Here is a 70,156-nt window from a genome sequence, read left to right as displayed (position 1 = left end):
TGTGACCACCTAGAGGGGTGGGATAGGGAGGGTGGGAGGGAGGGAGATGCAAGAGGGAAGAGATATGGGGATATATGTATATGTATAGCTGATTCACTTTGTTATACAGCAGAAACTAACAAACACACCATTGTAAAGCAATTATACTCCAATAAAAATGTTAAAAAAATATTACTTCTACATAATTTCTTCCACTGCACCCCTCCCCAATTCTTTTCACTCCTTAAGGAGCTGCTGGTCTTTTTGCCAGAAGGAATCATCTACTCAGGTCCACTGTACAACTGAGTAAGTATATTTTTAAAATTGTAGCCAACATCTCCCCATTTTCTGGCAGGCTGCTTTTGTGTCTCTGCTAGTAGCGAGGGTCTTGGGATCAGTTGACTCAGTTAGCATGTTACTCTAAACTAGAAATTCTTCTGAGACCTCCAAACATTTCAGCAAAGCCCTCTTCTATCTTCTTTTTTATTCTACACCCCCTGAGACCACACTTGTTCCTGATTTTGAAGTCAGGTGGTCCCAGCATACCCCATATCTGTTACCTCTGTCCATAATGTTAGCTTTTCCATTTCCTCATACTTTTATACCCAGAATACTTCCCGTCCTCTGAACCCTGTCTATTGCATGTAATCTCCATCTCTTGGAAGAATTCTTGCAATTGACACTCGGCTCTCATTTGAGGACATTTCCTTTTCTTGCAGCTTCTATGGGAAAGTTGATAGTTCTTTCAAGCCCCGGTACTACATTCCTAGAGATGTCTCTGAGACCCAGTTGCCACTTCGAAAGCATTATATTTATACCCTCATATAAAAACTTCCTCTCATGCCATCTGATTGTATATAATCAGCTACCCTTCTTGATCATTCCTGTCTGCTAACCCCTGGTCATTTTCCTTATGTTCATGTCCTTACTATCTATCCTATCCATCTCATCTTCACTGCCTTCAATATCTGCTTATTCAAGTCAACTAACTCCCTAACTTCATGGATTCTTGGTTTACTCAATTCCAGTTGTCTTCCCCTTTCTTCCATACCAGGCATACCCTCTCATGGCCACATCCTGGACACAGTCATAATTCATAACTTCTATACTTCTGACATTTTAAACTCCAGTGCTACTTTCTAATTACCACTTCCTACCTTTTCACCTATCTTTCCTTTCTTTCCACTAAAATTAGTGTATGATCTCATAGAGACCTCAAGTATTTGACATTCTATTTTCTCTATCAGCAATCTCCCGTCTGCATATCTTTCCTTATCTTGCCAGTTCATAACTTTAACCACTTTCTTACCAATGCACTCAACCCTCTATCCTTCTTGACCATTCTACCCGCTTGTTTGGCAGCATTGGAACCAATTTTATTTAACTGTCCGTTTTTTTTCCTACTTCACTTGAGGGTGGTAATCATAGCTTTCCTTAGTTATTTTCCTTAATAGCACATCTCCAAGCACATGTGCCTCTACAAGCTCCAGTTCTACAGTCTCAACTTGGCATTCAGTGCTAGCCAGAAATGCTTCAATGGATTGATTAAAAAAAAAAAGAAATGCTTCTATGTGTCCCGCATTGGCTCTCTCTCCCCTTTAACTCAGTAGTTATTTCAGACATTCACTACTGTCCTTGAGTCCTCTGTTTTCATCAAATGATGTCATCTACTTGTCAGAGAAAACAGAGTCCGGAACATGTGATTCCCTACAGTTCCTCCTCCTACCCTTATGACAATATCTGTATCTCCACTCATCCTTACAATCTTCCCTAGAAGTTTAGTGGAATGGGAGACCTCCTTTTTCAAAACTAAATCATACATCTGTGTTCTGAAATTCCCCTGCCCTCCTGTGACATTAGGACCTTCCTCCTTAAATTGTCCTTTCTCCTTCCCTTGACATTTCACTATCCACTGGATTTTTCATTGCAGTCAATAAACAAGATGGAGATTCTTTGGTCATTGTTTTCACAACCAAGTTTTTTTTTTTTATTTTTGGCTGTGTTGGGTCTTCGTTTCTGTGCGAAGGCTTTCTCCAGTTGCGGCAAGCGGGGGCCACTCTTCATCGCGGTGCGCGGGCCTCTCACTATCACAGCCTCTCTTGTTGCAGAGCACAAGCTCCAAACACGCAGGCTCAGTAGTTGTGGCTCACGGGCCCAGTTGCTCCACGGCATGTGGGATCTTCCCAGACCAGGGCTCGAACCCATGTCCCCTGCATTGGCAGGCAGATTCTCAACCACTGCGCCACCAGGGAAGCCCCCAAGTATCTTTTAAAAGAAGAATTGTCTCTTATAGTTATCTCCACTTTTTTACTTCCCATTCCTTCTTGAACCTACTGTGGACTACAGTCCTCCCATCCCTCCAGTAAAATGGCTTTTACCAAGGCTAATTCCAGCAGATACTTTTCAGTCTTTATCTTATTTGAACTCTTCATCAATTGGTACTTCCTACCCTTGATTCTGTGACACCACTTTCTTGTGATTCTCATGAAATGTGCCTAGTGCGTCTCAATTGCCCCTGTTGGCTTTATTTCTCTAACTGCCCCTGATATATTAGCCTTTCCTATGGCAGGCTTTATTGTTAGCTCATTCTCATTTCACTTTATACAAGCTTGTTACATGAGCCCAGTCAGGCCCTTAGCCTTAACGGCCACCTATAGGCTGATGATTCACAAATCTCAACCTCCTGATCTTGTTCCTAAATTGTAGACCCACACACTCAGTTGCTTCTAAGACACTCTTCAGAGCTCATCAAACTGGACATACAAAATAAAAGTCTTCCCCTTTTTTTCTTTTCTCTTCTTCCACCAAAACTGTTTCTTTCTCTTGCTCTCTCTTTCTTTCCCTCTGGTATTTTCTACCTTATCAAACAGCCACGTGGTCCAAGTCAGAAATTTGGAAGTCATTTTTTATCACTTCTTATCATTCTCCTTCATCCACTTAGCTGCCAATTCCTACCTCCTAATTATCACTTGGATTTGTTCACTCTTCCTTATTCCTATTGTCAGTGCCTTAATTTTAGCTATTGTTACATCAATAAAACTGTATCACTGGATACAGATCACTGCTAAATTCTTTTAACCAGCCTCTCCCGTCTCCTAATTAAATTGCCCTCCACGGTGCTATCAAAATGCTATATCTCAAAAACAAACCTGATTCTATCACTTCCCTGCTTTAAACTCTTCAGTAACTCCCACCAACCAAAGAATAAAGTCCAGACCCCTTGGCATACCACCCAAGACTCTTAATGATTTGACTCCTGACATTTCCTTCTTTAGCTTCTTCTCTATGTATACCCTATACTTCAGCTGAATCCAATCACCCACTGACCTTTGAATGGACTATATTTTCCCATGTCTCCCTGACATCATGCATGCTCATCTCTTTTGAATTCTGAAATATTATGTCTAAAACACCCTCACACTGTTCCACTCTTTTTCATCCTTAAACACCAGTTTAGAAGTCACTTCTCTGTGAAACCTCACTGAAACCCCTATATTCAGTTAATTACCCAACAGGGATCTCTCTCCTTTCATCCTGGAATATCCTTGTAGCACTCTTTACATGTATCTTAAGCCTGATTACTTGTCTGCCTACTCCATCAGACTATAAACTCCCTGAGGTCAAGGAGTATGCTCTCTTATTCACCTTTCTTTCTCCAACATCTAGTACAATTCCTGGAACATAGTGGATATTTAGTAAGTGTGTGTTGAATTAAATGGATGAATTTGCTTATATCATAGCAAAAGTGTTTCCCCTGTTTTTGTCTTTTCTCTCCAAAAGGACAGAATTCCTCCCCCCCCCACCAATTTGGTTTTCCTCTCCAAGAAAGACAGATTTTTCAGATTATAACGTATTCATTGTTTCTCAGAGTTCCCATCTCCTTTTCTTCATCCTCTGCCCTATTGCTTAAATAGATGTGCATGTGAAATGGTGGTGGTCTCCCTTTCCAGATATGTTGCATTGAATGATATAGAATGGAGGCTGGGAACAGTGAGTGGGAGCAGAGGCCTCTGGTAGGATTCAGCTGGGCATGTGTACCTGCTTGCCTAGGCAGACTCAAACCAGTTGGAGGAAGGACAGCCTATCCCGATTGTTTTGGCTGTTGTGGAGGGTAAATAAACCATCTTGTTATACCATCTCGACTGTGACATCTATAAAAAACAAACAAACAAAAAACAAAATAAATGAACAAACCAAATAAAAAAAAACCACATAGATACAGAGAACAGAGTAGTGGTTACCAGAGGGGAAGGGGTGGGGAGGGCAAAATGAGTAAAGGGGATCAACTATATGCTGATGGATGGAAACTAAATTTTTGGTGGTGAGCACACTGTAGTGTATACAGAGGTAGAAATATAATGTTGTACAAATGAAACTATGTAATGTTATAAACCAATGTTACCTCAATAAATAAATAGATAAATATTTAAAAAATAAAACCTCCTTGCCTGCAAATATTAGGTTCAGATACTGAAAATCAAGACAGTAATTCTTTGGTACTATCAAAGAAAGATGCATTACTCACATAAGTGGGGAAATTCTGAGGCAAGATGCTAGGAAGATGGTTGTTTTGAGAAAAAGTCTGGGGGGAGAGAAGGAGAGAGAGAGAGAGAGAGAGAGAGAGAGAGAGAGAGAGGGAGAGAGGCAAGTGCACGGGCATTTTATAACTAGTGGTTACCAGAGGGGAGAAGGATGGAGGGATGGGCAAGATAGGGGAAGGAGATTAAGAAGTACAAACTAGTAGGTATAAAATAAATAAGATACAGGGATATAATGTACAGCACAGGGAATATAGCAATATTTCATAATAACTTTAAATGGTGTATAATCTGTAAAAATACCAAATCACTCACTATGTTGTACAGCTAAAAACTAATATAATATTGTAAATCAACTATACTTCAATTAAAAAATATGGAATCCCAACTGGCATGAAATTTAAGAGACAGCTATTAGCATACAGTTTAAAAGAGGCATCAAGAGGGTGCAATAGCTTGTGGAGTATGTGTGTGGGCAGGGTGAGCCTTATTAGGATGCTGAAGGAGGCAACAGATACAAATAGGAAATGTGGCCTAGAGGTCGCTGGTACTAAATCAAACATCAGTTAGGATACAGATTTTTTCCAGTGGTCTTCGCAGTTTATCCCTGAGGTCTGAGTTAGCACAGCAACCTACTACATTTCCTATAGATAAACGTATGCTTGAGAGAGATCAAATTTGCAAAACCAACTCAAAATAATCAGGCCAGCAATTATTATAACACCTTGAAAGATAGTACAGCACCTTCACTGCAGGCAGAAGGAGAAATCCAGGAGAAGAAATCAACCAGGGCCCAGGGAATCTCTTAGAGTACTTTTGTAATATTATTTATTATTTGGTTTGCTCTATCTGTTGGAATATTCCAAAGACTTTCCCTGTACTATTGGCCCATCTTTAAGGCACAAACTTCACCCTGATATGGCAGTAGGTAGTCCAATGCTAACTTTTAATCAGTTACCATAGGAGCTAGAGAAATTTATGCTACATTAAGGGCTTCTAAGGCTTGAGCTGCTTGATATACATGGTCTTCTAGGAGTGATGCCATTGTCTGGGTGTCCTATAAGAATTGAGTTTGTGTTAATAAATTGAAAATACCTAAATTTGTGTCTGTTATACCAAAGGTTTTGAAGAGGCCCAATATAATAGGTAAAAAGATAATTTGCTGCTACTTTTTGTGGGAAGGCTAGATAAGAGAAGTTGATTTTCTGATTGGATATAACGAGACCAGAGACTAAATATGCATAAAACAAAGGTCAAGGTGCATAAGGCAGAAGGGGGAGGAATGGAGGAGTAGAATATGCTACCCTACTGAACAGGAGTGGTACCACAGGAGAACCAGTAGCCCAAGGGGGCTTGGAGAGTGGGGTTTCTGATGGGAAAATTTAGATCAGTGCAGACACGTGAGGATCAAGTAGTCTTAATGGAGGGACATGGCTGTGTATAATATTGATTGATGGTGGGAGACAGGAAGGATATACGGTCCATGAAGGGAAATTTAATGAGGGCAAGGGAATGCTGGGAAGAAATGCAGGGGCGCCAGATGAGGAGAAAATGATGAGTAGTCAATATGGACATCAAACACCTCCAAGGGGACAGGGGTTAGTTGCACAATTGGTTGTCCAGGCTGGAGCACCAGGTAGCAGGTCCAGCATTATTAGAGGTTTAGCTCTTAGGTAACATGTTGCATAAATATTTTCCAGCAAGTCAAAGAAAGGAGGAACTGGGAATGATGACTGCGAAATAGTGGAGAGTGAAGTGTGGGTTGTTGGACAAGGGGAAATCATAGCTACTGCAGTTGTGGGGGCCACAATGGAAAATGATGTGGGAACGATTATAGGTACAGTAATCATGGCCAGGTCCCAATTGCTATGCATAGTAGTAGGTAGAGTTTTAGGCCTTTGTGAAGAGATAGTGGAGGTGAGGATCCCAATTCAGGTTTTAGGTACCCAAGAGGAGAAATTAAATGGTGTGGCACCAGTAGGAGTAAATCAGCTAACTTAGAGGGTGCTAGTTTACACCAAGAAGGCAGTGCATGGAGATGGAAAAGAGTGGGTCAAGAACAAATCTAAATAATCTGCAAGGAGTTCTTTGATGCAGCAGGATAGATAATGGGGCCTGCCAATAGGCTTTAGTTCTTGCAAGGTATTCTTACATGGTATAAGAGAGGATATGAAATCATAGAGATGTAGGTAAGCAGGATGGGTAGGCTCTTCATTTAAGCAGTTGACAATAACCATGGTGGCACTGGCATCATCTAGGTAGGGAACGAGGCCTGCATAGATTGAAATTGAGGGATAAGGTAGGAGGAGAGAGAAGAGAGGGCAGTTAGGGAAATTATAGGGGATCCAGGTGGGTATATAGGTGGGGTGGAAGAGCCAAGGGTTGAGTCTGGGAACAGAGAAGGTGAGCCTGGTCAGAATCTTTATTTGGTGGGTTTTGGCATTGGATTGTGTTGGCAGGACATCTTGCAGTGTCAGCGTCAAGGCTAGGACTGCCAAGTTGTGCTGAGATCGTCATTTGAGATGTGTTCATCTACTGGGCAGATGTCATCATCTTGAAAGTGCTGGACTGCTGGGCTGAGGCCATCATTTCTGAGGTGATGATATGTTGTCTGTGTCCTTGTCCATTACTGGCTTGTGGGTGATACCTGTAAGGAGCCTAGTGGGGCAGGGGGACCAGGAACTCCTGACATGAATCCTGAGCTACCTTTAAGACTTTAAAGCAAAGTTTCACATTTGGAAAAATATTACAAAAGTGGCTGAATATTTGCCTTTTGCCCTCCAGGTGTTACGGAGTAACTTCTTATGGGGAAACTGTGAACTGATTGAATACTTCAAACAAGTAGGATAAAAAGGAACCCAAGCAGTTTGGCATTGAGCTGAAGTGGTGGAATCCCACATCCAAACCATGAGCCAAATAAGGCACAGGAAGAACAAGCAGAACTAGCATGTTCCACAACTTTGGGCCTTTGGCATATAGTCCCTGGTGTGCTGGGGCTGCCTGTTTATTATGATGAGAGTCATAGGCATTGTCATCCCAGATCTTGTAGTGGCTCCCCATTTGGTATCACTGTCATGAGGTGGATCCACAGCTGGTTTCCTATTTAGCAATACTGGCCCAGAGAACTAAGTTAAGATCTTTCTTCACTGGAAGAGCCACACAGTTGTAAGTAGTATCAGGTGTGGAGACTTCTATTCCTTGGAAAGAGGAACCTCTAGTTAACCAAACTTTAAAACCATCATATTGGGAAAAGACAGCAGACTTTTGTGGAAAGCTTCCTTGTGGCATACAGAATAACCTTTTGGGGTGGAGGCAGACTAAATTTTTGGTGAGTCTCATTCTATTATTTGCCCTTCATCCAGGCACCAATTCAGCATGATTTGTGCCAGGATAGAAATGGGGTAATAGAATGGGGGTATGTCATTAATTTGAAGGTGCTGTTACATTTGGATATTGTATACCTAGACCTATAAGTGAAAAGTGCCCATTTATGGCTAGAAAGGGGATGACAAATCGTTCAGGAATAAAATGGCATGTTCAAAAAGAGATCCGATATACAGACATATTTAATAAAAACTTCAAACTTCAAACTTCTTGACTTCAAACTTATTGCTGGTTACATGATAATTGACCAGAGTTATGTATTTTTCCTAAACATTTATTTCCCCATCTGTGAACTAGAAGTGGAAGTACACACCATATAAAAGTGTAGTGAAGAGTAAAAGAGAGAATGCACATAACTTAAGCAGTATTGATCCTGGCATTTAACATATTCTCAATATATGTTTGCTGAATATATCATTACTTGTATTCCTCCCAGCCAACCAGAAAAAGAATAAAGGTTAGTGGTTGGAGACTGGGGAAGTTTATTGCATTTTGCCCAATCCAGTACCCTCCTTCTGGCACTGTTATATGAACAGACCCGCATAGACCCTCTGCTGGGAAATGGATGGTCTGAGAAGTTTCTTGGTGGCTAAAGTGAAACTGGTTAGCTCTGTTTGTGGGTAGTTGACATCCTGGCATCTGCTGCTTCAGTCTGTATCCAGGCCACTGTGCTAAGGTCCCTAAGTCCCTGCACACTGTGGACTCTCTTTGCAGGCCTTTTACATCCACTGACCCTAAAAGCACCATGTGATAATGTAAATGCAAAATTTTACTATTTGCATTCATAATAATAATTTAAGAGTGAAGAAAAAGGTTAACACTGAATATGGCTATTAGGGTTTTTTCTATACTTTTTCACAATCTATATTTAAAATACATTGCTATATATATTGTTTTCAGTCACAGGTCAGTGCCATCTGGCGAAGACTCCCAATATTATAGTTTGGACATCACGTAACAGGTAACAAGGAGTTGAAGGGGCATGAAGGGGTTTTATGTGGTACAGGAAATCAGGCAGAGCACTCAAACACTAAATCACATGACAAAAAGTATTCTTTAGATCTTTTCTCAGCTAACAAGAAAGGTGTGTGTGTTTGTGTGTTTGTATGTGTGTGTTTGTGTGAGACACGGGGGAAAGAGAGAGAGAGAGAGGGAGAGGAAGAGAAAGGTGTAAGGAGTGTTCAGAAGCTAATGACATACTAAGAGAATATATAGTATTATATATTATATTATTGAAAAAAATATATACTGTATATTAACACTATACATATACTGTGATATATGACTGAACAAAAGATGCACGTAAAAGGTGTTTATAACCCCATTTTTTTCTGTCAATGATACATATTTAACACCTTTGAATGTAAGAGAAATACATTTACACAAAATAATTTTTTGATTCAATTTAAAACCCCATTTCTTACATTTTAAAAATGTATATCAAGTTCTTTTCCTGATGACCAAATTAATATATTTGAGGCAAGCACTGGAAAATATATCAATATAAGAAGAAATTTTTATGTTGTTGCCTCTCTTCTTGCCACATCACAAGATAAACCAACAGCAATATTTGGATGTATAGTCTCCAGACGTGTGTGTGTGTGTGCGCGTGCACGCCTATCCCAGGAAATGTAATTTACCTCCTGTAACTCAGGCATTGCCCATCTTCAAAATGGGAGCAACGGAACCTTCCATGCATGATCACTGGGATCATGCAAGGAAGATGAGAAAATGAGAAAACCTAAGAAGTTTTGCCACATTGGGCACATTCAGAAACTGGCCTCACTCTGCTTTCTCCCTCACATAAAGAAGTCACTTTAATACCTACTGTTCCAGTTATCTATTGCTGTGTAACAAACTGTCATAGAATTTAGTGGCATTAAATATTTCTTTGGAGTCAGACAGTTATGCATTCGAGTCCCAGTTCACATTGTTTTCAACATTCAGTGGTTATAGGATAAATTACCTAATGGAGTTGGTAAAGAGAAGGATAATTTTTATTATTTTCTTTTCTTTCATGTGTTTTCCTAACCCCTGAAATTATTGTATAGTATGATATAGGAGAAAATTTTCCATTGATCTCCAAAAGGAAAAGATGGACAGAGTGACAGAGCATAATAGTGGGACTGCTAAACAGAGAAATGGATTCAGGAGATACATACTGTTGGGCCCATACATAACCTACATCATTTTCATTAATGAACATTAATTATATTAATTGATTAATATAATTCATTAATTATATTAATGCTCCCTTCAAGTAACCATTTTGCTAGCACTGTAGTAGGCTTCTAACAGGAACTGTCTAAGGTCAACTGGCTAGTTTAGTCTGTCTGCTTGATTGTTTAGTACCTCTTCTGTGGTAGGTGCTCTTTAGTGGGTATTAACATGCAATACAAAGATGTTCACTTTTTGCCTACTCCCATTAGTCCATCCACATAACTCCTCTCCAGATTTTCTTGTACTGGATATTCTATCTTTCTCCTTCCAGGACCCTGACCAACTTGACAAGTCATTCTCCACTGCCTGTGAATTCATATATATTCTTACCTTGGGCCAGTTCTCTTTGAACCAAGGTGAATGACCAGATGCTCTCCCTACAGCGCTGCACATTGGGAAACTTTACCCTCAAAATGTATGTCTTTCAAGGCTACCTCTGAGCAAAGCTTAGTGCAGCAGCATTCCATGTTCAGCTTGTACCTGCATACTGGGCCAACCCATACATGAATGTTTCTTTCTCCAAGCGAGTCATAAGGAATCTCCCGTGGCCACAAGTGTGACTTGAGACTTGAGCCTCTGATGCAACAGTTTTGCTAACTTGGGAGCCTGGGCCACCCACACCAGTAGTTTAATTGTGCTTTGGGGACCTGCCCATGCCCAATCCCAGCCATATCACTTCCAATTTACAATGAATCATTGTTGGACCCACTCAAGTTTATGATTTTGTGGGTCTGACAGTATTGAGCTCATGATGGGAAATTCTAGCTGTATATTCACTTAGTGTCAAAGGATCAGGTGCTTTGTCTCTACCAAGGCCCAATAATGTGCTGGGGGGTCTTTTTTGAATGGTATCTAATTCTTCATTGCACATGGCATGCCCTTGCTCCAGGACATAAGAGATTATGTTGTAAATATCCTGCTGAGGCTTGCCATAAAGTACACGTCATCTATTCCCTCTACATGTACCTACCTTTAATATCATAGGATCTGTTGGGTCATATGGCCCAAGCAGCAAGGCTGCATACACCCCAACTTGGACCTACTACAGAGCCTTTTCTCGATTAAGCCCAACTCAAAGTTGGTATTCTTGCATACCACTAGGTAAATGTGTCAGAACAGTACTTCCAAGTTGGAATATGCTGCCTCCAAAATCTGAAGCGGTCTATCAGGTGTCTTATCTATCCTACTTGATGATGGATGGCTAAAAATGCTATAATACATCCTGTACGTTCATAAGATTGTCCCTGTGTGCCCAACAGCACTAGACCCCTAAACACTTCACTGATGTGAATCTGTGATTGTTTTATCTCCCACCCTCTGGAACATTATCTGTTTTACTAAGGACTCAAATGTACCTACCAGTTCTTTCTCATCTGATCCAATTAACATGATATCATCTATATAGTGGACCAAAGCAATATTCTGCAGAATGTCCACATGTTCCATATCTCTTCAAACTATGTTATAATAGAATTGGAATGTTAACGTATCTCTGGGACACAGGCTTACATTAATTAGTTTGTCCAAATCACGTGAATGTGAACTGTGCCTGGACGTTCTTCATGGTAAGGATGGGAAAGAACTCATTTGTTAGATTAGTGGCCATGTCCTGTGTACTTAAAGCCATGTTAATCTGCTCTAGCAAAGATACCACAACCAATATGGCAGCTGCAATTGAGGCTAATACTTGTTTCAGCTTGTGGTGGCTTATTCTCCTCCTCCATAGTCCCTCTGGACTTTTTTATGGTCCAGACTGATAAATTAAGTGGGAAAATGATGGGCATTATTACCACTGCATCCTCTAAGTCTTTAAGGGTGGGACAAATTTCTGCCACTCCCCACAGGATTTTTAAAAATTTACTGTCTTGGCCAGAGTAGTAGCAATTTCAGAGGCTTCCACTTGGATTTCCCCAGAATAATAGTTTTTTCCTCACAGGCTAAGGAACCGATGTGGAGGTTCTGCCACCTGCCATGTACATTTACTCTAATTATATATTTGTGGATCAGAGAGATGCCAAGCAGATTGTTTCATAGACTTATTAGAACCACAGTGAGTCAGACCTGGGATAATTCATATGCTACCTCTCAAACAGAGAGCCATGAATATGCTTTAGGTCTTCAGGCATCAATGTCAACTAGAACTCCATGTCCAAGAGCCTAAATATGCCTGGGTAATTGTTCCCCAATGTACAATTAGTTAAGTAAAAGGCTATAGGTGTCTTTGGGGAAGGACTCTGTGAACTATCACTATATAAACTTGCTATAGAGTTGCAAGATCCTTACTTCTGGGGACCTCACATCTACGCTGTCCCTGGAGGCTGACAAGACAAAATACTGAGGGGAGTAGGTCTGTTAGATTGAGTGCTAAAGTGAGAGTCAGCCGGTGTGTATCCCATAGTCAGACCCATCAGTCTTTGTAGGACCTGAGGTAGGTCACATTCTCTGTCATCATGTTCAGCACCCAATAAATGCCAACTCATTATTATAGTGAAGTAAATGTCCTGTGGTGCTTTGGAGTAGTTTTACAAGACCCTGTAAAAATATTCAGACCCTCACCCAAACACTTCTAGAATGGAGCTATTTTAAAAGAAAATCTTCCTTGAAGAAAAGACTTGTGAGTGGCTCTGTTGAAGAGAATTTCAAAGACGTGGATCTGGTCTTTTCAGTACACACACACACACACACACACGCACACCAAATATCAGCAAACTAAATTCTCAGACACTTCCTGTAGCATAAAATCTCTCTATAATAGAGCTAAATATTTTTTAAATGCTCACGTGAAATACAACCTTTTGCAATAACAAAAAATGGCTACAGTGACATTTATTCTGACATTCTTTACATACAGAAAATAATTATTGGCTGGGTGGTAAGATTAGTTCTAAATTTAAAAAATTTTCTAGCTCATACTATCACTTAGGCAATTACTTTTATTTAACTTCATTGTCACTTTAATGCTGAGTAGTCTCTAGCTGAAAGAACAACTCTAAATAGGACCTAAGAGGGCAGTTGATGTCTCTTAAAGCAAGAGCTGCATGGCGATGTAAAGAGGATGGATAACATAAAATGTAAAAATCAGAAGGCAGGAAAGCACATGAAACAAGTGAAGGTGGGGCGCTGAAGTGTGTCCCTGATTCCAAACTCCATTGGGTGATTAAGTGACCAATACCTAAACTGCTCTTCCCTTAACCCATCATAGACGATAAACTTAGGTTTAGGAAAACACTTCCCTATAGTTCTCAACCAGTAAGAATTTTCTGGAATTTTCTGCATGTTTATGGAGCACATGGAGCATTAAGAGTGATTCTGGTAGAGATCTGGATGCTAAATCACATGGTAGGATGTTCCCCTCAGACCCTCTCTAGACTGACAAGAGAGTTCTGTGTGTGTGTGTGTGTGTGTCTGTCTGTCTATGTGTCTGTGTGTCTGTGTGATGGGGGTGGGGAGCAGAGAACAAGAATGAGAATATACGCAAGTGTATACCATGAGACCAAGACATTAGGCATACACAGATATATTTTCTGTGAAGTCTCTGTATAACTTCCTTTTCATTTAACTGTATAGATATTTGACAGCTTTCATATTAATAAAAATACACTTCTATAACATCAATTCCTAATGAGATACATCTTATGCTGTCATAATTTTATCTATATAACTATTACTGCTTCAACAATGGAGAAATATGAAATACTCTTAGTATTCTGCAGATACATTTTATGTGTTCGTACATAATTCAGTTGTTATATCTGTATGTTCATATGCATATATTTTGTGTTTAAAACTTTGTCACATTATACATGCTATTTTATGTCTTTCTTATTTGTACATATCAATGTGTCTATTTGCTTTTCTTTAATTTTACTGTTGTTGAACAACCGGATATTTGATTGCCATTGTTTTTCAGCTTTGATTTATTTGTTGATAAAATTTGAACATCACTCTTTTACTTAGTCAGATTCATTTTTTTTTAACATCTTTATTGGAGTATAATTGCTTTACAATGGTGTGTTAGTTTCTGCTTTTTAACAAAGTGAATCAGCTATACATATACATATATCCCCATATCTCTTCCCTCTTGCGTCTCCCTCCCTCCCACCCTCCCTATTATGTCAATCACACTAGCTATATGCCACTAAATTATGTTCTAATTATTTTTTCCATTTTCTGATATCTTTAAGTGTATCGTGTTTGGCAATAATGAATTTTTAATTTCCCCACATTATTCCAAACAAAGCATATTATGTTTCACTGTAGAAATAGCGAAATAACAATTGGTATGCTTTTTCTTATTGATTTCTCAAATATTCAAAGATATATTCCTTTATTTATTTTTGACCTCCACCTTAGACCCACTTCCACAACCCCCCACCCCTGTCTTCTCTCTATGATTTGGGGAGTTGGTAGTTAAAACTCATTTCAACCAATACTGTCCTCCTCCCTCTGGTCCAGTGATATAAACAAACCATTTCAATCACTAAATTGAAAACCATGGAAAAGTTAGTTACATCCATGAGGCTGAGTGCATTCTTTAAATGGGGTTAATGAGCCCAGTGTAATATCACTGTTTTGAGACGACTGGGAAATTATGGGAAAGGACTAGCCCATAGCAGGCTTTCACCAATTGTTACTCTCCGCCACATTCCACCTCCTCTCTCTTGTGAAAGAAATTACTTTGGCATTCACTTAATAGCATTACTGTCATAGAGAGCAATGAGAAGTATAAGAGGAAGACAGGAAAGTAGGTGCATATTGTCACAGTGTATAACTCAGATTTGGTGGCAGTTTTGTTTTATGGCATGTCACCAAATGGAGTTGGGGAATGGGCAGAAAATTAACTACTTTCTTTTATTTCATGCATTATCCTCTCCCCTCTTTTTACTGTTTGATTGAACAGCAGACACAGAATTTTCCATAGAGCCTAAGAAGGAAGAAGTAACTCTATAATTTAATAAATATTTGTTGACTGCTATAGTCCAAAGACAGGAAATTGTCACTGTCACACAGAGGTCAGCGGGCTCCAGAAAACCACTGCTAATCTTACAGGTCCTCCAAAGCCTTTGGGTGCAAACCTTGCAGAAGAATGTTAAGGCCACCACAAAAACTCACGTTTTGTATCTGTTGGAGTGCATGTAAAGAATGGTTTTTATATCCATTCTATTCTAAAATGTTTACCATTGGTGAGACCTAAACCATATTCAGAATCCTGCTGGCCAAAAAGTCTGGGAAATGTAATTCATAGGCTTCCAGCTTCTGCAACACAGGGGAGAGCATAGAAGGGGATGGAAAGGCTATCCAATACTAGCTGACAGTATTCGGAAAAGTCCTCTGAGTTTTATTCCTCTAACCCTTCTGATTTTTTAAAAATACCTGATTCCCTACATTAAATCATTTCTGTTCGAAATACCTAGTGCAGTTTCTCTTTTGCTGACTGAATCCTGAGTGATGCACACTCCCAGGAGATTCTGACTGAATAGTTCTTATACAGTAGACTGTGATTCGTATTTTCAGAAACAATGCTATTGAGGGATTCCCCCTCGCATATTGGAAGGAATAAAGTTACACTCCTTTTTATGCTTACCTGGTCCTACTGGCTATTTCAGTGGAATATTTCTTGTGCATGATCTTTCCAGTAGTTTCTTTGATGAGTGAATGCTGCACTAACTTAGAGAAGGACAGGAAAGAACATTAGAGAAACCACCTAATGACTCAGGTAATCTTGGGTGAATTATTGAACCACAAAAACAGCATAAGAAATGTCCTTAAGAGCCTAGCACTCCAAGTCTCTGAATTTGCTATTCAGCTCCAGCCAGTTGTTGCCAGTCAGGAATACACAACCAATACTGCCAAATGTTCAAATGCTTTTAAGAGACTTTTTTCTTTTGTATGAAATCCCCCTTTCAAATGTTGACAGGCAAGTAAATAAATAATTGTGCAGTTAAAACATATCTGTGGACCAGACCTAAGGACTTAGGGACCTAGGCTTGGGGACCACTGGTTTTTGACCTTTGCCCTAGGACTTTACTGTGCTGGACCATGAGAAGTCAGAAATAAAACAAACTGTCTTTTGTCTCAAAATGGTCCCAGGCTATGGACAAGAGAGGCACACAATAAAAATGTGCACAAGATATAGGTGTAGCACAGAGGAGGGTGGAATTAAGTCTAAGCAGGGACAGGACATGTTACCAGGAAGAAGTGATGTATTATTTGGGTTTCCAGGGGTGTATAAGGATTCAGTAGGAAGGTGCCTAATGTGGGGAAAGGGGCATTTCAGGAAGAAGGAGCAATATATACAATAGCATTACATCATGAAATAACAGGTTTTATAGGAATCTGTAAGAAGGTTTAATACAGCTAAATAATAAAGTAAAAGAAGTGTGGGGAGGTGGGGGCAGTGGAAGGGGATGAGATAAGGAAGTAAGAGGGGAGACTAATAGTGCAAAGGTGTGTCCTTTGACTGTCTAACAAGCAAAGGTGAGCTAGTGATAAATGGCAGCAATATGGAAATAGATTGGAGGGTTTGAGATCAAAGAAAAGGAGACCAGTGGGACAGACGTCATAGTTCTGGCAAGAGATGAGTACTTGAAATAGGGCAATGGAAGTGAGACTGGAAAAGAGAGCATACCCAAGAGAAACTTTTGCACAGATGCACCATGACACATACCCATCAACAGGGAAATGGATGGATATTATACAGCACTGACAGTGAGTGAACTACAGCTACATGGATGAATCTCAGAAACAAAATTTTAGCGAAAGAAATAAGCCCCAAAATGCTACCTAGAAAAATATATAAATTTTTGTTAAATTTGAAAACAAAAACTAAACAACATGGTTTAGGCACACATCTATGTGCTAGAATGTATGTAAAAGGGATATGGAAATAATAATATAAATCAAGATATTGGTTTCTTTGGAAGTTGGGGAAAAGATGGTGAGGAGATTCAAATTATAAGTAATATTCTAGTTTTTTGGTTGGGTACTGGATTCTCAGGTTTTTATTGTAATTTAGTTGGGTAGATCCATAGCTAAGCAGGACCTTAGGGACCATGATGAAACCCTTCATGACCAAGGCTTCTGCTGATTTCTGTTCACTGAGGGCTGTAAGAAAGGCAGGAGAAGATATATTTTAGAGATATTTTGGGGGTGGAATAAATTGGTTTCCAGACATTTTTTTCCCTTAAATTGGTTTTAGATTAGCTCCTCCAACGGAAGAGGCTTCACTGTGTGAGGCCCACGTGCTTTTACATCCCGCGCTTTTTGCCCTTTGCCCTTGGTCACCATTGCTTCCCCTCCGAAGGGAGGCGGGTGACGCCGAGCCGTGGGGGGAGGGGAGGGGTGGCCCGCGGATCTGAAGCGTTCCTATTGGTGGAGAGAAGGAGCGAGAACGAGGCTTGAGCCGAAGAGAGAAGAGGGGCAAGGGGGCGAGGCTAAGAAGGAGGCGGAGACAAAGGAACTTAACTGAAGAGAGACGAAGTGCAATTGTCCGCGCCTCGCTGCGATGGCGGCGGCGCGGAGCACAGCCACGCTGCTGGCGGCGGCGCGGAGCACAGCCACACCGCTGGCGGCGGAGTCTTCCCCTCAGGAAGCTACCGTCTCTGCCGCCTCCTCCTCCTCCTACACCGCCTGCGCGGCGGCGGCGGCGGCGGCGGCGGCAGCGGTTGTGCCTGCCTCCTCCGCCACCTCCACCCCTGCCTGCCCGCCTGCCGGTGGCTGCGGCGACGGCGGCGGCGGCTTTGGCGGCTCCACTATGGCGGCGGCGGGGAGGGGGGGCAGTAGTTTTAAAGTAGACACCCGCCCTTGCCTCAGAGAAGGTGAGTTCCCGTCCCGGCGTGTGGGGGCGGCCCCATCTCCTTCGCTGCCTCAGTTCAGTCAGTCCGAGATCGGACTGGGCGCGGTTCGTTAGCGCCCCACCCCCCACCTGCTGTGGCGCAGTAAAGGCCAAGCTCGCCCCGCCCCGCCCCGCCGTTCTAGCCCCAAATGTGCCAGACGGACGAAGCAGAGAGGGGCTTCCCTACCTCCCCCTGCCCCGAAAAGGATGGCCCCCAGGAAAAGGAACTGCAGGTATTCACAAGGCAGGAGTTCGAAGGGAAAAAAATACCACATAATTTCTCTCCCAGTCAGGGCGCTTTAGTATTCTCTGTAGGAAGCTGAGGTGTGATTTGGTGAAAGCAGAGGAGGCAAGGTAGAAAAGTGCGGTGGAACTAGAAGGTCAGGGAAAGGGAAGGGGGACTGACGGAGAGAAGGGGCAGAGATGAGAGAGAAAAGGCCAAAGAAACGAGAGGGAGGAAATCTCCCTTTGGGGAAATTCAGCATCCCGCAGTGTAGAAACTTTCAGTAGTATATGTAAGGAGAGACAACATTAGACATTTGGGGAGGTTAGAGTGTATATTGAGCTTTAAGGTAGGATCGGTTGGATTTTAGGATCGTAGGGTAGGGTCTGGTGGAGGGGGTTGTACTGAGGAAAGAGCAGAGGCAGAAGCACAGATTTCAGAATTTTCTTTGGCTATTTGAGGGTGTGACCTTGTAAAGCAAGGTTTTCATGCCCATCTTTAAGGTGGTTTTGGTTTTAATAAGTGCTTTTGTACCTACCAACAGGTATTACTCCTAACGTAAAAAGATATTTCTTGATTATTTCAGTAGAAGTGGTATTTAGTTCACACAAAGTATATTATATACTTGTAAACAGCCTACTAATAGCAAACTGTAAAATTTGCCATTGAAATGTGTTTTAAAGCAGTTTGGAAATGCTTCTTAGGTGGTTGAGACCAAGTCCACCGCAGAGGATCTCAGTAAAGCATTTTGCCATCGTAAAGTTCATAATTAATTTCCAGTATATTCTGTGTTACTGTATGCTGCTAATTTGCCTCTAAAGTGAAAGACCGTGGACGCCAAAATAGAGTAAAATAATGTAAGTTACTTTTTCTTAGGAGGACACTGCATTAAAATTATCCCATAAAAATAACTTTCTCTTCACATTCTTAAATTATATATCCCATAACCTTTGACACCTTTCACTTTGGAGGAATGGCAAAGCAGTAAAAAAAAATCCCTTACAATATTTGTCATACGCACATTACATAAATGGCACTTACTAAATATGGAAGTTAGAAATACACTGTAACATGATGTTTTTAAAATTTATTAACTCTCTTACTGAAGGCAACTTTTGAAAGACTCTATTTAGTGCATTCAGTCAGGCTGCATTTGTACAGTTGTTCTGGGATGAAAGTATGAAATCTCCTGGATTTTTTGTTTTTATACCAAAGTGTCTGTCTATAACCAGCAGGAAGGAGAGAACAGTTTTTCAAGGGTGAAGATCACAATTCAGTTTGGCTCTCATGGCCTTTTCACAGTAAGGTTTAGGACCAGCATCTTACGGAAAAATGGCTTTTTGCCTGGCTCTGTGACTGGCTTGGTTGCATTATCTTTGATAATGCAAGTATTAATGGCTTTAAGAGATATAAATTCAGAAAGTAGCAGCAATACCCTGTCTGTACTACTGCTAGCTGGTAAAAATGAGGAGAGCCCTTGAATAGGAGTCTGGTGTAGTGAATCTAGCTTCTGTTATTAGTTTATCCGCTAGATTTTTCTGACCCTGAACAGATCCCAAGCTTCCTGGATTTGGGTCTTGACATTTTTGAAATAGAGGTATTGGCGTAGCCAAACTCGAGGTTGATTTCAGATCTGAAAGCATGAACCATGATTTTGCAGCTCTGCATTGATAATCTTTCGATGGCATTTCCATGGCTGTGCACTAGAACAATGATTCATAAGCCATAGAAACCTTCATCGAGAGTTATGACCTGACATTCAGTGAGTAATGAAATATGTGTTGTTAGTGTTGAGACAATTTACTAGGATATGAGAAACCAAATATAAATTGCTACCTAAAAATTATCTCTTACCATTTCATTTTGGGTAAATAGCCTTCATTAACTGTTCAGTCCAAACGAAAACTCTTAAATTTTCACCTAACAAATGATGCATATTTGATATAGTACACTGTCCAAAACACTATTAGGTCTCAAAATATTTTTGTTTAGATATTTATAAAGGCCATAAATGGTTACCAGTTATGATAGTGGCTAAAAGAGAAGAGAGAAAAATGTTTCTTAGTGGTGTGCCAATGTCTTTTGCTTGTTTATTTTTTTAAGTCCTAGTTAGGAGATGGCTCTAACGGGTGGCAAAGAATTGTCAAGATTCAGATTATTGCAAATCCACTCCAGATAGGACCATTAAAAGTTGTTTGATAAAGCATTTGCTGATTCATTTTCAACTGTAGTCAACACTCCTGAGGATTTCATCTGTCTTGGGGTTGGTAATGAGCAAATATCAGTGGAGATTAGAGATTGCCAAGCAGGGAAGATTAGAAACTCTGAAAGGTTACAAGTGGGAAATTGGGCAATCAACTTAAAAACAATCAACAAATGAAAGAAATGCCAAGTGAACACACATGAAAAAAGCACATACCTACCCCAAATTCATGGCAAGGGGAGTCATGAGATTTTGAGGGACCCTTCATATTTCATTCAGTGAAGTTTTTCAAAAATGTTTAATGGCTCAAAACTGAATTTTCACATATGATCATAGTAAAAATCAAAACAAAAATAAACAAAAACTCTCTTATTTCCTTCTTCCTTTTAAGAAAAAGAAATTATTAAATGGATTCTGTTTTAGATTGGAGGACATACTGGCATTTAATTTAGTTAATGATCTGTTTGCACAGCAATTACCTAACAAGACTTTCCTTTGTCTTGATGTTATTCAGTAAAGTTCAAGTGCAGCATAAGAAAACCTAGTTAATAGTCTTTCCTTCACTTATTCAGGAATCATTTATTGAACACCTGTGTGTGTGTGCGCGTGTGCAGGCACACGTGCACCTGTGCCAGGCACTTGGTTCAGTGCCCAGAATATACAGGTGAACTAGACACAGCTATATTATAGAGCTCAATAGTAGTGCTTGATAGTAAAATTATAAAATAAAAAAATAATTGGGGAAAAAGCAGTTTTAAGGGTAACTAGCCAGACTCCTAAACTATCAAGGCTGCACCATCATTTATTATAAATCTGTACTTTGCCCATGGTGTTTCAGATACTATAGGCACACTAAAACACGTTATATTATACATGTAATGTTAGTACTAAGGAAGAATAATTAGCCAACTGTTAGAATTAATTTTTTTTCCAGACTGAAGCAATTTATTTAACACTTGAAATTGTTGCATATTTAACAATCATCAGATAGACCATAATGCTGATAAAGCATTATATGGGTTAATTTATAAAATGTATTCTTAGCAGTTGTCTAATAAACAACATTTGTCATTGATTGAGTACCTACGGGCATAATTGCTTTGCTTTCCAAGTTGAGACAATCTTCCAATGTCACATAAAGTATTTTAAACTACTATGAAACATACATTCATTCGCTCATAAACTGAAGATTTTATAAAAAGGGCAAAATAATTAAAATTTTAAAATCAAAATCATAGGTTTTTTTCCACTGTATTTTATTTTTACAAGAGATAAATAAACTGACACCAAGCATTGTAAATGGATGACCACAACGAAAGCAAAAATGATTGCAATTACCAAACACGAAACACACTCATACTATGTCATAATATTGCCATTCAGTCCAGTAATCCTCCACTGTAACAGCTCCTTTACTTTGCAGTGAAAATTGATTTGTATATTTTTTGCCTCTGAGTCCTTGTGGGATTTTTTTTGTATTCAAACAGAAAGTCACAAAAATTATAATCATCCTCATCAGTTCACTCAGTCCCATGTAATTAATTTTTTTTTCATCTTGATCTTTTGTTAGCACTTTTATGAATTCATCAGTTTTCCATTAGAGTTTTGAAAATGCTTATTCATTCAGTTCAGCAGTATAGTCAGTTACCAGAAACCTGTACTTGTCAGAGTCTTTTCCATGAATTCCTTGAAGATGAAACCCTTTTATAGGAACATTTTTGCGAAAGCATCAGAGTATACCCAGAACTGTCTGTAAATGACAAAAGACTTAAAAATGACCACGGTTAAAGATTTGATGAAAGTTCATAATAATGCAATTGACAAGGATATTTAGTTATTTCTGAGATATACATTTTAAAGTAATAACTAGAATTATGACATAACATTATACCAGAACATATAAGATTTTAAGATATTTCATGTAATGTCTGAAACATTTATATTAATGTATTTCCATACAAATAACCCAAAGAAAGTGTAGTATTAGTTGATTTTTTTTGTTTGTTTCTTTATAGTGCAGTTTCTTATTAGTCATCAATTTTATACACATCAGTGTATACATGTCAATCCCAATCGCCCAATTCAGCACACCACCATCCCCACCCCACTGCGGTTTTCCCCCCTTGGTGTCCACACGTTTGTTCTCTACATCTGTGTCTCAACTTCTGCCCTGCAAACTGATTCATCTGTACCATTTTTCTAGGTTCCACATACATGCGTTAATATACGATATTTGTTTTTCTCTTTCTGACTTACTTCACTCTGTATGACAGTCTCTAGATCCATCCACGTCTCAACAAATGACTCAATTTCGTTCTTTTTTATGGCTGAGTAATATTCCATTGTATATATGTACCACATCTTCTTTATCCGTTCGTCTGTCGATGGGCATTTAGGTTGCTTCCATGACCTGGCTATTGTAAATAGTGCTGCAATGAACATTGGGCTGCATGTGTCTTTTTGAATTATGATTTTCTCTGGGTATATGCCCAGAAGTGGGATTGCTGGATCATATGGTAATTCTATTTTTAGTTTTTTAAGGAACCTCCATACTGTTCTCCATAGTGGCTGTATCAATTGAAATTCCCACCAACAGTGCAAGAGGGTTCCCTTTTCTCCACACCCTCTCCAGCATTTGTTGTTTGTAGATTTTCTGATGATGCCCATTCTAACTGGTATGAGGTGATACCTCACTGTAGTTTTGATTTGCATTTCTCTAATAATTAGTGATGTTGAGCAGCTTTTCATGTGCTTCCTGGCCATCTGTATGTCTTCTTTGGAGAAATGTCTATTTAAGTCTTCTGCCCATTTTTGGATTGGGTTGTTTGTTTCTTTAATATTGAGCTGCATGAGCTGTTTATATATTTTGGAGATTAATCCTTTGTCCGTTGATTCGTTTGCAAATATTTTCTCCCATTCTGAGGGTTGTCTTTTAGTCTTGTTTATGGTTTCCTTTGCTGTGCAAAAGCTTTGAACTTTCATTAGGTCCCATTTCTTTATTTTTGTTTTTATTTCCATTACTCTAGGAGGTGGATCAAAAAAGATCTTGCTGGGATTTATGTCTAAGAGTGTTCTTCCTATGTTTTCCTCTAAGAGTTTTATAGTGTCCGGTCTTACATTTAGGTCTCGAATCCATTTTGAGTTTATTTTTGTGTATGGTGTTAGGGAGTGTTCTAATTTCATTCTTTTACATGTAGCTGCCCAGTTTTGCCAGCACCACTTATTGAAGAGACTGTCTTTTCTCCATTGTATATCTTTGCCTCCTTTGTCATAGATTAGTTGACCATAGGTGCGTGGGTTTATCTCTGGGCTTCTATCTTGTTCCATTGACCTATGTTTCTGTTTTTGTGCCAGTACCATATTGTCTCGATTACTGTAGCTTTGTAGAATAGTCTGAAGTCAGGGAGTCTGATTCCTCCACCTCCGTTTTTTTTTCCCTCAAGACTGCTTTGGCTATTCGGAGTCTTTTGTGTCTCCATACAAATTGTGAAATTTATTGTTCTAGTTCTGTGAAAAATGCCAGTGGTAGTTTGATAGGGATTGTATTGAATCTGTATATTGCTTTGGGTAGTAGAGTCATTTTCACAATTTTGGTTTTTCGAATCCAAGAACATGGTATATCTCTCCATCTATTTATATCAACTTTAATTTCTTTCATCAGTGTCTTATAATTTTCTGCATACAGGTCTTTTGTCTCTTTAGGTAGGTTTATTCCTAGATATTTTATTCTTTTTGTTGCAGTGGTAAATGGGAGTGTTTTCTTAATTTCACTTTCAGATTTTTCATCATTAGTGTATAGGAATGCAAGAGATTTCTGTGCATTAATTTTGTATCCTGCTACTTTACCAAATTCATTGATTAGCTCTAGTAGTTTTCTGGTAGCATCTTTAGGATTCTCTACGTATAGTATCATGTCATCGGCAAACAGTGACAGCTTTACTTCTTCTTTTCCAATTTTGGTTCCTTTTATTTCTTTTTCTTCTCTGATCGCTGTGGCTAAAACTTCCAAAACTATGTTGAATAATAGTGGTGAGAGCGGGCAACCTTGTCTTGTTCCTGATCTTGGTGGAAATGTTTTCAGTTTTTTACCATTGAGGACGATGTTGGCTGTGGGTTTGTCATATATGGCCTTTATTATGTTGAGGAATGTTCCCTCTATGCCTACTTTCTGGAGGGTTTTTATCATAAATGGGTGTTGAATTTTGTCGAAAGCTTTCTCTGCATCAATTGAGATGACCATATGGTTTTTCTCCTTCAATTTGTTAATATGGTGTATCACGTTGATTGATTTGCGTATATTGAAGAATCCTTGCATTCCTGGGATAAACCCCACTTGATCATGGTGTATGATCCTTTTAATGTGCTGTTGGATTCTGTTTGCTAGTATTTTGTTGAGGATTTTTGCATCTATGTTCATCAGTGTATTGGCCTGTAGTTTTCTTTCTTTGTGACATCTTTGTCTGGTTTTGGTACCACAGTGATGGTGGCCTCATAGAATGAGTTTGGGAGTGTTCCTCCCTCTGCTATATTTTGGAAGAGTTTGAGAAGGATAGGTGTTAGCTCTTCTCTAAATGTTTGATAGAATTCGCCTGTGAAGCCATCTGGTCCTGGGCTTTTGTTTGTTGGACGATTTTTAATCAGAGTTTCAATTTCAGTGCTTGTGATTGGTCTGTTCATATTTTCTGGTTCTTCCTGGTTCAGTCTTGGAAGGTTGTGCATTTCTAAGAATTATTTCATTTCTTCCCGGTTGTCCATTTTATTGGCATAGAGTTGCTTGTAGTAATCTCTCATGATCCTTTGTATTTCTGCAGTGTCAGTTGTTACTTCTCCTTTTTCATTTCTAATTCTATTGATTTGAGTCTTCTCCCTTTTTTTCTTGATAAGTCTGGCTAATGGTTTATCAATTTTGTTTATCTTCTCAAAGAACCAGCTTTTAGTGTTATTGATCTTTGCTATCGTTTCCTTCATTTCTTTTTCATTTATTTCTGATCTGATGTTTATGATTTCTTTCCTTCTGCTAACTTTGGGTTTCTTTTGTTCTACTTTCTCTAATTGCTTTAGGTGTAAGGTTAGGTTTTTTTTTGAGTTGTTTCTTGTTTCTTAAGGTAGGATTGTATTGCTATAAACTTCCCTCTTAGAAATGCTTTTACTGCATCCCATAGGTTTTGGGTCGTCGTGTTTTCAGTGTCATTTGTTTCTAGGTATTTTTTTTATTTCCTCTTTGATATCTTCAGTGATCTCTTGGTTATTAAGTAGTGCGTTATTTAGCCTCCATGTGTTAGTATTTCTTACAGATTTTTTCCTGTAATTGATATCTAGTCTCATAGCGTTGTGGTCGGAAAAGATACTTGATACAATTTCAATTTTCTTATATTTACCAAGGCTTGATTTGTGAACCAAGGTATGTTCTACCCTGGAGAATGTTCCATGAGCACTTGAGAAGAATGTGTATTCTGTTGTTTTTGGATGGAATGTCCTATAAATATCAATTAAGTCCATCTTGTTTAATGTATCATTTAAACTTGTGTTTCCTTATTTATTTTCATTTTGGATGATCTGTCCATTGGTGAAAGTGGGTTGTTAAAGTCCCCTACTATGATTGTGTTACTGTCGATTTCCCCTTTTATGGCTGTTAGTATTTGCCTCATGTATTGAGGTGCTCCTGTGTTGGGTGCATAAATATTTACAATTGTTATATCTTCTTCTTAGATTGATCCCTTGATCATTATGTAGTGTCCTTCTTTGTCTCTTGTAATAGTTTTTGTTTTAAAGTCTATTTTGTCTAATATGAGAATTGTTACTCCAGCTTTCTTTTGATTTCCATTTGCATGGAATATCCTTTTCCATCCCCTCACTTTCAGTCTGTATGTGTCCCTAGGTCTGAAGTGGGTCTCTTGTAGACAGCATATATACGGGTCTTGTTTTTGTATCCATTTAGCCAATCTATGTCTTTTGGTTGGAACATTTAATCTGTTTACATTTAAGGTAATTATTGATATGTATGTTCCTATTACCATCTTCTTAATTGTTTTGGGTTTGTTATTGTAGGTCTTTTCCTTCTGTTGTGTTTCCTGCCTAGAGAAGTTCCTTTAGCATTTGTTGTAAAGCTGGTTTGGTGGTGCTGAATTCTCTTAGCTTTTGCTTGTCTGTAACGGTTTTAATTTCTCCATCATTCTGAATGAGATCCTTTCTGGGTAGAGTAATCGTGGTTGTAGGTTTTTCTCCTTCATCACTTTAAATATGTCCTTCCACTCCCTTCTGGCTTACAGAGTTTCTGCTGAAAGATCAGCTGTTAACCTTATGGGGATTCCCTTATGTGTTATTTGTTGTTTTTCCCTTGCTGCTTTTTATATTTGTTCTTTGTATTTAATCTTTGATAGTTTGATTAATATGTGTCTTGGTGTGTTTCTCCTTGGATTTATCCTGTATGTGACTCTCTGTGCTTCCTGGACTTGATTAACTATTTCCTTTCCCATAATAGGGAAGTTTTCTACTATAATCTCTTCAGATATTTTCTCAGTCCCTTTCTTTTTCTCTTCTTGTTCTGGGACCCCTATAATTCGAATGTTGGTGCGTTTAATGTTGTCCCAGAGGTCTCTGAGACTGTACTCAATTCTTTTCATTTTTTTTTCTTTATTCTGCTCTGCAGTAGTTGTTTCCACTATTTTATCTTCCAGTTCACTTATCCGTTCTTCTGCCTCAGTTATTCTGCTATTGATCCCTTCCAGAGAATTTTTAATTTCATTTTTTTTGTTGTTCATCACTGTTTGTTTCCTCTTTAGTTCTTCTAGGTCCTTGTTAAACGTTTCTTGTATATTCTCCATTCTATTTCCAAGATTTTGGATCATCTTTGCTATCTTTATTCTGAATTCTTTTTCAGGTAGACTGCCTATTTCCTCTTCATTTGTTAGGCCTGGTGGGTTTTTGCCTTGCTCCTTCATCTACTGTGTGTTTCTCTGTCTTCTCATTTTGCTTAACTTACTGTGTTTGGGGTCTCCTTTTTGCAGGCTGCAGGTCGTAGTTTCCATTGTTTTTGGTGTCTGTCCCCAGTGGCTAAGGTTGATTCAGTGGGTTGTGTAGGCTTCCTGGTGGAGGCGACTAGTGCCTGTGTTCTGGTGTATGAGGCTGGATCTTGTATTTCTGGTGGGCAGGTCCATGTCTTGTGGTGTGTTTTGTGGTGTCTGTGGCCGTATTATGATTTTAGGCAGCCTCTCTGCTAATGGATGGAGCTGTGTTCTTGTCTTGCTAGTTGTTTGGCATAGGGTGTCCAACACTGTAGCTTGCTGGTCGTTGAGTGAAGCTGGGTCTTGGTGTTGAGGTGGAGATCTCTGGGAGATTTTTGCCGTTTGATATTACGTGGAGCTGGGAGGTCTCTTATGGACCAGTGTCCTGAAGTTGGCTCTCCCACCTCAGAGGCACAGCGCTGACGCCTGGCTGGAGCACCAAGAGCCTGTCCTCCACACGGCTCAGAAGAAAAGGGAGAAAAGAAAGAAAGAAAGGAGAAGATAAAATAAAATAAAGTAAAAAAAATAAAATAAAGTAAAATAAATAAAAAATAAAATAAATTAAATTAAAAAAATTATTAAGAAAAACATGTTTTAAGTAATGAAAAAAAAAAACGGACAGACAGAACCCTAGGACAAATGGTAAAAGGAAAGCTCTACAGACAAAATCACACACCGAAGCATACACATACATGCTCACAAATAGAGAAAAAGGGAGAAAAATATACATATCATTGTTCCCAAAGTCCACCTCCTCAATTTGGGATGATTCATTGTCTAATCAGCTATTCCACAGATGCAGGGTACATCAAGTTGATTGTGGAGATTTAATCCGCTGCTCCTGAGGCTGCTGGAAGAAATTTCCCTTTCTCTTCTTTGTTCGCACAGCTCCCGGGGTTCAGCTTTAGATTTGGACCCGCCTCTGCATGTAGGTCGCCTGAGGGCATCTGTTCTTTGCTCAGACAGGGCAGGGTTAAAGGAGCAGCTGATTCGGGGCTCTGGCTCACTCAGGCCGGGGGGAGGGAGGGGTACAGATGCGGGGCGAGCCTGCAGCGGCAGAGACCAGCATGACGTTGCACCAGCCTGAGGCGCGCCGTGCATTCTCCTGGGGAAGTTGTCCCTGGATCACAGGACCCTGGTAGTGGCGGGCTGCACAGGCTCCTGGTAGGGGAGGTGTGGATAGTGACCTGTGCTTGCACACAGGCTTCTTGGTGGCTGCAGTAGCAGCCTTAGCGTCTCATACCCGTCTCTGCACCCCTGTTGCTGTGCTCTCCTCCGTGGCTCCAAAGCTCCCCCCCTCTGCCACCCACAGTCTCCGCCTACGAAGGGCCTTCCTAGTGTGTGGAAACATTTCCTCCTTCACAGCTCCCTCCCAGTGGTGCAGGTCCCATCCCTATTCTAATCTCTGTTTTTTCTTTTTTCTCTTGCCCTACCCAGGTACGTGGGCAGTTTCTTGCCTTTTGGGAGGTCTGAGGTGTTCTGCCAGTGTTCAGTAGGTGTTCTGTAGGAGTTGTTCCACATGTAGATGTATTTCTGATGTGTTTGTGGGGAGGAGGGTGATCTCCGCATCTTACTCTTCCGCCATCTTGAAGCTCCTCTCATATCCCATTTTAATCACTTCTTTTCCCTTGTTGAATGCAGAATTAAGTCCAAATGCCCTAATGAAGCCAATTATGATTTGGCCTCATTCCAAGCTTTCAATTATTGTCCTTCATATTCTTGTGTGCCCCCAGGTCCCTTTAATCCACTCTTTTTATCTGAATTTTATACATCTTTTAAAGCTTAGTTCAAAACCTGTTCTCCTCTAGAAAGCTTTTCCCAAACTCCTCAGCAGGAACCCACTGTACCTTATGTCTTTTATCACTTATGACATTTTGATCTTGGAAGCATAGTTCTTTAAATAAATAAATAAATAATAAAAAATAATAAATAAATACATAAATAAATAAACAAATTAGCTGCACCAGGTCTTAGTTGTGGCACGGGGATCTTTAGTTGTGGCATGTGGGATCTTCGTCGCTGCACGCAGAATCTTTAGTTGCGGCCTGCAGGATCTTTCACTTGTTACATGTGAACTCTTAGTTGCGGAATGTGGGATCCAGTTCCCCCACCAGGGATTGATCCCAGGCCCCTGCATTGGGAGTGTGGAGTCCTCGCCACTGGACCACCAGTGAAGTCCCCATGGTTCTTTCTATACACATCTTCCTTACTAAATTGTAAATTCCTTGAGATTAGGAGTTATTCACTTGCTGTGTCATTTCCAACATGTGGAACAGTTATGTATTTATAATGGAAAAAAGTCAAGATAAAACAAAGTTCCACTCCACCAAATAACACATGTGACAAGTTATTTCGATTTCAGTGAATCCTAATTTCCTAACCTTCAGAATGTGGGAAATATCACTTACCTTGCAGACTTGTTTAAAGAACTAAAGGGGTAAGCTGTTATCTTGTTTACACATAGAGGGCCTTCAATAAGTGCTCGTTCTTTTTTCTTATCTCTTTCCAAAATGTGTACCATAGTACTTTGAAACTAACCTCAGTAAATACCAATAAAGCTAAATGATGTGCAAGACATTGAGGGCCTGAACTTGGGTAGTATTATGGGGAATTAAAAGGAAGAGATGGATATCAAATAACGTTATAAGCTAGAATTGACATGAAACAGTGATTTGCTGGGGAGGAGCATGGCTGAGGTTTTGAGTCTGGAATATTATGCCATTTAATAAAGAAAAACAGACCAAGATCTTGTTTGAGAAAATGAGTCAAAGGCAATAAGTCTAGGCAATACCATTCTAAAGGAAATGTTGTAGGGGTACCAGTAACTTCATGGACTTCATGGAAATTTATCTGGGTCACCAGTAATGAAAGGCTAGGTTAAAATACTTAGCCTTCATATTTCCCAACTTGAGTGTCAGTGTCAAACTTTGACTATTAGAAGTGGGGAAATCTGGAATTAAAGGTTGATCTAGGAAAGAAATGAGTGTTAAATTTTAGGAATTGTTGAACCTCTAAATTAGTAGTTTCCTTTTGTCTTCTTAATGGAAACTTTCCCTCTGTAGCAAGTTATATTGCCACCAAATGATAATATTTACTTATTATTAAAGATTTTAATAGGAAGTTCAATATCTTATCACTATGCTCAGATTGCATATAGTAGTTAATTCTGAAACAAGGGAAGTCCTGAAATACACTTTAAACTCTCTACCTTGCTGACTTTAAGAGTCAAAGTTAGAGAAATCATATATTTTAAAACAACCTAAAAATAATTCAGAGAAGATACTATATATTATAGGGATAAATTTTTAAGTGTTCATCAACTTGTTTTTGACATGTTCCTAGTTACAGTTATTATTATCTTGAGCATGCAATTTAAGTAAGCATTTTTAGTCCATACAGTGGTACTGAAAACAAAGCTTAGTTGCAGATATCCAACATAACTTTTAAAATAAATACCTCTAAAGGCTTTTAAATAGAAAGTCCTACATACTTCTTGCAAAAATCGAAAGAAAACAGTTGTACAGAAAATAAAATGTTAAATTTTCTCCCTTTCTTGCTTTTCTAGCCCCGCTTCCCAAAGTTAATCACTTTTAAATTTAATTTATATCTTTCCATATTTTTTATATGTGATGTATATTTAATTTTTGTTAGTGTTGGAAATGGATGTATTGTATTTATTGTTCTACAACTTTTTATCCATTTAATATATCATTGGCCTTTCTCTGTGAAAGTATGTTTGGTATCAGCTTATTCATTTAAATAGCCAAATAGCAAGCAAAATTTTGATGTTTTGTGATTTATACCTTATAGATACACTAATAAATTTTGGCGGAATACATTGCAGCTGTTAAGAAGTTTAGATAGAAGTGTGGACCTCAAGTGTAAATTCAGAAAGTTTTGGCATGTGTTATTTATTACAGTGAGAAACATTTAGAAATAATACTTCTAGATGTTATTATATGAACATTACTTTATAGCTTTGGCGGCTTCTGTGAGACTTGTTTGGCCAGATGAGTGTGCTAATGTTCGTACAACAATGGAAAATGTTTGCCTACTATGGGCAAAGTTTTTTTGTGGTTCCGTGTGATTTTTAGATAACGTTGGAGCCATAGCTCCAGATAAGTGACAATCTTATAACAATGCCTTTTTAAGGATTGTCTACTGTAAAACACAAATTCCAAGGCTTGGTGTTTTAATCCTGCTGCTCATTATTGGTGCCCCAAATCAGTCTACGAAGCTCATGAAGTTACTGGTACCCCCATAACTTTTCGTTTGGAATGGTATTGCCTAGGCTTATCATGTTAAATAAATACCTCTTGCTATATCCTACATTAGAGGCATATTTATTATGCTCATATTAAATTGCATACTCAATAAGCAAAAAGCTTTTATTGTAGCCTCACAAGCACTCAGGTTTGAGGTGGTATATGAAACAATATGTAGTTGAAGAATGAAAATGATACTTCTAAATATTCATTTATGTGATATATAGTCTCATTACCCTTTATTTTATTCATAGATATGACTTGGAAAGAACAAGAAAAGACTGAACTTTTTACAGATAATTTTTGTAATATATGTGGAGTGGTGCTGCAGTTTGAATCACAAAGGATTTCACATTATGAGGTAGGTTAAAAATAATGGGAATAGAATCTAAAATAGGTTTTTAAATATGGCAGATAAACTTCATATATTATCTGTTTTTGATTCTTATGAGAATCCTGTGTATTATTTCCCTTTGATGGATGAGGAGCCTGGCTCAGAGAGGGACAGTAACTTACTAGCTTAAGTTTGGAGAATTCGGGTTTAAACTTAGCCTTTTTGACTCCAAAGCATGTTTTCTTTTCTTCACATCATTCTGCCTCCATTTGTATCTATCAAGCCACTATATCCTTCGTGTCCTTGTAGTAAATATAAGGGAAGTTTTATAAAGCTTGAGTAGGAAACAGTTAATGTAAATCAAGGGATATTATTGAGCTCCAGAGTTTTCCTTTACAGTAAATGAAGGATAAAAACAAAATGAACGAGTCTTGCACTTGATTTAGCTACATGTTTTTAAGCACAGTACCATAGAATTCTAGAGTTAAAAGAGGAATGTTTAATGTTCTTACTTCTTTAGTTTATTGATTAGAAAACTGAAACCCAGAGGGATAGTGATTCTGCATAGCTAATCTTGGCATGACTAAGCTTAAAAATGAGTTCTTCTAATTTCATATCCAGTGTTCTTTCCTTTCTTTTAGTGTTGTCTCCCATTTCTACATCATATTATGAACTATTGGATTTTTTTTCATATCTGGTATCCATGTTAACAAAAGTACTAGATACATTTACTTAAAAGAAATATAATGCCAGTTCTACTTTTTTAAACACCTCATCTTGTTTTGCCCATTGCTAATCTTATTGGCAACTATATTTCAGTCCTTATGTTGATTGGGATTCAATTACTGTAATTACAGATAGTGAAATTGTGTTGGCTGTGGATTGAGAGGACGTAGGTTCAAGTCTTAACTCCACCATTGTTGTGAAACCCTGGGCAAGTCACTTTACCTCTCTGAGCATGTTTCTTGAGCCTGTAAAATAGGGGCATAAAATCTCTCTTACTATACTTGTGGGAATTAAGTGAAATCAAATATGTAATTGTGCCTAGCATATCCTGGGACCTCGAAGTTCAAAGATTTAGAGTTAATAAAGAGAGACACATAATCAAGGTGCTCTGTGATAACTGTGGTTGGAACCATTTGAATTTAAATTTGAAAAATCACTTTTATGGGCTTATGAAGTACTATTCAGTGTAGAAAATATACAAAAATATAAGAAAATATGAATCAATCATAATTCTGTTGCTTGTAAGTAAGCATCATTTAATTAACTTCTGTTTAGCTTATATGATTCCAGTATGCTTTCTAAACACACAGACATATTTTTACAAAAGAGAATTGTATGTTGTTTTGCACTTGCTTTTTCATATAAGAACATATTCTGAACACTTTGACCTATCATTACATCTTTTTACTTTTCTATAAAGTTTAATGGCTATAAAGCATTATGTTATGTAATGTTGTAGCATATTTTTAAATTTAAATTTCAGTGCCATCTGTAAGTTTGGTACTTAAGGTTGTTAAATAATCAAATCAAAACTATACATGACTTTCCATATATTTGAAAGCACTTCTGTGCAAATATCCTACTTGAAAAGGTGATTTTTTTTCTCTTTAGTATACAGCTTGGTTAATAGTGTCAGACTATCTAAGCATAGTATTTATTGTACATGTAAAATAGGACAGTACTGCAGAAGTTTTGAATTTTAATGAGGTTGCACTTATTGATATTTCCTTTTGTATTTATACTTACGTGTTTAAGAAACCATTCTTTGTTCTTTTGTCATATAGATATTTCTGTCTATTTTCTTCTAATACTTTTAAAAGTTTTATTTTTTAGGTTAAAATGTTTGATCTATCTGGTATTGATTTTCACATATGGAGGGTGGTAACATTATTTTCCATACAGATAGCCAGGTATCCCAGCAATATTTATTTAAACAGTCCATCCTTGCCTCACTGATTTGTAGTGGCATCTCTATCATAAGTTAATTTTCGTATATACATATATATACTTATAATGTTATTATGTTTTATTGTATTGCTCTGTTTGCCTGTCTCTATAATAATTTCACCTTATTAGTATAGCTTTAAAATATGCCATGATACCTGGTAGGGAAAATTTATATGACAAAAAAACTCATTATAAAGTTAAAAGACAAGCCACAGATTGAGTGCTATTTATAACCAATACAACTAACAAAGGATTAGTATCTAGAATATATAAAGAACTAATATCAATTAGAACAAGAAACAACCTAATAGAAAAATGGGAAAGTATTATAAACAGGCTATAGAAGAGACACTTAACTTCAGAAGTGATCATATGGGAAATGCAAGTTAAAGTGATAATGAACTATCTTATCAAAACCATCATGCTCACAAAAATTGAAATCTAATAGCACTTAACAATTCAGGAGAATATAGGAAGACAAATCACTCATATGTGCTACATTTGGAGTTGTAAACTGCTTCAACATCTTTTTTTAATTAATTTTTATTGGAGTATAGTTGCTTGCTTCAACGTCTTTGGAGAAAAATTTTATAATACCTATTAAAGCTGAAAACCCTCATACCTTATAAGCCAAATAGTCCATATTTAGGTGTCTACTTTAAAGAAACTCTTGGACATTACATTAGGAGATATGTTTACATATGTTCAGTGCAGAAATGCTTGTGATAGCAAAATAAACAGAAACATAACTGCCTTCAGTAGGGGACTTGATGGGTAGCACATGGAGTGGAATATTATGCAGCATGTAATATGAATGAACTAGAGCTATGTGTATCAATATGGGCAAATCTTACATAATATTGAGTTATAAAAAGTTGAAAAGGATATGAATAAACTGATTCCATTTTCATAAAATTTAAAAAAACGACAGTAGTACATAATACTGTTTATGGGTACATGCATATCTAGTAAAAGAAGAGAAGCATAGAGGAAATGATATAGACCAACTTTAAGATAGTGGTTACCTATCGGGAGAGACTGAGGAGGGGAGGGATTGTTGGCATGAGGAGATAGGACTGTATGTGTAAAATTTTACCTCTTTTGAAAAGGAGATCTGAAAGAAATATAGAAAAATGTTAATAATATCTGTTAAAACTGGGCAGCGGGTATGTACTTCAGCTATATTATTTCCTGTGTTTTTCTATATGTATATATTTCACAATTTAAAATGCTGTAGAGAGAGAGTAAGTAGTTGCCTCACAGTACATGTTCAGGAATGTTAGTTTCCCTTCTATTTACACCAACATTTTCGTTATTATGTATTTTGTTATACATTTGTTCAGAGATTTTTCTAATGTGCCTAACGTAGAAGGGTTAATTTCCTCACATAAAAGAATTTGAGAGGTAAGCAGTACAGGGCTGATGTGACAGCTCCATAACATTATCAGAGATCTAGGCATTTTCTGTCTTTCTACTCTCATGAACTAGCCTCTGTCCTCAAGATCCCCCATAGTCCCAGATGACCTTTAAATCTTAATTCCAGAAGCAGGAGGGAAGAAGGTTAGAAGAAGGGTTCATCCTCCATCCTGTTAGGAGGCTTCCCAGAAGTTCTACCCAGCATTTCAGATTACATTTTATTGGCCAGAATAGAGTCACAAGGTTACATCTTGCTGAAAGGGAGGCTGGAACATGCAGTCTTTTAGCTGGGTATATTGCCTAAGGTGTGTAACTAAGGAAGAAGAAGAAGTTTGATATTAGGCAAAAAAAAACTGGGAGTCTCTGTCAAAAACAAAAACCTAGAAGTTACTGGACTCTAAATTACAGCATTATTTTCATTTTAACTGAGATTTAGAGATTTGAAAACATGTGAAGCCTTTTCGTAAACTTGGTACACATTAAATATATTTCAATTCACGGGTACTGTCCTCAAATTTGAAGAGGTGTAAATTTGGGGTACCTCTGTTTTTGAATAAACAAAGTCATATTATATCTTTTTTTCAGAGTGAAAAACATGCTCAAAATGTTAGGTTTTATTTTCAAATGCATGGGGAACAAAATGAAGTGCCTGGTAAGAAAATGAAGATGGATGTTAGAAATTTTCAGGTGAGTGGCCTTTGTTGATGTTGTAATTCGAAACTTTGAGTTATTGAATCTTTCTAACAAGATTGTTCTTATTTCAGATGCATAGGAGTGAAGTAGTGGACAGAAACAAATTTTGTGGTCTCTGCAACATCATTTTTAGCTCCCCAGTTGTTGCTCAGTCTCACTATGTGGGGAAAGTCCATGCTAAAAAACTGAAGCAATTAATGGAGGAGCATGATCAGGTATCTCCATCAGGATTTCAGCCAGAGATGGGTAAGATGACATTCACCTCTTTAGCTTCAATACAGGGTCTCTCTATAATTTTTTCCTATCTCTGCCATCCATTTTTTATTGGAGAGACTTTTACTCTGCCACAGTAACTTGGTTCTTCTTCTGCCCGGTTAATCTCTTTCTGTGTCCTTGTAATTTAATATAGAGATCATAATTGCTAGCTGAATTTTAAGAAATGTTGCGACCTCTCCTTTTCAGTTCATTAAATCCAAATAAAAGCAAGTTATTTGCTATGTTGCTATAAAGAAAGAACAATAAGCAACCTGAGCTCTCCAGTTTCTAATCAAATTATAGTCTTAGCTCCTTCTTACTTCTTCCCCTTGGCATCTATCTCATTCTTTTTTTTTTGCTTTAGTGCTTTCCAAAACATTATCTCATAGTGTGTGTTCAGACCAATGTCTTCACCATAATATAGTTATGTTGCAGCATTTTCTGACTATAACTATAGCCCCAAAAAAAAAAAAAAAGGTACGGAATCTTCTTCTACCCGATTGCTCATTCCTTTCTTCCTATGAATATAAAGAAAAAGTACCACTAGCATTATCAATCAGCAGTTATTGAGTACTTATTTTATGTTAGATGCCAAAGATACAGAGAACTGTAAAACGTTGCTGTTTCCTCCTTCCAGTGATGTTGGGCCGCCAGCTCATGAGAGAACTGACCCACAGATCTCACTTCTGGCCTGAAGTGGCAGAGTACACCCTGGAAAACCCAGCCTGTATTTTGAAAGTGTTGTGTGCTAGAACAAAAAATAAGATGATCAATTCTCTGGAATAAATAATTTACCACATTCTCACTAGCTTCAACACTTTAGGAATAAAGCATGCCTAGCATGGAAATTTTACCAACATTAATTTCCAACTCATAGCATAGGCCTCATCAGCATTAAAACATACAGTTTTCTTAATAAATGAAACCAGAATTATTTTTAAATTTATTCTAGTCTCTCTAACTTTTGTATATTTGTTTTTCTGCCTGTCAGTCAAGAGGGACAGAATCAGTGTGCCCTACAACAGAAAGCATCTTGTAAAGCCTTATCTTTAGTCCCCAAAATTCATAAATTTGGGCTCAGAGAGGAGACTAAATGAAAGAGCTCTGAAATAACTGTAATTGTGGAAACGTATAATTTTATAGCCTTAAACAACTGCATAAATTTTATTTAGATACAGACACCACAAATCTGGACTGAATAGGTGATTTACTGTGCTACTCAAGAAAGACACCAACTTAGAAGTTGGTACCATCTCTTTTACCCTCACTAATTTCAAGAACCATCCTAAGACATCTCTTATGCCTTCATTGATTTTTCAAATGAATACAATTCATTTGAAATAAATGCCTAATGCTGAATATTCTTTCCTGTATCTTTGTTGGAGAAACTTGGTGACAGACTTGTATTCAAATTTCTATTCTCACAGAAGGAAATTCTTTTTAGCCTGAGTACCTTTATCCAACAGCCCTATATGGAAAAAGTCCAGAGATAGCAGGTTTTTAAAGAACTCTAACTTTCCCCAATACTTTATAATGAATGCAACTCTAATAGCTGGACACATGTTGATCTCTTTTCATTATGACTATTTCAGCAGGTGTGCCTATTACTACTTCTGCAGAGTCAACTTTTCTGAAGCCCCTTGTTGTCAAGCCTCCTCCAGGCGGGATTAAAGACGAGACTATGCCTTCCTCTTCCAGCAGTGCTTTGGATTTGAATAATCCAAACAAGTATTGCAAGCTCTGTCCTGCTTCCTTTAATAGTCCATTAATGGCCCAACAACATTATGTTGGGAAAAAACACAAAAGAAATGAAGCTAGGAAGAAGTTTGTAGCCAAGATAAGAGAGAAACCTCTTCCAGCAAAATCAGATGCAAACGGTAAACAGTAAAAATATCCCAAATCTCTTTCTTAGGATGTTTATATTTTATAAAACATACTGGCTTATGTATATACTATTTTGCTTTTACTTAATACGAGGTTGATAATACTCATGGGATCATAGAATTTTCGATAAGTAAGGACTTCTGAGTCCATGTAGGTCTGTCTGTTGGTTTTCTAGAAAATGAGACCCAGAAAGGTTTAGATGACTCTTACTAATAAAATACAGGTATTACCACGGTTTCATGTTATATCATAGGTACATAAGGAAGTATTTTAAATTAGTATCACGTAGTTATATCATTCGGTCACTAAGTATGACTTAAGTGTCTCTTAGGTGCTAGGCTAGTCATTCTTGGGAATACAAATGAAGATATACTATTTTCCCTGATGGGGCAAGTGTATAACTACTTGGGTTAATAATACTTCATTGCAAGAGGCTGCAGACATGGATTTTTGTGTACATATTTTTGGTAACCAGAGGAGCCAAACATCATGGTTCAGAAAATCTTTATAGAGGAAGTATATGATTTAGATTGATAGCAGTGGGAAGGAGAGAGGATGAACAAAGGAGCTGAGAAAGAGTGGCAAGAATTCAGGCACAGTAAAGATTCTGATCCTGACTGGAGTGATCCACTTGCTCTTCTAACCATGTGTTTTTTCATTTTTCCCCCACAGGCACCTTCTCACTACTAGTATATTTTATTCCCTTTTCATATTCTCTTCTCCACCCACTTCTTTTCCTCTACTCAACCATTATTTTTCAATTCTTTCCTTACTAGACCTTTCTGCTTAATGTGAAAATGTTCATTATTCCCTCCTTGAAGCTCTATTCTTTGGCATTAGTAACTCCTTATGCTATTGTTCTTTTCCCGTGTTTCTATTTCTTTTCGGTTTTCTTTGGGGGCTCTTTTTTAAATTCATTGTCTAAATGTAGGCGTTCCCATGGTTCCATTCTTGACCTTAATCTATAACATGATTTAATCCGTTCCTCTGATTTCATCTCTCATCTGTGTGCTTATGACCTTTCTGCAAAGCTTTAGATTCATATATTCAAAGAGCAGCTACCTCTTCACCTGTATACCTCATAGCCATTTCAAATCCACTCAGTCATTCAAAGTAGAAACCTGTAGTTAATTGTAAATCCCACAGCACCATCTACTTCACTTCCTATATCTAATGAGGCACCAAGCCATGACTGTTTTACCTCCTGAATCTTACTGTTGCCTTTTCTCCAGCCATGCATTTCCCACACTAGTTCAGGCCCTCAACATCTTTTCTAGAGTTTTGCTACTCAAAGTGTGGTTTGTGGCCAGCATTATAAACATCACTTGGGAGCTTGTTAGAAAAAAGAATCTCAGGCCTCACTGCAGACCTACTGAATCAGAATCTGCATTTTAACAAGATCCCTAGGTGATTTGTACTCACAATAAATTTTGAGAAGCATTGTTCTAGAATATTGCCACAACCTCTAACTACTCTCCTTGCCATCAGTTTTGTCTCCCCAGATCCACCCTCAATTTAACCACTAGAGTGTTTCATCTAAAGTGTACATCTTTTCATGTCATTCCCCTGCTTAAAAGTCCTTATTTCTCTATTTTCTAAGGATAAAAATCTAAGCTTCATAGCTCTCTACCATCTTGTCCCTATCTTCTTCTCCAGGCTTATTCCCTGCTACTTCCTGCTATGATCTATGTGGGTCAGAATCTAAAAACTGCTTATGGTTTCCAGAAACCATTACCCCATTTCTTGTCTCTGTGCCCTTCATGCTGCCATTTTGCCTAGAACATCTTCATGTCCCTCTTCTCTTGACCAACTCCTACTCATTTCACTGCTTTCAAGCCTTTTCACTTCCTTCAAGGCTTATCTTCTGTGCTTCCTTAACCTGCATATCTAATTATCTCTCCCTGTGTCTTTATCTCCCACTAGAATGTGAGGTCTTTGAGGGAAGGGACTTCATCTAACTCATCTATATTTCCAGTACTAGAGATAGAAACTGGCACAGAGTAGGCCTACCTCAATAGAGATTAGTTTAATATATGAATAAGTGAACTATTAACCTTTATTTATTGAGTGCTAACCCTGTGTTTGTACTATTAAGTTTTCTGCTTTATGTGATTCAACATATCCCCAAAAGTTACATAGAGATCTGTATTTTTATCTAGGATTTTAAAGAACATTGATTTAGGCAAGTGTAGAAATAGAAGTGGTAGGGCTTCTGAAAGTCGTAGATGTTTGGAGAAATGACAAACTTCCACTTGTTAGGGTATTTTTCCCATCGCTATGCTGAGGGTAGTCTGAAATAAGTGGCTTCTAGTTTGTGGCATTAGGTAAATTGGAACTGAGAAGTGTGTCAGCCATGAGAAATGTGTGCACTTTGGTCACTTCTGAAAGGAGGGTCATTTTAGCACTCTGAAGTTTCAAGGTTATTAGATTGAGAGAAGGATTTTGGTGAAATTTTCATCTGGCTGGGGAGGCGGGTGCTGATCATCAGCATAATTTAATCCAGTCATTGAAGTCACTAGCCTCTGAAGGTGAAGCTCAAAGAACAGATTTTCAACCCTGCCTTGACTATTTCATTTTGATAACAGTAAACATTTGAGGATTAAAAAATAGCTGGAGAATTTAAAGTAGCTAATGAGAATTGCAAAGAACAGCTACAGCAGAAGCCCATATTATAAGTGAGCAAGCAGTAAGACAAAAACAATTTAACCTGTGCCACTTTAACTATATTCACTCTTCACCCATTTTCTCCCTTCTTTCTGTCTCTGCCTTCATTTCTATCTGCTACTGTTTATATATGTTTCTACTATATCTAATCTCTTTCTCTTTTTCTTCATCATTCTTACTGCTCTCTTCATGTCCCTCATTCAGTCCAGATCTTATTAGCACAGGAATGGCTACCATAACGATATGGAAATAAAGTATGTATGTATTTTTAATTTACTGTATTTGTTTTGTTTATTTTACTAATTTCTAGCCCCATTATTGCACTTAGATGTCTCACCTTCACCTGTAACTCAACATATCTAAAATTGAATTAATAATCTTCCCTAAAACCACCTTAAATTTGCCAAGTTTTCTTTCTTTGCCAGTAGTACCACTATTTATTAGTCACCCACACTTGAATCTTTGAGGGCATCTTTGACTAAATTTCCCTGTCTCCTATCCGTCCACAGTCTTATCAGGTCTTCTTAGAACTATTTCTCCTTCCTTTATCCTTCCATTGCATTTTCACTACCATCATCTCACACTTTAATGCTGTAACCACCTTCTGGAAGGCTTTACTTATACCTCATTGTTATTCTCTCACTACCTGGTAGCAAGATTTCAACCCAGAATCAATTCCACAGTCCACTCGTTCTACTTTTACATTCAGAACACTGAGTGATGCTATGGAGAATTATATAAGGCTAGAGATTGGGTACCTCTACAGAGTCTTAGTATCCAATCTCTGTGGCCTTTTAGTCCTACTTAATACTTTCCTTTGCCTTCACTTTCCTTTCAGCAGTGATTTTTAAGCCTACACCACTCTCCAGGACTCTCTTCTACTGTTCAACACTCCCCCTCCTCACAACATTCAGGCAAGCTTATTCCTTATTTCATCAAGAAAAATGTGGCCATCAAATGTGGATACCAAGTATCTTGCCTTAACCAAATAATCTCTTAACCTTGAATTTCCCTTTAACTACTACACTTTCCCCTTCTCTTCTTTGCCAAGTTTTTTTTTGTTGTGTTGTTGTTTTTGGTTTTCAAATATACTCTTAACTGTCTTTACTGATATTCACTCCTCAACTCATTACTATTTGCTGACACACATTCCCCCAGCCCTCCACACCACCACTATACCGTTCCACTGAAACTGTCCCTCACAGGGTTATTGTGACTTCTAAATTTCTAAATCCAATGGCCATCTTTACTCCATTCACTAAACATTCCTCCTTTGACATCACTCTCTCCTGTTCATCCTTACAACTCTGTCCTTTACTTCTTGATTTTTCATGGACCCCCTCCTCCTCTACCATCTAGTTTAAAGAGTGGCACTCTCCAGGGTTTTTATCATTATGTTGGTGTTCCTATGCCCACCCATACATTATCCTCAGGACATCTCACCCACTCTGATTGTCTTAACTAACCCCCATCCCCTGACTTCTCCAAAATTAATCTATCTTCTGCCTTTCAAATTCCCATATCTAACTGCCTATTGGACACCTTTACATGAAAATCTCACAGATATATCAGACTCTGTGTGTCCAAATTCAAACTCACCAATGCTTATTCTCCCACCTCCTAAAATAGTACTTCCTTATGAAGTTCCAATTTCAGTTAGGATCACCACCCACTCAGTCACCAAACTATGCTGAGAGGTATTTTAGACTTCTCTAGATTCCTCCTTCTCCCTTATCTCCCACATTCACTCAGTCATTAAATTTTGTCTGTTTTAATGGTAAATATTTCACCAATATCCCTGCTTCTCTCTACCCCTACTGTGACCTTTCTAGCCCATGCCCTCCTCATCTCTTGCCTTATGTAACTGTGGTCTCCTTACTTCCAGGCTTGCTCCTCTTAAAATTACCCTCCATATTGCAGTTAGAGGAGAGAGTTCTCTAAAACACACAGCTGACCATGTTACTTACTACTTAAACCACTTCAAGGTTTCCCAGCCCACAGAATAAAAATCTAGGGTCCTTAGCATAATATAAAAGTCTCTTTGATGTGATATACTTTTGCCTCTCCCATCTCGTCCCCTTATATTTTATTCTGCAACAATTCCAAATTTTAACTAGTTCCTGTAAACACTTCTGGGTTTTTTTTCATGCTATTTCCTCTGCCTACAGTACTCTTCTCAACTCTTTTAACCGTTAACTATTTTTCATTTTTCCAAGTTTAACTAAGGCATCATCTCTTCCAGTAGCCCTCTTCAGACCCCCATATTGTACTAAGTGCCTCTGCTTCCTTGAATTCCCATACCTCTTAAGCATACTTGTCTTACCTTTTACCAAATGAGATTGAAATCCTCTGTTCATGTGTCTGTTTCTCACTTGGATTTGTGAGCAACCTGCCCATTTTATTCATCTTGTACCTCTAGCATCTAGCATGATGCTTGGTGCCACAGAGGTGTTTAGTGTTGGCTGAACAGATTATTTGAATTCAGCACATCATGCTCATTTCTGTCTCTTCCATACCTGATATTGTTTTCATCCCCTGGAATGCCGTAACTGCTTTCCTTACAATTCAAATCCTTCTTTTCCTCCAAAGTCCATCACAACTTCCCTCATTTCTCTAGCTCTTGGTATTCTCCCCTTCCTCTGATTTCTCATAGGTATTACTGTTCATTGACAGTTGCATTAATTATAGTCCCTTAACTGAATTGGCCCCCTTGAGACAAGGGATTGTATTTTATTCTGCAATATCCTTCTCAGTGCTTTATATGGGAATGAGTATATGGTTTTTCTCAATATTTGATAATTGTTTATTGAAAGGCAGTGTTGTGTAGTGGGATAAACATAGATTTGGAGAAATGTTTGAAGTCAGTTGCCCAGTTGCACCTCAGATTCCTCAGGTATAAAATGAAAATAAGGCTACTTCACAGGATTGAAAGAGGATGAAATGAAGCAGTGTATACAGTACCCATCACAGAATAGGCCCTCAACAAATGTTAGTTTTCTTGAAATATTTTGTTTTCCTGCCGTAATTTAAAAACATGTAAACTGGACATTTTCTATTTTTCTTCATAAGCTAAATGCCACATTAAGTTGCATTTTTGCTTGCATGTAGCCCTCAGTTGATTTTCCCCATTTAAGATATTAGATCAATGGTTCTCATTCTTGACTACATACTAGAATCATGCAGGCAGCTTTTAGAAATCACAATGCTCAGGCCATCCCTAAAATCAATTAAATTAGAATCCCTGGGACCCACACATTAGTGTTTTGTTTTCTCTTTTTTAACTCCCCAGGAGATTATGATATAGAGCCAAGATTGAGAACCAAAATGTTAGACTATAAAGATATGCAGTTCCTCAATCTATCCTTTGAAAACAAAGACCTTGGTCCAGGGAGTTATGAGATAGGGCTGTGATTAGGAGAAAAGTGGGCTCCACAAGTGTTAGGTTATGGATGATTCTGAAAGTTACAGGTTGCAAAGAAGCTTGAGTTTCTGGGTGAAGTCAGAAACAGGGAATCCTAGCAGGGCTGAGGGGAGCAAAACTTGACAGGCCCAAGGAGCAGACTCAGATAGGAGAATGGACAGTGTAAGGAACATAGTAGAGGCAGGTTTCAGTAGGATCAGACCAGGAATTTTGATCTTGGGGCCAATAAATAGACTTCATGTCTTCACAGAAAGGGTTTACACCATTTTTATATATTATTTTCTGAGATGTCTATATCCTAGAAAAAGATAAAGAATATCAGTGTGTGAAAAAGACAAGGGCTAAGGTAATAGAAAGCAGATCATAGTTCCAGAACTGCCTCTGGATCTTTCATATGTGACCTGCAGCTCCTCTAAACTACTATATTGCCTATATTATAATCTTCTGGTCTAATTTGTGAAGAAACCAAGGAGGAACTGAGGAGAACATTATATACAATATACTCTATAAGCACTAAACAAATATGTAAAACCTCTGAATATAATCTGAGTTTATAATCATAATGAAGATCATTGACTCGATAATCTAGGCAGTGGTGCTCAACAGTGGCTGCACAGAAAAATCATCTAGAGTGCTTTCAAAAAGTAAGAAAGCCTGGTTCTACCCCTAGAGATTCTGATTAAATTAGTCTTATGTGGAGCTGTAACATGAATATTTTTAGAGTTCTCCACAAGCTTCCAATGTGTAACTAACATTAAGAACCACTAGTCTAGAGGAAACCAGGATTCCTGCTTATCTTGCACAACTTGGGTGCCCTCAAAATACATGGTATTGGCCAAGTGAATCTGAGCCTTAATTTTCCAACCTGTTAAGTAGGGTTAGTAATAATTTCCTGAAAAGGGTTGTTATGAGCATGCAGAGTCCTGGATTTAGTCCTCAGCTTTGCAGGAAGTCCAGAGTCTTCAGAGGTGATCAGCCTCAAATCAGGGATCCTCAAACCAAAAACAAAATTGGAAGATGCAGATAAATAACCAAGGAACTGGAAAGGTATTCCCTTAGTGGTTTTTTCCACACATTCTCTGACAATAATTAGCTGGGGTATTGTTAAAATACACATCCCTGTCCCAGTGAATCATATTCTCCAGAGGAGGGGGTCTGGGGATCTATATTTTAAACTCACACTCCAGGTGATTCTTACCAGAGAAGGCTGAGAAACATTGTAGTTCAATACACTGTCATTCTGGTATTGATTTATGGTAGGAGGAGAAATATATATTTCCAGTTCCCAGGTTTTTAAAAAAAATATCTATCATCTCGGGTATCCTCTTTTTTGTATCAGTAATATGGGAAACCAAATTATAATCAGAAGTGACTTGGCAAGCACAAAATCAGAGCACAGGAAAAGAGGATAGTTTTGAAGAATTATTTATTTAGACTTTGACATAACTGGCTGAGCTCTCCTGGGCCCACCATAGAGTATATGTCAATAGTGAACATAGTCCTCATGTTCTTCAAAGTCAAAATCTTTCTTTCTCCTTGACAATAATCTCCTGTTTCTATGAATAATCTTTGCTTAGACAAGGCCAATACACTTAGTAATAATTAATTTAGTGGCCTTAAATGATTAAGTTGCTGTTTGATTTAAAAGAAGATGGTCTTGCCTGACCCTAAAAATCTCTGCAGCCATCAGTTTATTGTCTCTTCCTTAGGGTGGGATTGTTTTTATATTTAGCTTATGAAATTTATTAATTTGCTTCTTCAGACCAAAGAGAAAGTGGAAGGATAATAAGATTAAGAAAATAAGACTTAATCTGTTACCTGCTTCCTGTTCTACCTATGAATCAGAATAGAGAGGTAGCTAGTATATCTATTCTATAGTTCTTGACTCTTATGAAGTGGTAACTAGCAGTCTTGTTTTAGAATTTTGCTTTCAACATTTATCCTGAGAGTGGGGCTCACTGAACCTCTCTCCTTTCTAAAATCTGCCTGTGGTAACTTTTGGTAAACTAATGCACTACAGTGATTTCAGGTAAGAGAGTAAGAATTTGCTTTTATTTGTTTTTAATATTTTGGGATGTTTCAAGTTTTAGTTGGGTAGAAAGAGAATTAGGGGCAAACAAAAAAGAGGTTGGTTGAGGGATTAAGAGGCAAAGATTGATTGGGCATGCTAAATTTGAAGTGTCTGTTGTACTTTCATGTAGCAACAATAAACAGGCAGATAGCAGTTTCTTAGGAAAGAGGCCAAGGCTAGAGAGGCAGTGTGGTGTAGTGTGAAAAATTTTGGACTTTAAATTAAGAGACATGGGCTCTGAGAGGCTCTCTCTCTTACTAACGCTGTGTGACTTTGACCAAGTCATTTGACCTCTCTGGGCCTTAGCTTTAAATTGGGAAAGTTCAAGTAGATGATCTCTAGTAAATTCCTGTCCAGCTATGTGATTTGAAGTGTATTCCTATTGACCTTCTTAACTTGAACTCTCTGTTTTTTCAGCATTTAGTATGAAGACCTACGTTTGTCATATTTGTAATATCACCTTTACATCTTTAGAAATGTTCCGGTCCCATATGCAAGGCAGTGAACATCAAATTAAGTAAGTATTTCTTGCCAAAATGCTCCTATGATACCAAAGACTAGGGCTTCTGTCAAGTACCTTTGCATGTACTTCACAAACTTTCTAGGCATTTATTTCCCTAAGAGTTGATCCTGGGTATGGTTGGTGATATTTGTAACATATTGTATGCTAGTTCCATCCCCCAGGGAGTTCTCTAGCCATGATAGTAACTGACAGAGCTGGCTAACTGGCACCCCTCCTGACCAGACAGCATTGTCCTTCTTTAGAAAGATGCTAAAGGATCATTCTCAGGCTAACCATATAAATTCAAATAATCCCTGTAATCCCTGGAAGGTTGGCTAGTTCCAGAGATTCAGTGATCCAGTCATCATCCTTCCAATGAGGTATAGTGGTTAAGAAAGAAGGTCTTGTTGTTAGACAGAACTGAATTGGAATACCAGATCTATCTTTCTGCCAAGTATGTAACTTTGGACAGCTCTGACATAAAGTGGTTATAATGAAATATAAAAATATGTGCAAGGTGCCTGACCTGGCACATAGTAGGAGCTCAATACACATTTATTCCAATCTGTTTTGTTATTTTAAGGAGGAAAGGATTGAGTGGACAATTGGGGATCAGATAAGTCAGGTAGTGGGGCAGTGGGGCACTTAACTATTGTATATTTTTTTTGTTGCTTTTAAAATCAAAGCATACTATTTCGGTTACATTATTTTAGTGGAAAATATTTATATTATTGAGTCTGAATACTAAGTAGCTAAGTTGTCTCACTCACCAAATTAACCTTCATTTAGACTCTTTTTTAAAATCTCAGGGTTCCAGAATAAATAGCTGTCACATTTATAGATCTGTACAGGGAACTAATAATCAAAAATTTTTAAAGCAATGTGACATTCAGATCAGACCATCTTTAGGGCATTAAATATTATTGGTCCTTTCCCACACAGCCCAACATGCCTTATATTTTTAAGTACTACAGCAGTGTCAAATATGTCTGCTTCTTTGTACCCATCTTTCCCTTCATCCCAGGCCTGAAAATTTTTTTATGTGTAAAACATTGTGAGGTGCTTAGGAGATATCTGACTATCCCTGCTGCTTCTCTTTGACATACAAAAAGTCACAATTTATAGCTTTTATATTGAGGTAGGTTTTAAAATTTTGTTTGGGCCTCTGTTGTATTTGTTTTTTCAACTAATATTTTTGAAAGCAAAGCAAACATTCCAAATAAAATAATCTAGTAACAAGAACTTTCTACTGTCTTGTTTGCAGAGAATCCATTGTTACCAATCTAGTGAAGAATCCAAAGAAGCCACCAGACTCTTACCAAGATGAAAGTACAGATTACATCAAAGTACAGAAAGCCAGAGGACCAGAACCAAAGACTTGTTTCAGAAAGATGGAAGAGACTTCTTTGGAAACCTGCGGGTACAGAGAAGCGGTTGATTCCAGATCCAGACATAGAATGTTTGAACAAAGACTCCCATGTGAGACTTCCTGGACATACCCAGGATCATGCAATATTTCACAAACAATGGAAAACCAGTTACCTTATTGCTTACCAGCTCACTCAAAGAACACATATGACTCTTTCCAAGATGAACTGGAAGATTATATCAAAGTGCAGAAAGCCAGAGGACTAGATCCAAAGACTTGTTTCAGAAAGATAAGCGAGAGCTCTGTGGAAGCCCATGGGTACAGAGAAGTTGATTCTGGACCCAGACCAAGAATGTGTGAGCGAAGATTTTCATTTGAGACTTCTCAGACCTCCCAACGACCATACAGTACTTCACCAGTGGAAAGCCAATTACATCACTGGTTACCAGCTCATTCAAAGAGGTCATATGACTCTTTCCAAGATGAACTTGAGGATTATATCAAAGTGCAGAAAGCCAGAGGACTAGAGCCAAAGACTTGTTTCAGAAAGGGAAGAGATAGCTCTGTGGAAACCCATAAATACAGAGAAATGGTTGATTCCAGACCCAGACATAGAATGTTTGATCAGAGACTCCCATTTGAGACTTTCCAGAATTACCCAAGATCATCCAATATTTCACAGGCAGTGGAAAACCAGTTACCTCATTGCTTACCAGCTCATGACAGCAAACAGAGATTAGACTCTATGACCTACTGTCAACCCACCAGAGACTATTTCCCAGAAAAACCAGTACCCCTGAGCCTTAGTCAGCAGGAAAACAATTCTGGCCCATACAGTGTAGAATCTGAAGTTTACAAGCACCTCTCCTCAGAAAACAATACCAGTGACCATGAAGCAAGTCATACGCGGAAACATCAGAAGAGAAGAAGGCACCTGGAGGAAGGTGAAGAAAAGCCAGAGAAGGAGCAGTCGAAGCATAAAAGGAAAAAGAGTTATGGGGATACAGATCTAGACAAGGACAAGAGCATCCAGGAAAGGAAAAGAGAGGGAGATAAAGTCAGTTCAGGAAAGCTTAAGCATCGAAAAAAGAAAAAAAGCCATGGTGTTCCCTCTAAGAAGGAAGAACATAAGCACAAGAAAGAGAAAAAGAAATCTGTTGAAGAAAAGACGGAAGAGGAAATGCTTTGGGATGAGTCTATTCTTGGATTTTGAACTTTTAGCTTTGTTTACCCAACGAGAAATCGGTTAAGAATAGGGGAATTTAGACAAAGACAGGAACATCCAGTGAAGAAAAGGAGAGGTGAATACAGTCAGTGTCAGTTCAGGAAAACTTAGTTTTTTGTGTGTAAAAATTGAAATTGAATTGAAAGAAAAGACAAGCCTAAACCTAGTCTCTGAGAAAGAAGAACCTAAGAAGAACCTAAGAACACAATAAGAACATAAGAGAAAAGGAAGCCTGTTGAAGAAAAGACAAAAGTGTCTTTTGAACTTTTCAGTTTTGTTCCCTTAAGGTTGAATTGAAGAAATAAGTTGAGGAGTTTGGTTTTGTTAAATTCATGTTATTGAATTTTCCTAAGTGGACAGTTACTTTAACCGCTAACAAAAGCCAAGTTAAATAAGAGTATTTAATATGCCTTTTCCTCAAGTTATTTTTCCTCATTTATTAAAGTGAAAGAAAACTTACATGTTTCCTGTGTATAAAGTAATTTCCCTTAATGAGGTTGTCTCTGCTCCTGTTCTTCAAATTGCTGTGATAGTGAATTACTTACCTGTGGGAGATAATTTATTTTAAATGAGAGAATTACCAGGCATTACAGAATCCATCCCTTGTTTGGGTTTCTGTTAGTGTTGGTGGTATTTTATTGTTGTTATTGTGTGTTTGTTTATGTTTCTTGGTTTTCTCCAAGGAAAACGTGTGAAGCGATTTAGACTAATTTTTTGTTTGTTTGTTAAATCTAATTTGCAGTGTATTTTTGTATTTTCTAGTTCTGAAAGTGGAAAATGAAACAGTCTATAGTAAACTTAGATGATATATGGTTTTAAAGAGCTCTATAAAAGTACTGATAAAAAATCAGTCTATATTCTGGAAATGTTTATATTATATTAAAGTGTTTTAATTTCTACATATTGTTTTATGTAAATGATCATTTCCCAGCTGGATATTATCTTACTTTGGGAGTGAGAGGGGAAATAATTAAACAGTTTGCACCTCTTGGGGGATCACACTATAAAGTTTTAATAGTTTCATTTATCTTACATCTAGCTTAGGAGAAGCTGATATTCAGACTTGAGCTCAGTTTTAAGTTAGAAAAATATGACCAGCTAAATACTTGAAACTGAAGAAGGAAGAATTTATAAGTGGGAGAGGACTGTGAGGAGGGGGCATTACCTTTATTTATTTATTTAAAATTTATTTATTTATTATTTATTTTTGGCTGCATTGGGTCTTCGTTGCTGCGTGTGGCTTTCTCTAGTTGTGGCGAGCGGGGGCTACTCTTTGTTGCAGTGTGCAGGCTTCTCATTGCAGTGGCTTCTCTTGTTGCGGAGCACGGGCTCTAGTCCCATGGGCTTCAGTAGTTGTGGCACGTGGGCTCAGTAGTTGTGGCTCATGGGCTCTAGAGTGCAGGCTCAGTAGTTGTGGTGCATGGGCTTAGTTGCTCCACGGCATGTGGGATCTTCCCGGACCAGGGCTCGAACACGTGTCCCCTGCATTGGCAGGCAGATTCTTAACCACTGCGCTGCCAGGGAAGCCCGGGCATTACCCTTAACTTGTTTCATCTTGATTATGTTTTTTACTCTGGTGCTCCTTTTTTTTATGTTTTATGATAAACACCTCCTGTAAGCATTTGAGTGTCATCATGGTATAGTATAAAGAGTCGTAGCCTGGGAATCTAAACCCCAGGATTCTGGTCTCATTTGTACCATCAAGTTGCTGTGTGACCTTGTAGAAATACCATCAAAATCCAAACATGGAGTCATCAGGGATAGGAAAAATAGGCTATAGTATTCCCTTTATGTGTTAATCCTATCAAAAAGCAAATAAATTTAGATGGTGATTTATCTGCACTTAGGCAAGGCATTTAATGGTTGTTTTTTCTTGAGATTTGAATAAAATGGTAAATATTAACTGAAGCATAATATGATTGTTGGGCTCATACCTGGTTGAATGAATAGTCCAAAGGGGAGTTCGATGGTCCTCAAATTAACTTTTCTTCCAGAAGACTGTTGGTATAACATTATTGGTGTTACAATATCACTTCCCCTCTTTTTAAAAAATCCATCTGGTGTACTAGTGAAAGGAGAGGGGAAAGAAGAACCAGAGTAGAGCAAATAGAGTGTTAATTGGCCACAAAAATGGCAAATTCTCTTTTCTGAACATGTAAAAAAAAGTAGCAGTTTTTTCCACAGGAAGTACAAGATGAGTTCAACTGAATTATAAGCATTTTTAGAATTGGTAAATTCTTTTGCAGAAGTCCATTTTGCGTTTAAAGCTGGAGGGTGGGAATTCAAACTATATATCGTAAGAATATTCACTAAGATACCAAATTACTATGATCTTTCCAAAATAAATAGGTGAATTATTTATTAAAATTAGCTGCACACATCAAAAATTAAAATTTTAGTCAATACTGGGTAAATCATTTAAATTGGTGGTGTGGCAAGTTGAGGGAGGGATAAAGGTGTGGTGTTGACTGCATTCTTGGAGAAGCTCTAGTAAATGGTTTTTAAAATTTTTAGGACAAAACCCTTTTTTTTTTTTTTGCCAAAAATGGGCCTTATCTTAACCCCACCATAAAATAAATTTTCTGTTAACCAGAAAGTATTATTTTCTGCTTGAAGCTGGGGACAAGGACTTGGATCCAACTTTAGCACATTTGCTTTGCTTCCAGTTTCTGCCTCTGAGCACTTGAAGGTCAGAGTATGTCAAGATATTTAAATATATATGCAGGGATCCAAAATGATCTCCACTTCTGGAGTTGAGTGCTGAATCTAGCAAGATGAATTTAATAGCGTAAATATTAAATCCACATTTGGCTATGGAAGACAATACAAAAACATGTTTGAGGAGACATAGTTTTTAAGATATTACGTGGTAAGGGGGGCTAAAAAAGATACTACATGTGAAAACAATGTTGGGATTTTTATCACATGCTTGTTTTGAAAGACTAATAGGCTTTTATATATATACATATATAATCACATATGATCTAAGGCAAGTTATCGAAGTCAGTATTCAGACAAGTAAATTAATAGCACTTAGCTTCATAGGTATATCCTCATTTGAATAGAAGGTAGAGGGAAGCAAATTTTGGCTGAACTTTAAAAATAATTTTCAATAATTGGAGCTATGGAGAAAAATGGAATTGGCTGCCTGGTTTATACGCATGCATTGAACAAATAATAAGAGGTGACTGTTAGCATGAGCCAGGAAGGAATCTGAGAAAAAAATGAAGAACATAAGTTCTGTTCCACAAACAGCTCACATTCTAACAGAGAAAATGGACCAATGAATAGGAAACTGCAATAAAAATTTGATAAAACTACAATAGGAGTGATGAAGGATGCTGTGGGTAGCAGGGGTAATAAGCTTAATGGGGTGGTAAGTGGGTATTCAGGAAAGGCTTCCCAAAGGAAATGACATCTAAGCAGACCTTTTCCTCTCAGTTCAAAGACTTACTTCTTTGATATACCCACTTGGCTATCTAACAGGTACTTCAAACTTAATTTATCCAAATAGAGTGCCTGCTTCTGCCATTACCAATCATTCATCTCCCAGTTTCCCCCATTTCTATAAAACCTTCATTCAGTTGCTCAAGCCAAAAACCATTTTTGAGCACCTCTTCACTCCTGCATTAGACCATAAGCAATTCCCCTTGATCATATCACCAAAATATCTCTTGTAATGTCCAATTCTCTTCATCTTCACTGTTACCACTCTCACCTGAGACATCATTATTTCTTGATCAAACTGAGAAATAGGTTTGTGAGCAACTGAAACATTGAAAGAAGTCATTACAGGCTCTGAATTACAGGTGAGTGGAAAAAATTGCACAGAATCAGCAAGAGATCAAAAAGTGCTCAGGTGAACTAAGCCCTTGAGGACTTCAGAACTATCCAGCATATAGTTTCCTCCAGAAGAACAAACCCACATATAAAATGAAAACCACTAGTTTCAGAAATCAAATTCAACAGGGCAGAAACACTGTGGGTAAGGGGAAGGAAAAGTTCGGATAGCAGTGCATGAAGGAAGAGTCTAGAGAAAGCAGATCCCAGGAAGTATTATGACAGCAAAGTAAACTTAAATTGGAAGGAATACAAGAGAGAAGAGACTGTGGTAAAGACAGTAAGGAAAATAATAGAAAAAATATAAATGAAGATACATTTTTGAAAATTATATAGATTGATAGAATAGGTAACACAGCAATGGAGATACAAATAAATTTGTTGTAATGGGTGCTGTGTTGTGCTCCCCAGAACTGCCACACCTTTTCAGGACAGAGGCACTCATTTCCCCTTCTGGGGAATTGGCCTTGTCTGAAGGGAACTGACTCTCCTAAGGTCATGCCTTCTGGGGGCAGCCCACATTGATGGGATAATGTAGGTATACAGAAACCAGGCCACCTGTTTCAATTTTGGGCAACTCTGAAAGACCATGGGATCAGCTGAGTCCTTTGTTGGAACTGTATCACAGTTCAATTTCTCTACTAATCTCCTGCTTCCCTCACAAGTGTTGTTCTTGTGAACATACCCCTGTAAATTACCTACAAACAAATCTCCATCTCATTGTCATTTTCCCCCAGAAACTTACCTGAGACAGGAGGTACTGGGAGTAGTCCTAGGGAATGGACCCCATTTTGGAGCAGGCTATGAGATTCTGTCATTGGTAGTTGGCAAAATACTGGTAGTAAGTTGTTCCTGGCATGCTGTAGCAGTACAATTTTTAAAATTTTCACAGGTGATAATAGCAGAAAGGAATGCACGTGCAAGTGTAATATCTCAAGCAGTTAAGAGGATTGGGGGAAATAGCCATTATATGGAATTATATGGAATCTGCTGACTTGTTGAGTGACACTGATGCGTTGGAGAAAGAAAACAAAAGACTGAGAGAATTAATTACCAAATTAAGGCAAAATGTGAAAGTCAGAAGGCATCCTGGGTAGCAGAGAAAGGGACTTCCATCTCTTCATCTTGAAATCCCACCTCCCCCTGAACCCTCTGAACTTGAAAATGTAGACCAATTCTAGGATTGCCGGATAAAACATAGAATGCTCAGTTAAATTTGAATTTCAGAAAAAGCTAATTTTCAATATAAATATGTCCAGTGAAATACTTGGAACACACACTAAAACAAAATGTCATTGTTTATCTGAAATTCAAATTTAACTGGATGCCCTTGTATTTATTTTTGGTTAAATCCAGCAACCCTATCCATTTCTCCCAATTAATGGCTAGCATTCCCACCTTGCTTCCAGATGATATTTAGCCCTCTGCCTTGCAAAACAATAAGCCCCCTCCCCTAGTATCTATCCCCATCACTCCTGCTGGCTACCAGACTGATAACTATGATCAAATCACAACTTAACCTGGCCTAAAAAGTGTTGGTCTGATAAGGTAAAAAAGGGCCTAGGTACACTCTAAGGGAAGGAAAGAACTAGGAGAAGGCTTGGTGGGCTTGAGCTCGAAGGCCACATAATATGTGGCCATACTGTAAGAGGGCTAGGGATTTCCAGGAAGAGCCCCATAGTGCAGGGGTGGTTACAGATAGAGAGTAAAGATAGAGGGAGCAACCCGTCAGAGGATGTATAAGAGAATATGCACAGGAAGAGTAGGGTCAGACCTGGAAGACTTTGACAGAGAGGGTTTTAGTCATTGACTGTTAGGTAAAAGGGGTCATTGAGGATTTCTAACCAGAAAAAGAAAATGAGAGGGAGTTGGACTGGATGGTCTTAAATGAATCTAATGTGCTCATAAAAAAAGAGTGGTAGTGTGAAGCTGGAAAGGTAAGCAGGGGAGGAGACCAGACACAGGATCTGTGTGATATCAGGGGCAGGGTGGTATCAGAGAAAACTGGGAGTAAGAGACGGATGAAGAGAGACTGTGAAGTTCTCTTGACAAGACTCTGAAATGCCAGGGATAGGTCATAGGTGTCTGAGAAATAGAAGAGTTGAGATGCAGGAAAGTGGGAAAGCAAAGCCCAGCTGCAGACAGGCTAATTTCACAGTGACCGATATCAAGAAAGTCAAATAAGCATCATGATGTCATTAAAGGAAAGAGGTAGCCTTCAGATTGAAAGAAGCTTAATTTAATTACAGACCCAAGTTTCTTGGGACCTTTTAATCAAGTCCAAAGAGAATTAAAAACGTTAAGTACATTACAATTGACCCATGAGACTTGGAGTCAGTAAAGTTTCACTCTGCACCTCAATTTAAGACAGGAACTTGGAAAACAGATGTTTGGGAGTAGCAATGACAAATCCTATTCTGGAAAGATAGAAAAGGATTCCCCACAGATCTATAAACAAAATAAAATTATTAACATAACCTCACTAGAGGTTTGCTCCATTTATGTTTTCTTCCATTTGTTTTTATATAATTTTTAGGTATATTGTGGCAAGACACAGGAAGGAGAATTCATAAAATCTGTAATTGTCTCACTGAGGGTAGAACAATGCGTCAGGAAAATCTAACTGTGTTGTATTTCTTTTCAAAAGATTAGATGCATGTCAATTTTACCTCACCTGATATGTATACAAGGAGGGAGATTTGTTAGAAAGAGGAAGTGTAGCTGGTACCCACCCCCCAGCAAGAGGTGGACAAACAAGAAGTGTGCAGTACTCTTTTGCCTTCATTTAAGAAATAATCTAAGCAAGCAAGAGCTTTATTTGGTTCCTCAAATTTTCGGCCACCATAAAATAGATGAATCTATAAATACCAGGGCAGCTATAGGGAGAGCAAGAGTGAGAGCCATGGCGTATCGAGCTCTCATTTATCCTGAAATACGGCATAAAGTAACCAAGAAAGTAATCATTAATTTGGCTTGTATATACTCCACATCATGTTTTTCTTTTCCAAAGCTGGCAGAGCCCTTACGAGGTTGGGTGGAGCAGGGCTCATTCCCATCCTAGAAAAGAAGAAAATCCTATCCTTACATATTTCTGTATCTTATATCCAGTGAAGTCAGGAGGTGATTCCTGAGGCTTTCCCTGAATTCACTTCAGTGTAATATTTGTTACTCAATAATTGGTAGCAACCTACCAAGTGCCCAGGTAGTTTATAGTGCAACAGGGGGATAAAAAACCCATATGCATTATGGGGAAATGACATGGAGTAGTGCAGGCATTGGATTCAGATTCAGAAGACCTATGTTTGGAAGACCATTCTAACACTCTTTTGCTTTAAGGTAACTAGAAGCAGGTCATTCAACCTCTGAAACCTTACTTTTCCTCATCTGTAAAATGAAGATTTAAAAAACTCACCTTACAAGGTTATTTAAAGATTAAACGAGATAACGTATCAATACAATTTCTGACGCATATTGAACTCTCAGTAAATGTTAATTAAATTAGAATATCAAGTAGAGAGTATTAGGGAGACCATGACTAAGTGCTAAATTACATGGTGGTGATCCTAAGAAAAAGCCCTTTCTAGTGGTCATAGTTGTTCAAAAGTAAACTAGGTTATCTCAAGAAGTACTGAATACTGGCAGTGTTCAACAGCTGGATGATTATTAGGCTAGGTTTTACAGGGTGCTCTGAAGCATTGAATATGGGGTTCAATACCAACCTAACCCTCATTTTTCACTCATAACTTCACTCTTATTTTTTTCTACTTTTCTTTATCTACAATTTCATCACTTAATTTTTGTTTTTACCATCAAGCCTCTGTCTTTGTAAGCTGCCTTGACATTTTTTTGAAATGAAGCCTGATATAAACAAACAAATAAATTTCACAAAAATTATATGTGGAATTAGACCTGGTAATTAAAAATTCTGTGGTTTCATTTTTTGTACTGGGAGAGATTTGATAGGGAAAGTCTGCCTTCAAGAAGGCTGAAGGAATAAACGTGTCACGAACTCCTTGCATTGACGCCGTTTTCACACTATTGCTTTGCGGGTAGGCATTTTTTTTACTATCAGCTAAGATTTTATAACAGTGGATATATAAATGAATAATTATACTGCCTTACATTGGTTAAGTCTGAGTTTGTAAAGTATTTTCACGTCACCTTCATTATCCTCAGTTCACAGATAAGCAAAGTAAGGATTCACGTGATGTGCCCCAAATCACACAACTCCCTACCTGCAGGTAGTTAATATCTGCATATCCATCATAGTGTGTCTAATTTATCAAGCATCATGTCCTCTGCAAGAGTGGAATGTCATCATCTATCAAAGATCTTCCCTTATCAAAAACACATGCCAACGCCCAAAGTATATGCAAAGATAAGGGGACTCGTTCCTCTTCCTAAACTGTACTTCTCCCAAAAGAAATGAGACTTTTAATTCCATCAGAAAAGTTTAAATCCTATGGGCTGAAGATTGTCCTTTATGAGAATGCAAACACTCTTCAAAGAGTAATTTATTTAGCCAGTACCAGTCACTAATTTCACCTGTGGAAAAATGGCAAGAGAGAAAATAGACGGCTCATGGAAGATTTGAATGTGAAGAGAGGGAACTGGAACTAGATTTGAGTCAGTATTGGGCTAGACACTTTCAGATTTGCTATCTCTTTGAGTTATTACTTTAATTCTGAGAACCAAATGGAAAAAAGAGGAAAAGTGAATCTCAGAGTAGTTAAGTCCATTACCCAAGATCATAGAGTTAGTGGCAGAGCTGGGAATTGAATCCCCCTTTTTCTGACCACTGAAGCTGACCTGAGCCAGGAAGTTCACTATCCCTGGGGAAGGGCTGGCTCAGAATGGCTTCTAGGTACCAAGATTCTGGGCAGGCCCTGGGCCATCTTATCAATTAAGCACAGTAGTCACAATGCCTAGGTCCCATGATACTTTCAGGGGTCCATGAAAGTGGTTTAATTTAGGGGAGTGATGTCACTCAAAATGGTACAGTAGCAAACTCCAGGGCCCTGTTCATCTACAAAAGCAACTAAGCTGGCAAAAACTGTCAGACTCAACTTTCACGGAACTCTAGAATCTAGTCAAAATCTTACAACAACCAGGAGAAATCTTAATGAAGAAAGAAGCTGTGACATTTTAGTAAGAGAGAGCTATGGCATTTAAAATAGTTCTCTTACCATCCCCATTCCCCAGGTCAGCAGCAGCCATGAAGATTCCTGGTGCAGGTTGCTAAGTGCCAGAGAAAATAGTACAGACCTTATTCTCAAAGAATAGTGGTTGTATGCTTTGACTAGTATGGCAGCTCTGTGAAAGACCACCTCAGGGGCTTCCCTTTGTTTTTTTGACTTGGAGAGTTCCCAGGGCTGAAGTGACTTCCCAGGCAGCATTTGCTGACAGCATTCTTGATGGTTTATTTTATGGGTCAACTTGGCTGGGCCATGGTTCTAAGACATTTGGTCAAACATTACTCTGGATGTTTCTATGAAGGTGTTTTCTGTGTTGATGGAAATAATCAATAAACCAATCTATACTAATAGAGGGGAGTTTTATTCGAGGCAAACTGAGGACTATTGCCCAGGAGACAGCCTCTCAGATAGCTCTGAGGAACTGCTTCAGTGAAGCATGGTTTTCAGCACAGTTTTATGTCTTGTCAGAACAAAGAATATCAAACATGACAGAGGTACATTTCTTCAAGATTACAAAAAAGACAGATCAGCACATACACAGTGAGTCAGTATGGCATTGGTGCCTGGGAAAGGAGCCTTATCATTGAAGGAATACTAACATTGATGTCCCAGAAAGGGAAGCATTTATCTCTATCTTCCAAATGGACATTCTTTACTTCTGGACAATACACCCTTTTCTTTAATGGTTAAAGCAGATGTACAATGTATTTTTTTTTAAGATTTTTTTGATGTGAACTTTTTTTTTTTTTGGCTGCATTGGGTCTTTGTTGCTGCACGTGGGCTTTCTCTAGTTGCAGTGAGCAGGGGCTACTCTTTGTTGTGGTGCGCGGGCTTCTCATTGCAGTGGCTTCTCTTGTTGCGGAGCACGGGCCCTAGGTGCACGGGCTTCAGTAGTTGTGGCACGTGGGCTCAGTAGTTGTGGCTCATGGGCTCTAGAGCACAGGCTCAGTAGTTGTGGCGCATGGGCTTAGTTGCTCCGTGGCATGTGAGATCTTCCTGGACCAGGGATCAAACCCATGTCCCCTACACTGGCAGGTGGATTCTTAACCACTGCACCACCAGGGAAGTCCATGGACCATTTTTTTTAAAAGACTTTATTGAATTTGTTACAATATTGCTTCTGTTTTATGTTTTTGGTTTTTTGGACATGAGGCATGTGGGATCTTAGCTCCCCGACCAGAGATCGAAGCTGTACCCCCTGCATGGGAAGGCAAAGTCTTAACCACTGGACCGTCAGGGAAGTCCCTACAATGTATGTTTAATAGGCCACAAAACAGGCTGTTCTGGTTAGCATAAAGTTTAAGTTACACCATGTATAAGCTAGAATGACTTCCCCATACTTCAATATGTGAAAATTTCTTCCATCATTTGGATGAATTTAACATTGAAATCAGTGAACTTTTAGTAAGGCACATAACCCTCCATAATGTGGGTGGGCCTCATCCATTCAGTTGAAGAACTGACTGACCTCTTCCTTTGTTTTTTCTTTTTTTTTTTTGGCCGTGCTGCTTGGCTTGTGGGATCTTAGTTCCCCGACCAGGGATCAAACCCGTGGCCCCTGCAGTGGAAGCTCGGAGTCCTAACCATTGGACCACCACGGAATTCCTTCCAGATTTTTACTTACCAAACCTCCACAATTGTGTGACTCAATTCCTTAAAATAAATAAACATCTTGTTGGTTCTGTTTCTCTGGAGAACCCTAATATGGATTTTGGTACTGAGAAGAGGGGTACTGCTTTAACAAATGCCTGAAAATGTGGAAGTGGCTTTGTATCTGAGAATGGATAGAGGCTGGAAGAGTTTTGAAGTGCATGTCAGAAAAAGTCTAGTTTGCCATGAAGAGACTGTTGGTAGAAAAGTGGATATTAAAGGAGATTCTGATGAGAACTTAGAAAGAAAAAAGGAACATGTTATAGGAAACTGAAGGAAAGGTGATTCTTGTTACAAAGTGGCAAAGAACTTGGCCAAATTGTGTTCTAGTGTTTTGTGGAAAGTAGAAACTGTAAGTGACAAATTTAGATATTTAGCAGAGGAGATTTTAAGCAAAACGTTGATGGCATTGCCCAGTTTCTCTTTGCTGCTTATAGCAAAATGTGTGAGAGAGAGAAAAATTGAAGAAGAAATTAAGCAAAAAGGCATCAGAACTTAAAGATTTGAGGAATTCTCAGTCTATCCATAGTGCAAAAAATGAGAAAGCATGCTCTGGAGAGAACACCAAGTATGTGATTAGACAGTCACTCCATAAAGAGATTATGGGTATGACTCATGGTCTAATCAGCCATCTCAGCAGAAGCCAGGAATAGAGATGGGGTTATACAGAGAGGTGGCAGCAGAAACACTGCCAGCTTCAACTGAAGAAGACAGAGATGGGACAAAGTGAAGGAAGACTGTTGGACCTCTGGGATTCTACAGGACAGGACAACAGACATATCCAACTGTGAACATGTGTTATCTTTCAAGAAAAGGTAGAAATGACCCCAAAGATGGGGCTGTCCCCTCCTTGGTTTCAGCAAGCCAGGCCTGGGGCCTCAGGAGTGGGGCTGCTACCCCAGTGGGCCCAGAAAGTAGAGCTTCCATCCCTATGGGCCTGGAGGACAGAGCATTGAGCCAAAGAGGATTATTCTTGACCCTTAAAATCTAATGGAATTTTCTGCCTAGGTTTCAGACTTGCTTATGACCCATGACCCCTTTCCTCTTTCCAATTTCTTCTTTTTGGAATGGGACTGTCTATCCTATGCCTATCTCACTATTATATTTTGGAAACAGATAACTTATCTGGTTTCACAGTTTCACAGCTGGAAAGGAATTTTGCTTCAAGATCAATCATCTCTCGAGTCTCCCCTACACTTGATTTAGATGATATTTAGATGAGATGTGGGACTTAGAGTTGAAGCTGAGATGGGTTAAGACTTTTGGTCTGTTGAGATAGGGGTGAATGTAATTTGCATGTGATAAGGACATGAAATTTGGGTATCTAGAGGGTGGAGTGTTATGAACTGAATTGTGTCGCCTCAAAATTCATATGTTCAAAGTCCTAACAACCCCTGCTTCGGAATGTGACTGTATTTGGAAATAGGGTCTTTAAAGAGGTGATTAAGTTAAAATGTGGCATTTAGGATGGGCCCTAAACCAATCTGACTGGCGTCATTATAAGAAGAGAAAATTTGGACACACAAAGAGACACCAAAGATATGTGCACACAGAGTAAAGATCATGTGAGGACAGAGTGAGGAGACAGCCATCTGCAGGCCAAGAAGAGAGGCCTCAGGAGAAATCAAGCCTGCTGACACCTTGATCTTAGACTTCTAGCTTCCAGAACTGTGAAAAAATTAATTCCTGTTTTTTAAGCCACCCAGTCTGTGGTATTTTGTTATGAAAGTCCTAGTAAAATAATATAACATTCAAAGGTAAAAGTACTGACTGCAGCAGCCTGGAAAAAAGAGCAACAGTCAGGACAAGGAATAGACAGACTGAAAAGCCCGGGAAGGATGAAGTTGGGACAAATAGATATGTGAGGAAATAAGAGCTTTTAAAAGCTCCTGTGTATATCAGGCAATCCAGAAGTTCTCTTAATGCCACTGGCATCAGCTACTGTATTTTTTAAATTTCAGTTGAAAGAGGGCCAATTAATATAGTCTAAACACTACTTTGGGTTATAGCTTTCCACAACCTATTAAAAGTTTAAGAGATTTATTTAGTATCTATATTAAAGACTCACCTACAGACATTTTCACATTTCATGATTTATGCTTGTCTGTTATTTAAGTTTTTAAGGAATATACAGTGATACTTTCATAATTGCCTGATAAACTAATCAATTAAAGGAAAAAATTAGCCTCATCACCACTTCCTCAACCCTTCCATTAGCCCACTCCCACAAATATACTGCTCCTTGCTCATTTCTGAAGATCTATGGTGTCAGATGTTTTACATACGGACCTCCTTCCCTCCCTTCCTTCCTTCCTCCCTTCCTTCCTTCCTTCCTTCCTTCCTTCCTTCCTTCCTTCCTTCCTTCCTTCCTTCCTTCCTTCCTTTCTCTCTTTCTCTCTTTCCTTTGTCTGGTTTTGGTATTAGGTTAATATTGTTACTTGCTTCACACAATGAATTGGGAAGTATTCCCTACTCTTATTTTCTGGATAGAGATTTTGTAGAATTGATGTTAATTTTTCTTTAAACATTGAATTTTTCAGTGCTATCATGTGGGCCTGGATCTTTTGGGAGAGTTGTTAAATTACAAGTTAAATTGCCTCAATAGTTAGATGGCTATTTAAATTATCTATTTCACATTGGTTGAGTTGTAGATTGTATTTTTCCAAAAATTGGTCACTGTTGTCTAAGTAGTCAAACTGATGTGTGTAGAGTTGCTTGTATTTATTCTCTGATTATCTTTTTTTTTTTTTTAATGGCTGTAGGGTCTATGGTAACATCTTCTTTTATCCATGATTCTGGTAACTTGTGTCTTTTCTTTTTTTTTTCTTTAACAGTCTTGCTGGGGGTTTGTCAATTTCATCTTTTCAAAGAATCAGGTGTTTGTTTCATTCACTTTATTTTTCTCACTTCAATTTCTTTAATTTCTGCTCTTTATTATTTTCTTCCTTATTCTGATTTTGGTTTCTTTTGCTATTCTTTTTTCTAGATTCTTGAAGTGAGAGCTTGGACTATTGATTTGAGACATTTTTGTTTCTTCTAACGTATGCATTTAGTGCTGTAAATTCCTTCTCGGTGCTGCTTTAGCTGAGGCCCACAAATTTTGATATGTTGAGTTTTCATTTTCATTCAGCTTAAAATTTTAAAATTTCCCCTGAGACTTCAACTTTGACCCACTGGTTATTTAGAAGTGTGTTTTTTAGTTTTCAAGTGTTTGGAGACTTTACTGTTATTTTTTTCTATCATTGATTTCTAGTTTGATTCCATTATGGCCAGCGAACACACTCTGTATAATTTTAATTTCTTTAAATTTGTTGAGGTTTGATTTATGATATATCTTGTTAAATATTCCATGGGCACCTGAAAAGAATCTGTATTCTGCTGTTGTTAGGTGAAGTGTTCTATAAACTTGAATTAGACCCTGTTGGTTGTTGGTTTTGTTGAGTTCTTCTATATCCTTCCCAATTTTCTGTCTCATTACTCTATCAATTCTCAAGAGAGGGTTGTTGAGGCCTCCAACTTTAATTGTGGATTTGTCTATTTCTCCTTTCAGTTCTATCAGCTTTTGCTTCACGTATTTTGTCTATCTGTTGTTTGGTGTGCACACATTTAGGATGGCTATGTCTTTTGGTAGATTTAGCCTCTTATCATTATGCAATATCCCTTTATGTCTCAGAATTTTCTCCCCTCTGAAGTCAACTTTATCTGATGTTAATTTAGCCACTTCTGCTTTCCTTTGATTAGTGTTCACATGATATATCTTTTTTCATCCCTTACTTTCAACCTGCCTCTGTTATTATATTTGAAGTTAACTTCTTAAAAGCAGCATATAGTTGGTTCATGTTTTTCAATCCACTATGCCAATCTTTGTGTTTTAATTGGTGTATTTAGACCATTCACATTTACTTGAGATTACATTTAATGTAATTATCGATATGTTACATTTTAAGTCTGCCACTTTATTATTTGTTTTCTGTTTGCTCTCTCTGGTTTTTGATTCTCAGTTTTATTTTTTCTAAATTTATATAGGTTGCTTGAACAATTTTTAAAACTTTAATTTTTATTTAGAGTTTTTGAGTGTATCTCTTTGTATAGATTTTGTGTGTGGTTGCTTTTTGTAGTACATTATATAAACATAACTTACCACAGTCTACTGGAGTCACCATTTTACTAGTTCAAATGAAGTACAGAAATTCCATCTCCCTGTATGTCCCTTTATCCTAACCCATTTATAATATAATTGCCTTAGTTACTTCATCTACATACATTTAGAATTATATGATACAGTATTATAATTCTTGCTTCAATCATCAAACATAATTCAGAAAACTCGAGAAGAAAAAAATGCCTATTGTGTTTACCTACACATTTGCTTGCTGTTCTCTGTCTTCCTTCCTGATGTTCAAATGCCCCTTTTATCATTGTTTTCTGTTTAAGGAACTTCTTTAGCCATTCTTTTAGAGTAGATCTGATGGTGACAAATTATTTCCCTTTACTGGAGAATGTCTTGATTTCTCTCCTTCATTCCTAAAGGATATTTTCCCTGGGTGTAGGATTCTGGGTTGACAGGGACGTTCTTCAAACAGAAAAGAAATAATGAAAGAACTCTTGGAGAATCAGGAAGGAATAAAGAAGAAGAGAAAGAGCAAAAATATGGGTACATGCAATAAACTATCCTCATGAATTTTATAAATTATATTCAATGATTAAAGGTATTTGCTATCAATATGATAGATATTGTGCTAATACGTGATTACAAAGGAATTTGCTAATCAATAGAGAGAAGGACATAATAGATCAACAACAGAAAAAAATCACCTGAAAAGTAAAATGCATTTCCAATAAACATCTGGAGAGACACCAAACCACATTAGCTGATGAAATAAAAATACGGAGAGTTATAATAATTAAAAAATAGACTTTACAGAAAAGTATTCAAGTAGTTGCAAAACTGAAAAAAATACACAAATATATAAAATATTTATAAATACTTAAAGGTAGATAAACACATCTGTATACACAGAAAAATACATCTGGAAAATATGTACTAATGTATTTACAATGGGTATCTGTAGGTCTATCTTCTTATAGATGGAATATATATAATTTGATATCTAACTATACTTTTAGCTGCTTAATATTTTGTGATTAGGAAATTTTATTAAGAGAAATCTAATAACTAATAACCAACTGACAATAATTTTACATATATTTATTGTTTTAGAAAAATTTTCACACTGTACTGTTTCATTAAAAAAAAAAGATCACAACTCTTGACATGACAGTTTATCTGTGTATGTGTGTGTGTTTCTGTCTTACACTTCCCTCACCCCAAAGTTTCACACAGTCTCATATGAAGATTTCTCCTTAGCTCATTCGGGGTCTAGGCTTCCTTTCTGAAGGCATGGAGCTCAGAAAGAGATTGCTGCCAGGGGGGATTGAAAATTCCAGAAAGTTCTGGCTGATGCACTGAAGCCCAAGTCTCCACTTCATTCCCGCGCCTTTCAAAGCCTCCTGTTCTGAGCCTTTCAGAGCTACAATTATAGCTCTGACCACCAGGGGACATCTATCTACACTGAATACTTTTTTTTCTTTTTTTTTTTTTTTAAGGAAAGGGCATGACGTTTTCCTTCCACTCTCATTCCGGTGGTCCACCAAACTCTGTTTGCAATTTCCTTTATATATTTTAGGTCTGTTTTGTTTGACCTCTCTGGGATGTGCTGGAGTTATTTCCTGACATGTGGCTATTTTCTGTTCTTTCTATTACTTTACCCTAACTTAAGAAAACTCCATATATTGCAACAAGAATTTATTAAAGCTATGCAGGGTGGGGTCATCCCCATCCATGGAACTCAGTTCCAGTCTCTTTTGTCCCCTGTAGCATCTGAATGACCTCATACAAACCCCTGAAACTCAGTAAGCATCAGCAACCACAGAGAGGACAAGGACCTGGTGATTCAGGGTCCTCTCATGAGGAATACATGAAGGAAGAAAATGTAATGCAGCAGGCTCACATTCCTTTGGAGTTCCCTGGGTTTATAGCTACAAGTACTTGGGACCTTGGCTTCTTAACTGCAGTTGGTGTCCTCTGCAAGGGTGCCTCAGTTGGAAATGATTTCCTGGGTGTTAGGCTGGTAGCAAACTTAAGCGGCAGTAATTACAGGAAGTTGTCTCCTCTAGCTCCCAGGGGCCTCCTCCTCTATGCCCTTGGGGAAGGGACTTCCGGTTAGGACTCCATCTTCTGTGGCCCTGAGACAGAGTTTGGGGCCTGCTCTCTCCTTCCTTGGCAGCCCTCCTTGATATTCTCCAAACCTCCAGCTCCAGACCCACAGATTCTCTTCACGAGCAGCCTGTGAGGATGGTGGTGACAGATCACTGCCTTCAGGCCACCTCATGGGTGAGTTGGTCAGCATGAGACCTTGTCCTCAGATCTCCATAGGGCTGAAGGGGTTCTGGGTTCCCTCCCTGACCCCAACCCACAGGACCCCCAACAAGCTGACCCCCCTTTAGAGAAGGGGTGGAGAGGGCCCAGGCTGACTAGTTTCCACTCTCTTGAGGAAATGGGCCAAGTAGACTCTGACACACCCATCCTGATTCCACATGGAAAACCTCCCCTCCTATGGAAATGGCCATGGCTGAGGTGAATTTTTTCCCCTGGTTAGGGAAAAGGCCTGAGTCATGTGACCTAGGGCTTGGAGAGTGGAGACGGTCCCCTAAGTGGAGGGTGGGGTTAGTATAAGCTAATATTCTTTGGATTTATAATAGAAGTGGGAGGGGCAGGGAACCCACAGTTACCCTTGAATTTTCACACCAACCGTTCAGGGTATAATATATTATCCCCATAGAGGTTTCTCCAGGCTTGTTTTATGGCCCAGCATATAAATCTATTCTGGAAAGTTTTGTGTAGTTAATTGTTATGTACAGTGTTATATTTCAATTAAGTAAACTTTGTTACTCATGTTTAATTTTCTACATCTAACCAAATTTTCGTCTGCCTGTTTTATCTGTCACTCAGTGAGTTATGTTAAAATGTCTCACATGTCTGTGGATTTGTCCATTTCTCCATTGCTTTTATCAATTTTCTTTTATTTATTTATTTATTTAGGCTGAGTTGGGTCTTTGTTGCTGTGCATGGGCTTTCTCTAGTTGTGGCGAGCGGGGGCTACTCTTTGTTGCGGTGCACGGGGTTCTCATTGTGGTGGCTTCTCTTGTTGCGGAGCATGGGTTCTAGGCACGCGGGCTTCAGTAGTCGCAGCACACGGGCTCAGTAGTCGCGGCACGCGGGCCCTAGAGCACGCGGGCTTCAGTAGTTGTGGCACACAGGCTCTAGGGCACGCAGGCTTTAGTAGTTGTGGCATGTGGGCTCAGTAGTTGTGGTGCACGGGCTTAGTTGCTCTGTGGCATGTGGGATCTTCCCGGACCAGGGATCGAACCCATGTCCCCTGCATTGGCAGGCGGATTCTTAACCACTGTGCCACCAGGGAAGTCCCTCAATTTTCAATTTGCATATTTTGGCTCTATCAAGAGGTACATACAAATTTAGGATTGTTTAATTAATATATTCTTGATGAATTGATCCTTTTTTCTCCAGTAATGGTTTTCCTTAAAGTATACTTTTTGTCTAATTAATATAGTTTTACAAACTTGATGTGTTTTGACCCTTTTGGAAATTTCTCAGTCATGATTTCTTCAAATATTGTTTCTCCACTTTTCATGTTCCTTGCCTCCAGGGCTCCAATTAAACATATCCCTGTTAAATCTTTCCCCCTTTCTTTTGGGATTGCCACCTATTGCCCCCAATCACCACCTCAGACTCAGAGCCACTGAACCCCATCCCTAACTCTGCAGCTGACTGTGAACAGACAATATGATGCTTCCCAGCAATCTCTTGACATCCAGAGGCTCCACTTTGACCCTGGTATGGCTACAGCAGTAATTGTAGGGCAGGTGAGGGCAGAGGGGTCTGTCTGGGAAGGATGCTCAGGATAGTAACTTGAGGAGGGGTTGGTGCTAGAGCTGTACCATCCAGGAGGCTCTCAGCTTCTGTTTCCCTCCTCCTGGCTTCCTGGAGACTTGATGACCCGTGATATTGGAATGGCATGAAACCCTAGAAATGGCATGGCCGCCTCCCTGAAGATCCATCCAGGGAATATGCCCAAGGTGAGGACGTAGGCCCAGTGCTGGGGCTGGTGGTGATGGTGGGAGAGATTAGGTAGAAGAGGGTGATTGGTCTCAGGTATCCCCTGCTGGCATCCTCATTCTCTTTCCTCATCATAGCTTTTGCCCTTGGACCTGAGCAATAAGAAACCCTACCAGCTGCATGGCCTATCCAACACTATGCAGAATGCTTCCAACACCAAGAACTTGAACTTCTCCAACACTGAGGTGAGGTGTGGTACCCAGTTCCATCTTTGAAGGGAAGGTGGGAATGCTAATGGGGTGGTGACAGAGGAAGGGAAATGGATTTGTAAGGAAAGGAAGAGACTAGGGGTGCAGGGCCATCCTGGCTCTTTTTCTCTGGTCCATGTGGTTCCTCCCCATAATTACAGGTGAAGTCTGCGGGGGAGATGGACAAGGGCCAGTGGATGGAGCCAGAAAGGATGTGTGTAGACAGAAACCCCCCATGCACCACCTTCCCTGATAAGTCAACCAACATAAGGTCAGATGTATTCTCAGTTGCCTGCAGGATCCTGAGCTACCCATGACAGTGCCTGCTTGCAGGGACCAGCTGACCTGGTCCTCTGGGAGGACCACAGTCCCTATGCTCTCCTCTCTGTGTCATAAAGTTGACAAAGTTTCAACCAGCATCCAATGGGCCCCCAACCCGACATGTGCATATTTTCCATTCCTGCCTGGGGTGCCTGGGCCATTCCAGGGCAGGTGACGGAAAGGGCTGCAGCAGGGGTGCCATTTCCCCTTTCTTTTCTCTTCTTCCTGAACCCCACCACAGTAGAGTTTCTTTCCCTTCCCTTTGTTTTCTCTCTCTACCTTGTCTCTAGGCTCTTATGACTCTCTCATCTCTCCCCTCCTACCTTCACTCCCTTTCTGTTTTCATCCCCCTCCATCTCCCTCCCTGAGCCCCGCCTCACTCAACTCCCTGCCCCAGCATCCTGGACCATCCCTCTGGGGTGTCCAGGTCTTGGCAGAGTGCTGAACCCCCAGTGAAGTAGCAGAGCACTGGGCTCCCCCTCCATTCCCTCTTCTCTCCACAGCCTTCAGTGGGGCCCTGGAGGAAGGAAGGGAAGGGAAGGAAGCCCTGCAGCATGGGTTTGAAATGCTGCTCCCTGTGGCACTGGAGAAGGGAGTCCGAGTAGTCTGGGTGGGAGCTACCCAGGCGAAGGAGAGGAAGGGAGGGAGGGAAGGAATATTAAAGTGAAGGTATTGAGAGAGATGAGGAGACAGTGCCTTTCAGACAGTAAGATGACAGATGCTCAGTGTTCAACAGGGAAGTGGACCGAAAACCCTTAAAATCAGAAGCAGAGGTGGGCAAAGGGTGCTGCTGGATGGGCCAGAACACACTGATCTCTGTTTAGGGTATTACTGTTTTAACTCAAAGGAAGCATTGCAACCTTGAACTATCAACCATCTCTTCTCTATTTTTGGTTTTGGACAGGGCCATCAGAGAATATTTCCCAAAGTTATTACGCCTGGTAAGTGCCTACATAAATCATTGTCTCTTACGAATGTCGGTGATCTCTGCACCTGCCCTCAAGCCCTTTGGGTCCTGCCTAGATCACATATTAGCATCAGAACCTTAACCATTTTGGGGGGCATGGACTCCTGAAAATGACATGGATATACTTGCTGGAAAAATACCCATAAATATACACACACACACAAGTTGCACATAACACTAGAGACTTCCAGGACCTCATGATGAAGACATCCACTGTAAGCTTTCCCATGGAATTTCCAGGGCCCTTTCACACCTGACCTCTGACCCTCACCCTCCTGGGCCCATCCTTTTCCCGGATCATCCAGGGCCACTCCCCTGGTCTCCACTCCTGACTTCCTCTTCCCTTCTCCAGGATGGCCAG

The 70,156-nt window shown here is 38.8% G+C and overlaps 1 protein-coding gene across 3 annotated transcripts; it reads left to right on the top strand.

The window, feature by feature from the left end:
- Nucleotides 1–17,857: 17,857 nt before the first annotated feature.
- ZMAT1 (zinc finger matrin-type 1) lies at nt 17,858–50,231 on the top strand. Of its 3 annotated transcripts, XM_036841258.1 has the most exons (8): nt 17,858–17,938; nt 31,905–32,011; nt 35,939–36,040; nt 36,118–36,292; nt 37,897–38,178; nt 46,759–46,858; nt 48,108–49,426; nt 49,702–50,231. In XM_036841258.1, exons 1-7 carry the CDS (start codon nt 17,875–17,877, stop codon nt 49,423–49,425), a joined length of 2,148 nt encoding a protein of 715 aa, XP_036697153.1. In that variant the 5' UTR covers nt 17,858–17,874; the 3' UTR covers nt 49,426; nt 49,702–50,231. The 3 variants fall into 3 exon arrangements, with proteins under 3 accessions (XP_036697153.1, XP_036697152.1, XP_036697154.1); XM_036841257.1 differs by having other exon boundaries at nt 48,108–50,231; XM_036841259.1 differs by lacking the exons at nt 17,858–17,938; nt 31,905–32,011; nt 35,939–36,040; nt 36,118–36,292; nt 37,897–38,178 and adding an exon at nt 40,981–41,103 and having other exon boundaries at nt 48,108–50,231.
- The last annotated feature ends 19,925 nt before the right edge of the window (nt 50,232–70,156 follow it).

This window comes from Balaenoptera musculus, unplaced genomic scaffold (assembly GCF_009873245.2).
Source record: "Balaenoptera musculus isolate JJ_BM4_2016_0621 unplaced genomic scaffold, mBalMus1.pri.v3 scaffold_70_arrow_ctg1, whole genome shotgun sequence".
Lineage (NCBI taxonomy): Eukaryota > Metazoa > Chordata > Mammalia > Artiodactyla > Balaenopteridae > Balaenoptera > Balaenoptera musculus.
Note: the sequence above shows the minus strand (reverse complement) of the source record. Positions and strands in the feature narration are given on the sequence as shown.

What these genes read in the sequence shown, in the direction of transcription:
- ZMAT1 (XM_036841258.1), top strand. Translation starts at nt 17,875, where the DNA reads ATGGCGGCGGCGGGGAGGGGGGGCAGTAGTTTTAAAGTAGACACCCGC. An exon ending in CCGCCCTTGCCTCAGAGAAG is followed by an intron (nt 17,939 to 31,904) that starts GTGAGTTCCCGT and finishes TTTTATTCATAG; the next exon opens with ATATGACTTGGAAAGAACAA. An exon ending in AGGATTTCAGCCAGAGATGG is followed by an intron (nt 36,293 to 37,896) that starts GTAAGATGACAT and finishes CTATTTCAGCAG; the next exon opens with GTGTGCCTATTACTACTTCT.